Source organism: Bubalus kerabau, chromosome 4 (assembly GCF_029407905.1).
Source record: "Bubalus kerabau isolate K-KA32 ecotype Philippines breed swamp buffalo chromosome 4, PCC_UOA_SB_1v2, whole genome shotgun sequence".
NCBI classification, from domain to species: domain Eukaryota; kingdom Metazoa; phylum Chordata; class Mammalia; order Artiodactyla; family Bovidae; genus Bubalus; species Bubalus kerabau.
The window spans coordinates 34,636,523-34,707,617 of NC_073627.1; the positions used below are offsets into that span (position 1 = coordinate 34,636,523).

Sequence of the window (71,095 nt, forward strand, 5' to 3'; positions counted from 1 at the left end):
GGTTCACCAAGTGTGCTTTGACCTAAAATCACCTGAATCTCAAAAACGGTCGGCTCACCATTATCCTGGGAACCGTTGCGGGTAAAGGCCGCGTCTCCCTTCCTTTTGTGCCCTCTTGAGGTGCTCTGCACTGGGGCCAGCATACGGTGGGCGATTAATGTATGTCCCTGTGTCTTGGGGTCCACAGCCCTGCTGCCCCATCCTCGCCCGCACCTCTTCCGCTTACGCGAGCACTGTGTGTTGGGAGGGGGCAGCTCTTCCTCTCAAGGGGGAACTGGTGACAGTTACTGACCATGGGGTGCCCACCAGCCACCCTCCCAAAGGCTTGTCAGGAAAGGTAGGGAGAAAAGAAGCAGACGTAAAGTCGGACAGGAGCAGGCTGAGCTTCAGCCATACCTCTGGTCTCCTGGCTTTGTTCCTTCAACCCTAATTTAGAGCCACGCTCGCTGGACCCTCTCCTCCCATCCCCCCGTTTCTCTGCAGGCATGCCACCCCCAACCCCCACCCTGGCCAGCAGCTGGTCTTTCCTAATTGGTCATGTATCTTAATAACAACAGGTCTTCAAGCAGCTGTTGCTGTGGATACTGTCTGGCAGGGTGGCTCCCTGTCATTAATTTACTTGTTGGTCCTACTGGCGCTTAAGAAAGGATTAAATTAACAATGACACTAATGAGACAGAAAGTTACACAGTGAAAGGAGGAGGAGGAGGATTATAATTGTTGTCGTTCCTGGCACAAGTTTTACAATCACACAATTCTGTCACAACCCTGTGTTGTGACAAAAGTCTTGCCCAAAGTGCCAAGAGGATTTTCGTCTTTCTGTCCCCAAGTTGCACTCCTTTTCCCCACAGGATGAGATTTCTGTCCCCAGAATGCACCCTGATTTTCAAGCACGTGGCGCCTGCAGGATGGAGTTTAGGCAGGACCCCCGCGAGGCCACCCCTCACACTGAGTGAAGACACCCCGGCCCCAGGTTCAGAGAAAGGCATCTCAAACTTCCAGCTTTCTCCAGCTGGAGAATGGTTATGGATCCTGCTCATTTCTATATATACCTCACCCTTGGCAACAGCAAAAAAAACGTGAGGAAGGGAGCTGGCCCTCAGCTCATGGCATTGGTCATTCCCTTTCCAAATATAGAGCAGGAATGAGTGGTGGGGGGACAGGCTATAAAAGCCACAGCGGCAGCCCCCTGGCGCTGCTGTGGGTGGAGGAGTCTGAGCGCCCTGCGCAGCTCTCTTCTGTGTGTGGCTCGGAGGACCACACCTGGCTGTGGTGAGGTTAGTTAGAGGCGGAGCCGGGTCTCCACCTCCTGCACCCCACTTCCTCCTCCCTGAGCTCCCCTTGACTTTGTCCCTTGGGCAGGATCCCTCTGGATGCTCCACGGACCTTGGCCTGTCAGTGTGGCCTGATGACCCCCCTCTTCCTCTCTGATCTGTGCAGAGGCTGTGGGGTCACTGCCCCCCGCCCCCACCCTCACCTTCCCCTGCCTGCGCTGTGTGCCTGGCGAGCAGGTGTCCATGATCTCAAGGCCTCGATGGCTTGTGTCAGTTTGCCAATTTGAGACTTCTCCCTGTTCACAGAAGTCAGAGGTGGCCCGATCCTAGCCTGGAACCACAGGCCTTTTCAACAGAGATGCTGTCCTTCCTGCCTCGTTCTGAAAGAGAGGCACTGCATGCAGACTGAGGAGGGTGCATTAGTGGGCTGGTGGGAGCCAGGTTTGGGGGCAGTTGGGGGCTTTGACTACCTTTATGAATCACTTGTAGGTCACATCCCATCTGCTCTTCCAGCCTGTCTCCCGGGTAAGACTCTTTTTAAGTTATTAGTCCTTTCCCCTTATTTGGTTAATTCAAGACCCGATTCAGAACTGAACTACACTGTCAGGTGTCCCGAGCTTTCTTTCTGCATATTTACCACAGGTCTGATTTCTCCGGCTGCTGTTGTCCGCTGTCGTCCTGTGGGTGTGACTCTCAGGTGAGGAAGCAGGTTGGGTTCCTTGGCTCAGAAGTCTCCAGGGTCCAGTTCCTCCCACTTCCAGTGGCCTGGGGGGCAAGAGCCTGTGGAGCTTAGACCAGGACAGGGTGGATTGGAGAGGACCTTAGACCAGGACAGGGCAGGCTGGGGAGAGGGTCTCGGCAGATGCTGAAGTCAGATGCCACCTCTGTTCTCAGAACAGAACTGAAGGAAGCAAAAGCCAGTTTCCTCGTGTGAAGAGGTGGCCACCTTGAATGAAACAGTCCCCAAATTCCTTAGCTATTTGCCATTTAGCACACTCTCTTTGAAGAATGGTGTTTATTTCTAATGGTGTTTATTTTTAAATTTCCCCTTGGCAACACCTGGGCTTTTCAGAAAAGGAAACTCAGTCCCAAGAGCTGCCCCCTCCTTCGGGTTCCTTCACCCCTCTGAGCCCCGCCGGATGGGGGAGCTTGGGTGGCATCCACTCTGTGCCCTTTGCACAGAGTCGGCACAATACGTGTGCATTTGATTTTTCCCAGGGGATGGATGGGAAAAATCAGATGCTCCTGGCCCACCTTGGTGGGCTCCCACGGGGGCAGGGCTGGAGTCGGGGGTAGGGGGCTGACCTGGTGGGTTCATCCTCCAGCCAGCACCATGAGTAGTGACACCGAAATGGAAGTGTTCGGCATTGCCGCTCCCTTCCTCCGGAAGTCAGAAAAGGAGAGGATCGAGGCCCAGAACCAGCCCTTTGATGCCAAAACCTACTGCTTCGTGGTTGACTCTAAGGAAGAGTATGCCAAGGGGAGAATCAAGAGCACCCAGGACGGGAAGGTCACAGTGGAAACCGAAGACAACAGGGTAAGCCCCATCCATTCCCTCTGCGAGCCACTGGCCCTCTGTCTGCCCCCCTGGCTGTGCAGTCTATGTGTCTGCCCCACACCTGGCCCTCTCCACGTGTGATACATCCCAGGTGTCCTCAGAGAAAGCAGAGTGAACACTGGCCTCAGGTTGCACGGTGGGAGAACCGCCTGCCTGAGGCTGGCCAAAGCAAGTCATGTTCCAGCGCTTTTGTTGAGGTTCATGTCACTCTAGGTCAGTGGGAACCAGCCGTGTGTGTCCCAGGGGTGTGGAGTTGGGAGTCCAACAAGAGGACGACCTGCTTCAGAGCACTGTCCTTTGGGAACCTAGGTTTCCCCCTGATTCTTCTGGTGATATAGTATGTAAGGAAGTAAGGAAAGCGGGTCAGGGACCCTAGTGGACCACAAGCTTGACTGAAGTAGCATTGTCCCCATATCACGAAGGCAATGGGCAGTGTAGCCCATTCCTTTCTGCCCAGGCTAGCATGGGGGTGCTGGGAGGAATTCTGGACATCCCAACTCTCTGGAATTTAGACCAGAAGAATCCAGAAATGTTCTAAGAAAGGTTCAAATAAAATGGGGGTGGGGATCCAAATGAGAGGAGTAAAGGAAATAGTATCATTGGGTTGGATGTGAAAGAAAACAGCATGGAAACCACCCATTGAAACCATCTTCCAAGCCCTGAAGCTTGAGGGCAGCTCTTGGTACATTTCAGATGACGGAGTGGGGAATGGCTTCCGAAGCTGCAGGGAGCACAGACTGTCCTGGTGGAGGACAGTCCAAGAGGTCCAGACCCCCTCACTGGAGAGCTGTGGCCTGGATGGTTTTAGTGAACCCCGGCTAGAAGGCAGGTTTCCTACCACTTGGCCCAGACGCGGGGGTGGGAAAACCATCATCTGCAATGGAGGTCTCAGACAGGAAGGGGGTGAGCAGAGGGTAGGAGAGTGGAAGGTGAGCTCCACGCCATGATGCCAGGTCCTCCAATGCCCCCGGCACTGGGCCGGGGGTCTGCTCCTCTAGAGGGGAGCATGAAGATGCCTGTCACCACCACTCTGATGGTGGTTCCTTCCAGCCTGGAGTTCTCTTGTCCCAGAAAGGGAGTGGGGTAGGGGGTTCCCTTTCACAGCTCAGATAGGTGGGGGTGAATGGGCGAGATGCAGGGTGGGGGCTGGGAACTGCTTTCAGGGAGCTCAGGATGACTCGGGCTGCCAGCCTGGAAGTCCATGCCACTGACTTCCTCCTCTCTCTCCCTGCCTTGGGGACACCATCCACCTGCCGTGCCCTCTAAGTAGACAGCCAAGACCCATGAGCCGCTGGAGCCAGGTTTTGGCCCAGCCAGCATGACCCAGCTGAGGAGTTCCTGCTGGCTCCTGGGCCTGCGTCCTCCTCCCCGAATGCCCCCAAGACCCTCCTCTCCTTTCTGTCATCCTTCCCTCACTCAGACCACTGGAGATGGAAAAAACAAAAGCCCGAGTATCAGAACCGAACCCCATTCCATCTCCTCCACCATGAGCCACCCCAGCCCCAACTCCCTCCCTGTCAGACGGGCCTTTCCTCCAGCACCCCCTCCTTCTGATCTGGGCATGGGAGACACACCTGTGCACAGAGAAGCCCAGGTGTGCACCCTACCCCTTCCCTTGCAGACGCTGGTGGTGAAGCCAGAGGACGTGTACGCGATGAACCCCCCCAAGTTCGACCGGATCGAGGACATGGCCATGCTGACGCACCTGAACGAGCCGGCCGTGCTGTACAACCTCAAGGACCGCTACACCTCCTGGATGATCTACGTCAGTGCCCACATCTGCGGGCTCCCGGGGCCTTGGGTGGGGTGGGGGGGGGTGGAGCTGCTCACGGGGAGATGGGCTTTAGAAGGGTTAGTGTTTGACGAGGCTGTTGGATGGCATCACCGACTCAATGGATGTGAGTTTGAGTAAACTCTGGGAGTTGGTGATGGACAGGGAGGCCTGGCGAGCTGCAGTCCATGGGGTCGCTAAGAGTCGGACACGACTGAGTGACTGAACTGAACTGAGGCCATTGAACAAAAGAGGGAAAATGAAGAAAGGGGGACGAGAGTGATGGAGGATGAGAAAGTGAGAGATGAGTGGGGCCAGGAGGGGACCGGAGGAGGGGTGGGGCTGAGGCCGGGTCCTGGTGCTGCGGCTCAGCAGCTGTGGATGGTCACTGCACCCCTCAGGTCTCAGCTGCCTCATCCACAGAGAGAAATCTTATCTTGCCTCCTTTACAAGTTTCTCGTAAAGAAAAGTGAAATAACAAAAGGGGGAGGGTTTTACAGGCACACACCCTTGTGTACATAAATATGTATATTTTACGCCCCCACAGACCTACTCGGGCCTCTTCTGCGTCACCGTCAACCCCTACAAGTGGCTGCCGGTGTACAACCCCGAGGTGGTGGAGGGCTACCGGGGCAAGAAGCGCCAGGAGGCCCCGCCCCACATCTTCTCCATCTCTGACAACGCCTATCAGTTCATGCTCACAGGTAGGTCTCCAGGGAGGAAGCCTGGAGAGGTGGGCAGGGCTCAGGGAGGCTGCAGGTCTGGAATCCGCTGCCCCTCCAGTGTGCAGCCTCCACACAACTGGCTGGAGGTGCTTAAAAAAAAAAGAGGCCAGAGATTTTAGGGCCTTGCAGGCCTGGGTGAGAAGCTTGGATTTAACGCAAGCACGGGTTACCTCATGTGAAACTGACATTTTTGTGGGCCCAAAACAAAGACTGATCCTTTCATATGGTTCAACCTAATATGATGGGCAGCCAGTGGCTGGCTGTAAGCAGGGGCTTAACCTCTTTGATCTGTATTCTCCAGGAGGAGTCTCTTTGAGCTCCCATGTACGACAAAACAGAGTCATTGTGCAGTGAACTCTGACTGCTGGAGACATGGAGAACTGGGAAGCTCTTTTTATTTTTATTAAAAATTTTTGATCGAAATATAATTGATTTGCAATGTTGTGTTAACTTCTTGTTTACAGCAGAGTGATTCAGATATATATATATATATATATATATATATATATATATTCAGATTTTTTCCCACTATGGCTTATTACTGGATATTGAATACAGTTCCCTGTGCTGTACAGTAGGACCTTATTTATTTTATATATAGTAGTTTGTATCTGGTAATCCCCAAATCCCAGTTTATTCCTCCCTCACCCCTTTCCCCTTCAGTAACCATAGGTTTGTTTTCTATGTGAGTCTGTTTCTAGTTTCTAACTAAGTTCAATCATATCATATAACCACATGTAAGTGATATACGGTATTTGCCTTTCTGTCTGAGTTACTTCAGTTAGTATGGTAATTTTTAGGTTCACTCATGTTGCTGCAAATGGCATTATTTCATTCCTTTTTATGGCCAAGTAATATTCCATTGTGTGTATGTACCACATCTTCTTAATCCACTCCTCTGTAGATGGATCTTTAGGTTGAGAAAGTTCCTTTTATAATACCATCAACCCTATTTTATTTTTCCCTTTGGCAGATCGTGAAAACCAGTCTATTCTGATCACGTAAGTATCCAAGGTGTAGAGCGTTTTCACAGCCGTGGCTCTTTGTCCCCAGTGCAGAAGGGGAAGACGCCACTTGCTTTGTTCTTGTTAGTGAGAAAGTACAGAGAACAAAGTCTGTGATGCAAAGATGGATGGGGGACAGGCCAGAAGGCGTGTGAGGCCTCAGGAAGCTGGGGTTCCCCATCCAGGGTGTTCAGTGGTGCCGGTCTCCCAGGGCCCTTGTCTCTCCGAATGGGCTCCTCTTTGTTTGGAATCTCACATCTGATGTGGCTCAGGAGGCTGTTTACACTCACAGGACTCTTTTTCTCCTCTTATCTCTTTCGATCTAGTGGAGAATCCGGGGCGGGAAAGACTGTGAACACCAAAAGGGTCATCCAGTACTTTGCAACAATTGCAGCGACTGGAGACCTCGCCAAGAAGAAGGACTCCAAGATGAGGGTAAGGAGAGGAGGCAGGCTGGCTCTGCTTCTACTGCCAACCCTTGTCTTTACTTCAGAGTTAGGAGGCATAGGGCATGTGTGGGGTGGGAGGTGCCCGTCTCCTCAGGGAAGGAGTGCTGGCAGGGTTGGAAATCGCACAGGACAGCCGGCTCTCCTAGACGATCCAGCGCATTGGTGATCTCATAGGACCAGATCCGGCGATTGCCAAGAAGACAAGCTCTAAGGCTCCGCTGAGAAAAGTCGATCTGACATACACCAGAGTCACACACACCACCCGGGGAGAACTGTCGCATCCACTTGCCTTTCAAAACGAATATATCCCAGCAGTATGGTGTGAACACAGGTGGCCTCACCACCTGGAGAATGGAGGGACTGAAGGGTTAAATGAGGTTTATGTCAAGATACCCAACCAGAGCCAAACGCGACATGGAGACAGGGCTCTGAGTGAGGTGCTGATGATGTGGTTGGGCCCTAGGTTGGAAAGCAGGGAGCAGGGGAGGGACCAGCTGGGGAGGAGGGGCATCGGAGCTCACCCTCACATGGGGCTCTTCCTGCCCTGACTCCCTGCTCCAGGGGACACTGGAAGACCAGATCATCAGCGCCAACCCGCTGCTGGAGGCCTTCGGGAACGCCAAGACCGTGAGGAACGACAACTCGTCCCGCTTTGTGAGTCTGTGCTGGGTCAAGCTGGGGTGTCCTCCAAGGCCAGCAAGGAGGCACGATCCCTGCTTCCAGGAACCTGCAGTCCTGGGGGTAGATAATGAAAGGAGGAGGAAACAAGTCTACAAAACAGTCTGACAGTTCCCTAGTAGATGGGGCAGTAAAGGGGGCCGGGTCTCCTTTAGACAGGGCCAGCAGGGGAGCCCTCCTGGGGGGCTCTGGCCTGTGAACCCGAGATCCACAGGGTGAGGCGGGACACAGTTCAGAGGCAGGGAGGGGACTGGTGGAGTCAAGGGATCTCCAGGGGGTCTGAGTGGCTGGAGTAAGGCAGGCTCTGCGAGATGAGGTGGGGAAGTGAGGAGGGGCAGTGGGAAGGGACCTGGAGCCTGGGAGCATGCAGGCCAGGAGAAGGGTCTGGTTTCATTCCAGAAGTCAGGATCCTGTTAGAGGGAAGTGATATGGTTTGACTTGCATCTTGAACAGAATATGACTCTGTTGACTGGGGTGGCATGTGGATGCAGTGTGGAACAAGGGGATGGAGGAAGGCACAGCAAAGCAGGCAGAGAGGCGACAAGGACACTTAACTGCAAGTTCCTGGGGGAAAAGGCTCTGTTCCACTCCCCAGGTGGGTAGGAACACCTGGAGTCAGGTTACCTGGTCTCCCTTCCCCGACAGGGCAAGTTCATCCGCATCCATTTTGGTACCACAGGGAAGCTGGCCTCTGCAGATATTGAAACATGTAAGTAGAGTCCTAGAATCAGATGTTTTGGGACATTGGGGCAACAGTTTGGAAGACAGTCCTGTGTTTGTGTTCCTAGATCTGCTGGAAAAGTCAAGAGTGACCTTCCAGCTGAAGGCTGAGAGAAGCTACCACATCTTCTACCAGATTCTTTCCAATAAGAAGCCCGAGCTCATAGGTGAGGATGCCCCCAGAGGGGCTGGTCTGGGGCCTGTCAGCTCTTAGGTGAGTGGACTGAAGAGAGCTGTGCCTACTCGCAGAGGAAATTTGTTTTAGAAATAGTGTGTGGCTGTTTTGACAGTGATGTGCCAATTTGAGAAATGCAATCCAATGGACAGAAAAAGAATGAGGCACAATTGCCTTCAGCTCTGGTTCATGGAAACTGGCTCAACGACTTAGCGTTTAGTGGTCCTCTGATGCCCCCTTGTGGTCAGCCACAAAACCAATCTTCCACCAAACGCTGTGAGGCCCGCGCCAAGTCAGAGGAACCGCCAGCTGGTGGATGTCCACCCCGCTTTTCATTTGGCACCTAACAGGGGCTCTGTGCCCTTCTCTGCTCTCTGGCTATGTATGCTCAGCATTCTGGGCCCAATCCTGGAAACAGGCTGCAGCTTTCAACAGATTTTGGAAAAGACGACGATTCTACCAAACCATCTGGGCTTTCCTCCAGTGGCTCTCTGTGTCCTGGCCCACACTCAGCCTGTTTTCCTGATTAATCTTTCCCAACCGACATGAATCTGTGCTGTCTGCACACAAAGCAAAAGGGTTTAAATGTTCTTTCTGGGGTTTGTACCCTGTGTGGCCTGGGTGGGTGCAGAGTCTTCCCTGGACTTTATATTCAGCCACAGTGTGAGTATGAGAGGCTGTTTAGCCCCAGGCGGGGGTGTTTCCTTTGCATCCATGTAACCCCCTCTAACTGGTCATCATTGCAGAGCTGCTGCTCATCACAACCAACCCTTATGACTACCCCTTCATCAGCCAGGGTGAGATCCTGGTGGCCAGCATTGACGACGCTGAGGAGCTGTTGGCCACGGATGTAAGTAGATCAGGGAGAAGGATGTGTGTGTGGCGGGGGCTCCTGCTCCATCACTGACGTCAGCCGGCTGACGTGCTCTCCTGCAATGCCAGAGCGCCATTGACATCCTGGGCTTCACCCCCGAGGAGAAGTCTGGGCTCTACAAGCTGACGGGCGCTGTGATGCACTACGGAAACATGAAGTTCAAGCAGAAGCAGCGGGAGGAGCAGGCAGAGCCGGACGGCACAGAAGGTACCCCATCACCCACTGGGGCGTGCGCTAGAGCTGGGGCCTCCCTTGAAAGTGATCAATCCTCCTCCCCCTGGAGAGATGAACCTCTGCGGGGCTCAGATGCTGACAGGTTACTGCCCTGTCTGCTGAGTCACTCAAGTGGTCCTGCTTCAGACACGGTGAGGAGTGACCAGGGTTTTGTGGAACCCAGTGCTGCCTTTTCACAAAGCCCATTATATTCTCTGAGTGACTTAGCGCCCACAGGTGAGTGGTTTAGAGACACGTAATGTAAACACACGGAGACGAGCTGAGCTGAACCTTGAAACATCTGGAGGATTTTCAGAGGGGTTCTCTGGCTTTGCCAGTTATCTGGGGTTTCCCTTGTAACTGGCCTTCTTTTCTGCCAGTGGCTGACAAGACAGCCTATCTGATGGGCCTGAATTCTTCAGACCTCCTGAAAGCTTTATGCTTCCCCAGAGTGAAAGTTGGGAATGAGTATGTTACCAAGGGCCAGACCGTCGATCAGGTAAGTGACTGCCAGGAGGCTGGGAAGGGATGCAGGCACCCGATGGCTACTGCCCACAGACGCAACACAGGTGCTGACCCCCCGACACAGGTGCACCACGCCGTGAATGCCCTCTCCAAATCCGTCTACGAGAAGTTGTTCCTGTGGATGGTCACCCGCATCAACCAGCAGCTGGACACCAAGCTGCCGAGACAGCACTTCATTGGTGTCCTGGACATTGCAGGCTTTGAGATCTTCGAGGTTTGTGTTCCCGATATTCAGGTGGCTTTGTGTGGGGGGCTGGTTCTCAGGATCACAGGCAAGATGTCTAGAAAGCCACTTGTCACCCCATATCACATCTGGGAGGAGCACTAGATGGAGAGTGGGTCAGGTAGAAGCATGTACACCCATTAGAGCATATTGTCAATGTCTACCAGCTGTAAGACTTGCAGGTGAATAAAAGATGAGCTTGTAGTTTGTAGATGATGACGAGAAGTATGTAAGTACGCAGAAGACCAACTATAGATAAGACAAACTGTGGTCAGGGTCCAGGAGAGGTCCAGGCCGTGGACTTAGGAGACGGAGAGGTATATTCTAGCTTGAGTTCTGGATAAAATGTGATGTGAGCTGAGCCCAAGAATGTGACCACACCTGAAAGCCTAGCTGAGCTACTGGGAGCCCGAGACAAGGAGAAAGAAGAAGAAGAAAGAAGAAGGTTGGTGGGTCTTTGACTTTGAAATCAGTCTAACCTTCCATGTGTACATTATGTGTTTAATGTTAGTATAACAGCCTGGAGCAGCTATGCATCAACTTCACCAACGAGAAACTGCAACAGTTTTTCAACCACCACATGTTCGTGCTGGAGCAGGAGGAGTACAAGAAGGAAGGCATCGAGTGGACGTTCATCGACTTCGGGATGGACCTGGCCGCCTGCATCGAGCTCATCGAGAAGGTACCTGCCGTGTGTGCTTGGTAACCGCCCTCACAGGCCTAGTGCTTGTCACTGCCGCTCCACCCACTCACCCCATGTGCACTCTGCCTTGGTCCAGCCTATGGGCATCTTCTCCATCCTGGAAGAGGAGTGCATGTTCCCCAAGGCCACGGACACCTCCTTCAAGAACAAGCTGTATGACCAGCACCTGGGCAAGTCTGCCAACTTCCAGAAGCCCAAGGTGGTCAAGGGCAGAGCCGAGGCCCACTTCTCCCTGATCCACTACGCGGGCACCGTGGACTACAGTGTCTCGGGCTGGCTGGAGAAGAACAAGGACCCCCTGAATGAGACGGTGGTTGGGCTGTACCAGAAGTCCTCCAACAGGCTCCTGGCACACCTCTATGCCACCTTCACCACCGCGGACGGTAACAGACTCCCAGGCGGCCTCGAATCCACTCTTCTCCCCCAACTCAACCCACAAAGGAAACAGCTCTGGAGGCCCGCTAACACCACACACCATCTTTTCTTTCAGCTGACAGCGGAAAGAAGAAAGTTGCCAAGAAAAAGGGTTCTTCCTTCCAAACCGTCTCTGCCCTTTTCAGGGTAAGAAAGATAGAAGTTTATTTGCTTGTAATTGGCTTAAGTCATCTCAAAATGAGCAACGTAGAGATGCTGAACTTGGTTTATTCAAGAATAGTGATGTGGTCTTAATCTGCTTCCCGTCACTTAGGAGAGTGGTGGTATATGCAGATGAGTGCTAACAATTGGAGAACCAGAATTTAACCCCCATCTTGCACGCAACCGGCCGGGTTGCCTGGGAGGCGAGTCCTCAGCGTGAACTTTCTGACCTGCCTGAAGGACACAGGCAGTAGCGTCTCAGGCGCCCAGTGGAGCCAGACAGCTCCCCCGAGTTAACTCAGCAGGCATCCTGTACTTGGCTAGTCTCTGGCTCACTGTGAAGCAAAAGACTGTCACATCACTGCCTACACTTCTTGCCAAATGGACTATTGAAAGACCTTTTGAAAAGAATTAAATAAGACCTTTATTAGAATTCACAAGAAGTGTAAAATATCGTTTTTTGTTACACTGTATCTCTGTGTTTGTAAAAGCCTACAGTCTACTCACTGTCAAATTGAATCTTTCTCTTTTAGGAAAACCTGAACAAGTTGATGTCAAATTTAAGAACAACACACCCTCACTTTGTGCGCTGTATAATTCCCAACGAGACCAAAACCCCAGGTAAGACGCCCGCTGGTCTGGAGGCGGCGCTCAGGTCGGGTTTTAGGAGAGTCTGTGCGAAGCTGACGTTGCTTCTCTTCTCAGGCGCCATGGAGCACAGCCTGGTCCTGCACCAGCTGCGCTGTAATGGGGTGCTGGAGGGCATCCGCATCTGCAGAAAGGGCTTCCCCAACAGGATCCTCTACGGGGACTTCAAACAGAGGTGCGTAGTAAGAGGGCTTCCCCAGCGGCTCAGCGGTCAAGAACCTGCCTGCCTGTGCTGGAGACCTGGGTTTGATCCCTGTGTCAGGAAGATCCCTTGGAGAAGGGCATGGCAACCCACTCCAGTATTCTTGCCTGGAGAATTCCATGCACAGAGGAGCCTGGCAGGCGGCAATCTGTGGTGTTGCAAAAAGTTGGACATGACTTAGCAACTGAACATGCATGTGTAACAGAAATGTTCCATTTGTTTCTTGAGGAGGTGTGTAAATGCTAGAATTTGAGAGGGAAAAACACTGAACAGCTGTGGACTCCATGTAAAATGATTTAACCACCATCTGGTCAAGGTACACATGCTTCTTTCTGCCACACTTTCTCAGGGCCTTCTCCAATACACCACATGGCAGAAAAGGATGTGGCAAAGAAGAGTCGGGAGGCCTAGATTGCAGGCCACTGTTTGGCCTGTGACCAAGGGCAGGTTTCCTTCCCTCTCAGGACCTCGGCCTTCTTGCCTCTTAGAAGAGAGGCCTGAGCTGGTTTCCAAAGTTCACGTCTTTGCTAATAGCCTACGACGTTTCTGTGTCCACACGGCAGATACCGAGTGCTTAATGCCAGTGCCATCCCCGAGGGGCAGTTCATCGATAGTAAGAAGGCGTGTGAAAAGCTGCTGGCATCCATTGACATCGACCACACTCAGTACAAGTTTGGACACACCAAGGTAGTGTGTCAGCTCCAACAGACACTGGCCTGTGGTCCCTGACAGACCCCTCCAGAAAACTGACCCAGGGCATCCGTCTCCCCTCAAGGTGTTCTTCAAGGCTGGCTTGCTGGGAACCCTGGAGGAAATGAGGGATGACCGCCTGGCCAAACTGATCACCCGGACGCAGGCCGTGTGCAGAGGCTTCCTCATGCGTGTGGAATTCCAGAAGATGGTGCAGAGAAGGTCGAACGGGGTGTGTGCTCAGATCTGAGCTCTTTGGGAGAAGTGGGGAGTCTCTCTTAGAAATAACTGATGTTTTGTTTTCAGGGAGTCCATCTTCTGCATCCAATACAACATCCGAGCCTTCATGAACGTCAAGCACTGGCCCTGGATGAAACTCTTTTTCAAAATCAAGCCCCTTCTCAAGAGTGCGGAGACGGAGAAGGAGATGGCCACCATGAAGGAAGAGTTCCAGAAAACCAAGGATGAACTGGCCAAGTCAGAGGCGAAAAGGAAGGAACTGGAAGAAAAACTAGTGACTCTAGTACAAGAGAAGAATGACCTGCAGCTGCAAGTACAAGCTGTATGTGTCTAGGAATTTAAATCTTTTTCTCCTAGATTTGATTATCTGGGAAAACTGGATTTTGGGTGGGATTTTTGCTTTTTATTGGGTATGTTTCATAAAGGATTCCATTTATAACAAAATACTTTGTTATTGTTCAGTTGCTGAGTTGTGTCCGACTCTCTGCGACCCCATGGATTGCAACATGCCAGGCTCCTCTGTCCTTTACTATCTGCTGGAGTTTGTTCAAATTCACTCATTCAACAAAATACTGGAATGTCACAAACTTTACAAGGAAATCATGAGTCTTTTTTTTTTTTTTTAAGGAAAGTGAAAACCTGTTGGATGCAGAGGAAAGATGTGATCAGCTGATCAAAGCCAAGTTCCAGCTGGAGGCTAAGATCAAGGAAGTGACAGAGAGAGCTGAGGATGAGGAAGAGATGAATGCTGAGCTGACGGCCAAGAAGAGGAAACTGGAGGACGAATGTTCAGAACTGAAGAAAGACATAGATGACCTTGAGCTGACACTGGCCAAGGTTGAGAAGGAGAAACACGCCACAGAGAATAAGGTACACCCTGGGTCTTTCCACTGCTATGCTCAGTACAAACCCAACTTGATATTTTCTTATAATTGCTTGTGGCATCTTCTTAGGTTAAGAACCTCACTGAAGAACTTGCCGGGTTGGATGAAACCATTGCAAAGTTAACCAGAGAAAAGAAGGCCCTCCAGGAGGCCCACCAGCAGACCCTGGATGACCTGCAGGCAGAAGAGGACAAAGTCAATTCTTTGAGCAAAATCAAGAGCAAACTGGAACAGCAGGTGGATGATGTGAGTGAAGGATGCCAATTGGGAGGCCTGGGTTGGGGCAGGAAGAGCCCCTGGGACACCCATGGTGCAAAGCATTTGTTCTTAAAAGGAGATGGTGCCTTTTGCAGCTGGAAAGCTCCCTGGAACAAGAAAAGAAGCTCCGTGTAGACCTGGAAAGGAACAAAAGGAAGCTGGAGGGAGACCTGAAGCTCGCCCAGGAGTCCATCCTGGATCTGGAGAACGACAAGCAGCAGCTGGATGAGCGGCTCAAGAAGTGCGCCCTGACACCGCTGTGCTTGGGTTTCCAGTGCCCAGGGGTCTGGTCCTCACACGTTCTGCATTTCCCTTCACAGGAAAGATTTCGAGTACTGTCAACTGCAAAGCAAAGTGGAAGATGAGCAGACTCTGGGCCTGCAGTTTCAGAAGAAAATCAAAGAGCTACAGGTAGGGGGCGCTTGGGACTTTGCTTTCACACTCGGTCACACATGGTGAGCTGACGTAGTCTGCTGTGCATTATCAGAGCAAGGGGCAGGACCGTGCCTCGTCTGTCCAGGCTGACAGTAGCAATGAACAGTTTTTCCACAATTTAAACAAAACACGTAATTGAAGTATTTCATATCAACCCGTAGTCAGAGTGGAGGATACTCATTATCAGCCACTGCAGGAAAGGCTCATATCAGGGGAAACTCGCAGTGTTGGTATTGCTCCAGGAGCAGCCCAAGACTTGGTTGGTCTAATGGGAGGGGAAACTAGCCTGTTCTTGACACTGGGAGTCAGGATTCTCCCGGGGATGGCCTGCCCGCACAGGCCCGCATCGAGGAGCTGGAAGAAGAGATCGAGGCCGAGAGGGCGACCCGCGCCAAGACGGAGAAGCAGCGCAGCGACTACGCCCGGGAGCTGGAGGAGCTGAGCGAGCGACTGGAGGAGGCGGGGGGCGTCACGTCCACCCAGATCGAGCTGAACAAGAAGCGGGAGGCCGAGTTCCTGAAGCTGCGCCGGGACCTGGAGGAGGCCACCCTGCAGCACGAGGCCATGGTGGCTGCTCTTCGCAAGAAGCATGCGGATAGCGTGGCCGAGCTGGGGGAGCAGATCGACAACCTGCAGAGGGTCAAGCAGAAGCTGGAGAAGGAGAAGAGCGAGTTCAAGCTGGAACTCGACGACCTGGGCAGCAACGTGGAGAGCGTGTCCAAATCTAAGGTTTGGGGGTGGGAGGCGGGGGGCTCCCACCATTGGCCCTCCACACCTGAGCACTGACTGAGCTCTCTCCCCTTCCTTACCCTGCAGGCAAATCTGGAGAAGATCTGCCGCACCCTGGAGGACCAGTTAAGCGAGGCCCGGGGCAAGAACGAGGAGATTCAGAGGAGCCTTAGCGAGCTGAGTACCCAGAAGTCCCGGCTGCAGACAGAGGCTGGTGAGCGCCGGGGAACGGGAGGGGCGGCGCCTCCCGGACACCCACCCGGGACAGCAGGTCAAAACCAAAGGCAGGATTTGTTTGGGGAGGACTTCTAGGGAAGCAGATTTTTGGGAGAGTGGCAATCAGAATAACCCACAAAAGGCCATTCAGAGTGCCCTGGAGGAGGTGAGCACTGAGAGTCCAGTAAGGAGAGAGGAGTGAGGAGGGGCTCGGAACACCCCCTGCTCCCCGAGCACCCTCGAGACCCTTTACAGCAACATCTCACCAAGGTGTGCGCTCAGCTTCCTTGTCATGGACACGTGCCTTCACCCCCAGATCTCAGCACAGTGCCTTACACACAGCAGGAATGTGTGAGTGAATGAATAGACGGATGAAATAAAAATGTTTGCCTTCTGGACACAGGTGAGCTGAGTCGTCAGTTGGAGGAAAAGGAGAGCACAGTATCGCAGCTTTCCAGAAGCAAGCAAGCATTTACCCAGCAAATAGAAGAGCTCAAGAGGCAGTTAGAGGAAGAGAGCAAGGTACATAACTGAGGGAATGCTCCCTGATCTAACCTCTACGCACCACCTACAGAAACAAGACAACTTTATTCATAGGTGATGACAGCGGGAACACATCTGGACTGCATCACGCACACAGCCTGAAACATTCATGCATTGGGCCTCTCCTCTCTCCTGACTTCCGCAGGCCAAGAGCGCGCTGGCCCACGCCCTGCAGTCCGCCCGCCACGACTGTGACCTGCTGCGGGAACAGTACGAGGAGGAGCAGGAAGCCAAGGCTGAGCTGCAGAGGGCGCTGTCCAAGGCCAACAGCGAGGTGGCCCAGTGGAGGACCAAGTACGAGACGGACGCCATCCAGCGCACGGAGGAACTGGAGGAGGCCAAGTACGCAACTCTGTCTTCAGAAGAACTAGCACTTCTAAATGATCAAATGACAGAGGGCACTGACATTAGCACTGCTCGAGAGTGAATATTACCGTCTTTTAAGGCAGTTCTGTGCCAGCAGAGGACTTGTGTGAGCACATTTCATTGAGACAAATGACTGTGATCTTGGTTAGAGGCAGGCAGGCTACTAATCACTGATTTTTAGCAGACAGGAGGTTCTCCTGGGCTTATGAAAGGAAAGCTGTTTGAATCACATAGGTTAGTGATTCCAGTTAGATGAATAGTGATGTTCAAGAAGGACTGAAGCTTAAACAGCATCTGCTTCTCATTTGTTTTAAGGAAGAAGCTGGCTCAGCGCCTCCAGGATTCCGAGGAGCAGGTGGAGGCGGTGAACGCGAAGTGCGCGTCCCTGGAGAAGACCAAGCAGAGGCTGCAAGCGGAGGTGGAGGACCTGATGGTCGATGTGGACAGAGCCAACTCCCTGGCTGCCGCCCTGGACAAGAAGCAGAGGAATTTTGACAAGGTGCGGGGTGGGCACAGGAGGTGGGGCCCCAGTCCTGACTGCCCCAGGAGCAGTGAGACCTGGGGCGAGCCCCCTAAACCAAAGGGGAGTGCGATGCAGGTGGGGGTCCCCTTCAAACACTTCAGTGGAGACAAGCTACCTCCTCCAGTGTCATCCAGTGTCGTCCAGCCCCAAGCATTCTTGGTCCCCAACATGGCTGGTCTGTCTGGGTGGCTGATGTGGAAATCTAATTCGGGTCCTAGTGGGAGGGTTTCTGGCAAATATGACAAGTATGGTTGATTTGAACCGAGGTTTTAATGAAATATTTAGAAGTGCAGGGCCATTTTCGTAGTAGGAAAAGGGAAGTAGGCCCAGCTAATTCCTTCCCAAAGGGTCCACTTGCTTTTTGGAGATGGCAGTTGTTACTGACCAGTGACTGATCTTGAATTGATTTATGGAATGAAATCTTGGTTAGTTAACAGTCAGGAACAAGCGACACAGCCAAGGGGACCCCGATTCTCAGAGTGTTCACACTCATGGGGGTCCTGAGATAGAAGCTGGAGGTGAGGGGTCATGGACAGAGGTGCCTTTCTCCCTGGCACTGCAGGTGCTCGCCGAGTGGAAAACCAAGTGTGAGGAGAGCCAGGCGGAGCTGGAGGCATCTCTGAAGGAGTCCCGCTCCTTGAGCACCGAGCTCTTCAAACTGAAAAATGCCTACGAAGAAGCCTTAGATCAACTTGAAACTGTGAAACGAGAAAATAAGAATTTGGAGCGTAAGCAGTTTGTCTAAAATCCCCCTTAACACTATCGCCAGAGTGTGAGGCTGCAAGAGTGTGACTTCAGGACCCAACCTCATCTGCGTGTCTGTTACCACACCCGAGGGCTTGTCTGAGCCTCTCTGTTTCCAGTATCTTATCTCCAGCAAGCAGCCTCCTTAGAGCTTGATAAACTAGTTAAGAGCATCCGGCTAGTGCTTACTCTGCGTGAAAACCTGTGTGGAAGTTCAAGAGCAATCAAACTTCTCTCTTTGCAGAGGAGATAGCAGATCTCACGGAACAAATTGCTGAAAGTGGTAAAACCATCCACGAACTGGAGAAATCAAGGAAACAGATTGAGCTGGAAAAGGCTGATATCCAGCTGGCTCTGGAGGAAGCAGAGGTGAGCAGAATGCCAGAGAGGCAGTAAGGGAGCAGACGCTGTGACGGTGGGGCTCCAGCCTGGTGCCACTCGAGGTCTCCGAGTCACAGTCCTCATGTTGGTTCTTTTCCTAGCAAACTACGTGGACGAATACCTGTGAATACCTGCGAATAATCTTGAAATTACTGGAGAAAATCACTATGTTAAAATAGATCTAAAATGAGATTTTACAAAAGGCTGAGATGAATTTAAAATATCTATAAAGTCTCTTAAGTGCCTAAGAAATATTGTTTCATAGTATAATAAAAACAAACTGCAGTGAAATATTTTATTTCTACACTGAAGGTAAGTTAGGGATTTTTTTAAAAAAGAGTTTTGAATATTGTTGAGTTAGTTACAAATATTCCATTGGAGTTTTCTTACCCCAGAGAGGAATGTAGCAGACTCTGTCCCATGACTGGTACCATTTCTGTTTTGTTTTTGTTCTTCAAAGGCCGCCCTTGAACACGAAGAGGCCAAGATCCTCCGAATCCAGCTGGAACTGACACAAGTGAAATCAGAAATCGATAGAAAGATGGCTGAAAAAGATGAAGAGATCGAACAGCTGAAGAGGAACTACCAGAGAACAGTAGAGACGATGCAGAGTGCCCTGGACGCCGAGGTGCGGAGCCGGAATGAAGCCATCAGGATCAAGAAGAAGATGGAGGGGGACCTGAATGAAATCGAGATCCAGCTGAGCCATGCCAACCGCCAGGCCGCGGAGACTGTCAGACATCTCCGGAGTGTCCAGGGGCAGCTGAAGGTGTGTGGGCTCCCTGGTGGGGAACCTCTCCATCCTCAGACACGCACAGCTATGGGCTGGCCTCAGCATCCTCTGGCCTCAACTTCAAGCAGACGCTTCCATTACTGTCTGGCCAGGATACCCAGCTCCACCTGGATGATGCTCTCCGGGGCCAGGAGGACCTGAAGGAGCAGCTGGCGATCGTGGAGCGCAGAGCCAACCTGCTGCAGGCCGAGGTGGAGGAGCTGCGGGCCACCCTGGAGCAGACGGAGAGGAGCAGGAAGATCGCAGAGCAGGAGCTCCTGGATGCCAGTGAGCGCGTCCAGCTCCTGCACACCCAGGTGAGCGGAGGGGAGGCGGGGCAGGGTCCTGGCCTTGGACGTGCCACGTGGTAACCCTGCTCCTCCCGCCCTAGAACACCAGCCTCATCCACACCAAGAAGAAGCTGGAGACGGACCTCACGCAGCTCCAGAGTGAGGTTGAGGATGCCAGCCGGGATGCGAGGAACGCTGAAGAGAAAGCGAAGAAGGCCATCACCGACGTGAGGCCCCTCCCACCCTCTCCAGCCCTGAGCTGGTTCCCATCAGAAGGGGTGGGGCCTCCCCAGGGCACATGTGGGATGAGCTCTGCTCTAGAAGCACTCCCCCGACCCCCAGAACTCAGCGTGTGCCCTCCCACACATTAAGGGGGGGGGGCATGAAAAATAACAGGAGTGTGGATGAAAAAGACCAGAATTCTGTTCATGTCTTGTGCCCTGGGAGAGATATGCTCTTCTTCCCTTCTATGTATGACTGATTCCAAATATGAAAATGAGACAACACCACCCCCCGCAAAATTGTTTGGACCGTACCTAACGTCACCTCACAGAAAGCCCGCTTCCCGCCCCAGCACCCACCTTGCTGCTCCAGAGGCCGGTCCCTGGACGCGCGAGTCCCACAGCGCCACCTGCTGCTGGTGGGGAGCACTACCCCGCGATTATCCCCGCCCTGCACCGTCCGCACCTCCAGTTCCCTTAGCCTCCCGACCCCACACCCGTGATGCTGGGTTATAGACTCAGAGTCCTATAACTCACGGGTTGATAATGAAAGAAGGGATTTCCTTGGGGTGGGGAGGTCCTAAAGGGGCCAGTTTAAGAAAGGGAAGAAACTACTTCCCATCCAGCCCTTGGAGGTCTCACTGTCTGGCTTACATGCCTGGCACAGCTCTTCCCAGAGTCCATGGTGGCGTGGTGGGCTCAGGCATCATGTCACCTGTGTCCTTTGTCAGCAGCATGGCTCTAGTCCTCCGGGTCCCCAGATTTTGACAGTTCCAAGCACCTGATCTTTGTTAACATCTCAGTGGGATGATGTGCTTTTCAGGCGGCCATGATGGCCGAGGAGCTGAAGAAGGAGCAGGACACCAGCGCCCACCTGGAGCGGATGAAGAAGAACCTGGAGCAGATGGTGAAGGACCTGCAGCACCGCCTGGACGAGGCTGAGCAGCTGGCCCTGAAGGGTGGGAAGAAGCAGATCCAGAAGCTGGAGACGCGGGTACTTGGGGGAGGGACCCCAGCATAATAAGCGGAGCTTTCCAGCCTGCCCTGGTCATGCTCCAGCCCGACTAACTTCCCAAGTGCGCCCCCAGATCCGAGAGCTGGAGTCCGAGCTTGAGGGGGAGCAGAAGAAGAACACTGAGTCTGTCAAGGGCCTGAGGAAGTATGAGCGGCGGGTCAAGGAGTTAACTTACCAGGCAAGTGGAAGGAAACCCCAGGGACATTTCCTCTGTAACACGGAACCTCACCCTGGGTCCTCTCCAGAAAACAGAAAGAAACTCTTTAGCCCAGGCACTGGGACCCTGTGCGTCCCGGTCCCCTCCTGGCGACCTGCCATCCAATGTTCTCTCTTGAAGAGTGAAGAGGACAGGAAGAATGTGCTGAGATTACAGGATCTGGTGGACAAACTTCAAATGAAGGTCAAGTCCTACAAGAGGCAGGCGGAGGAGGCTGTAAGTCAGCGAGATCCCAGGGCGACACCCGCCCTGCTTCCCCGGGAGCTCCAGAGAGGCGCTCACTGCTCATATCCACTTGCCTCTCTTTTAGGATGAACAAGCCAACGCTCATCTCACCAAGTTCCGAAAAGCTCAGCATGAGCTGGAGGAGGCTGAAGAACGGGCCGATATTGCCGAATCTCAAGTCAATAAGCTGCGAGCAAAGACCCGAGACTTCACCTCCAGCCGGGTAGGTGGTCCTGAGGCACTGGGTGAGGAGGGGAGGTGTGGCTCCCGGGGAGGAAGCCCCCCGAGATGGAGACATTTTTGAGATGGACGGGACCCTGGAGCACCATCGACTTTAGAACTGGTCCGTCTGGGATTTGCTTAGAGCCACACAGCTGAGAAGAGCCCGGCTAAACCCAGGTCTGTGAGTCCCAGTAAAATACTGTCCTGAAGAGCAGGGAGCGGTCCCTCCGTGGGAAGGGAGCTCTCAGGCGCCCTCTGCCGCCGGCCTCCGTCACCGCACTCATGGCGTGTAGGTCCCTAAGTGGAAGTCGCTCAGTCTTGTCTGACTCTTTGTGACCCCGTGGACTGTAGCCCACCAGGTTCCTCTGTCCATGGGATTCTCCAGGCAAGAATACTGGAGTGGGTAGCCATTCCCTTCTCCAGGGGCTCTTCCCAACTCAGGGATCGAACCCAGGTCTCCTGCATTGCAGGTGGATTCTTTACCACCTGAGACACTAGGGAAGACCACCCCTGGGCTGTTCTGAAGACCAGGCTCTCAGGCCTGGGGTGACTGCCACCACGTAGATAGTCGTGTATCCATTTGCCTGCGATCCAAGGAGTACCCCGTGTCCTCTGAGACAGACAAGCATGCACCCCGGATGCTTGCGGGGAGGGGGAGCAGCAGGAAGTGAGGCTCTGCTGACAGAACTAGAACTAGAAATGCCCATTTTCTCCCCAGATGGTGGTCCACGAGAGTGAAGAGTGAGCTCCCCTCCTCTGCAACAGGACAGAAAATATGCAAAATGTGTATTTTCATGGTTCCTGACTCTGATACTTTCCATGTGACTGCTTTTCACATGCAATAAACTTTGTTTTCAGTTTGGGGATGTTTCATTGTATTTGTTTTCTCTTCCCAGTGTGGAAATGGTTCGCTGGTCATATTTATGCCCAATGTGGAAATCTCAGCAGATGGCTTGATAAAGCGATTCTGCATATTTTCTGGGGTGTGTATGTGAGGACAGGGAGAGATTGCTTTTGGTTTACATTTGAGATTAGGTTAACCACTGCTCTGGCAGGAGAAGGGGGAGTTTGTCCAAAGAGTCATCTCCCAGTACAACATGAGGGAAGCACGAAGGCTTGGTTCAGGAAAGCCCTGTCTCAAGTTGAACTGGGTTATAAGGCAGGGGCTAGAGTCCTGATACACCCTCTCAGGGAACTGCCCTGGAGTACGGGAAAAGTTTGTTAGGCAGCACTCCACATGAGCGCTGCACTAACTACTGGAAACACACAAATCAGTGAAATAGCGCCAGTTCCCCTGGAGCTCAGGGGACATCTACCACTGAGTTCTTGGCTCAGTCTACATGGTTTCAAAGCCGCACAGCAGAAAATCCCACCCCTACCCAGGGTAAGCCTGTCTTTACGAGAAAATACAGTAGGCGACCTGCTACAGAAACAGAATTGTCAAACTTGGAATTATTTGTTCATCATTATCAGAAATATCGTCAAGTGCCCTCCTTTATCTGATTCTGGGGGATTAGATGACCCAGACTTACTCAGGAGGAGTTAAAGCACCAGGAGAGCTCAGCGCCTTCTGGGATTTGTCATCCACAGAAAGGGGGCCACTGAGCCTGTCAGTGATTTCAGATCGCCTTACCTCAAAGACCACGTCTCTCTCTCGTGCTTTCCTCCTTTCTGGCAACGCTGTGACTAGAACACGTGGTGTCCTCCTGGGGGGGTCTGTTGTTGAAAGGAATCCCAGCAGTGAGACCAAGGCTGGGCCAAAGGTTGCGTCTGCCCAGAGCCTCTCTGCGGCACACCGACGGCTATAGGCCACCTTCCGGGGAAAGCGGGGGATGGAAAAAGCAGACAAAGCTTGTTACAGAAGGTGTTCATACTGGTAGATGAAGAAGGAATGAAAGGTCTGGCACGTCACCATTTTTATACAAATTATGAACCCCTGACGAATTATGGCTACTAGTATCACAAAAATAAGACAACAAGACACGGCATGCCTGCAGAAAGAAGTATATACATCACTGCCCAGGAAAAAGTCCCAGCCAGCAATCACACCGGGGTCTGATCCAGACCCTAATTGTATCCACCAACTTACAGGAAAGCAGAAACAGACCCAAGATAGAACCAGTAAACTCCAGGATACGGGGAACGCAACTGAACACAACATCTAGTTTTTTCAATAAGTGAATCACAAGGGAAAAAATCCGTGAAAGAAATGGAAGGAGGAATTCTAGATTAAAAGAGACTCAGCCCTATCCACCAACTGCTTGGCTTGGACCTTGTTAGGATACACATGTATATCCCATCGGGTAAAATGTGAATACTGACTAGATATTTGATGATGATATGGGATTATTGTTCATTTTCAAGGTGATACTATGATAATGTTTTCTAAAATAGTCCTTATCTTTTAAAAATACATAATAAAATACAGGTAAGAAAGGAAGAAAGAAAAAAGAGGCAGGCAGGCAAGCAAGACCACCTCTGAAGTGAACTCATTTTATAGAATTTTAAGCAAAGAATTGATGAGAGAGATACCTGATACATTTTATGTAGACCAGGGCCATAAAGCTGAAAACCCCTGAGGCTGTAGGACCTGCCATGCCCACACACTGACAAAGTGCAACATTTCACACGAAGAAGGTGAGCAGGTGGGTTCTGGAAGGAATCCGTAACTTTCCAGTTAGGCTCTGATTTGGTGAGGGACATTACTTTGCCAACAAAGGCCCGTATAGTCAAAGCTGTGGTTTTTCCAGTAGTCATGTATGGATGTGAGAGTTGGACCATAAAGAAAGCTGAGCCCGTGTATACCTGTGGCAGATTCATGTTGATCTATGACAAAACCAATACAATATTGTAAAGTAATTAACCTCCAATTAAAATAAATAAATTTATTTTTAAAAATAAATAAAATTAAATTTAAAAATCAATTGGAAAGAAAGCTGAGCCCCGAAGAATTGATGCTTTTTAACCATGGTGTTGGAGAAGACTCTTCAGAGTCCCTTGGACTGCAAGGAGATACAACCAGTCAATCGTAAAGGAAATCAGTCTTGAATATTCATTGGAAGGACTGATGCTGAAGCTGAAGCTCCAATACATTGGCCACTTGATGCAAAGAGCCAACTCATTAGAAAAGACCCTGATGTTGGTAAAGATTGAAGGCAGGAGGAGAAGGGGATGACAGAAGAAGAAATGGTTGGATGGCATCACTGACTCAATGGACATGAGTTTGAGCAAACTCTGGGAGATGATGAAGGATGGGGAAGCCTGGTGTGCTGCAGCCCATGGGGTCACAAAGAGTCGGACACGACTGAGCAACGAACAACAACAAAATGGTAACATTCATTTTCTGTTAATATTGTGATCAACTGTGCCAGTGTTCATTTATTCCACAAAGCAAAGGATGCCCATGACTATAGAAAATATAAGCCCTATTACTGCTGAGAGAAAGGAAAGCATGAACCTCATTCCAAATAAGCCCCAGCCGTGCCCCAAGTGGGAGCAGGGGGAGTCAAGTCTGGGAGCAGAGAGGGGGCCGGTGGACTCGAGCCTGTCCCCTGAACTCCGTCCCGGGTTGACCCAGTGAGGACAAATCGAGGCTGTCGGCTCTGCTTCACAGAGGAAGAAACGGAACCACAGGGTAATGAGCTCAAGGTCACACTGGCCTCTAGAACTGGGATTCTCCCTAGTGCCCAAACTCCCCTGCACTACAAAACACCTCTCCCTGAGCAGCTGGGAAACAGACGTGACAAGGACCTCGAGGCGGCGGGCTTGGGGGTGAGAGTCCGTCAGAGCTGGACAGATAAACGCACGGCACACATGTTTTTTTCCTTTTGACTGTTACCATTTCTGTTAAGTTCCTCCAGGCCTCCACTCTGACCCTTCTTGTCCCATCAGCCCGGCCCACTCTGTCTTAACAGAGTCTCCCCTCAGACAGGCCAAGTCACTAGGAACTCGGTGACCTTTAGCTCATCTGCAATATCGCCTGGTCCTTTTGCATGTGAGCCCCAAAACAGAGTGGCAAAAAAGGGTGAGGGTCCCCCCTTCAGGCTAAGTTCTCTGGGTGGAATCCCACCACCTTCAGATTAAGAGCCATTTCAAGTTACTTTTCCTTTTTATAGATAGCCTCACCTTTTATTATTTTTTTCCTGGTACTTGAACATAGAATTTATTAATTCTCCCCCTGTAATTCTTACACTATCCAGAAAACTTTCTGAAGTCTTTACTGAGCCAAATCTCTTGGCAGTAGATTTCTATTTTTTATTACCTTTTATAATTTTTTAATTACACAAGAAATACATGATCAACACAGGATTTAAAAAATACATCTGTCAGCTCTAAAGGGACTGTGGGCTAGGATGGCAGACTGCTTTATTTGGAAGTGAGGAGATCCTGATTTATGATGGTCAGGGGGCCCCCTTCCTCACAACGTGTAAGGGACTCGGCTTCTAATAAGAGCCACATGTCCTCATGGCAGGGGTGGGAGGGGAAGGGGGACAATTGGCAGCACTCTGCAGCCTCCTCCTCCTCCTGCTGGAGAAGGCCACCTCCCCCCGCCACCCTTTCTCCACGCCTGGTCCCCGCGACAGCTGAAAGCTTTAATAAAGCAAAGTGTGCCTGGGAATGTGGGCTGAGGAAGCCTCCCAGAAGGTGGAGGTCTATTTCTACCCCTCCCAATAATCCCACTGCTAAAAACAGCTGAGGCTGAGCCATCCTGAGGCTGCTTGCTGGGGCCCAGCCACGGTCCGGTTACCCTGAGCAAGGCCTAGACGTTCTGGAGGCCCTCAAGCCCACGGTGCAGCAGCCGGGACCCAGGATGGTACCGATTATTTTTAGCTAAGATGTGTCATGCTTTCCATGGCAGTGAGGAGCAAGAAGCCTGGGCATCTGGGGGCCTTCTCCATGTTTTATCAAACAAGAGGTGGTCCTCAGAGCCCCAAGGAGGAGCAGGGGAGCGGGTGCTAGACACCCTCAGGCTGCCTTCATCAAGACCCCTGACCCCAGCCTGCAGAGAGAAGGGGCAGCTCAGGTAAAGAAAATGGACCATTGTCATCAGGAGAGGGTTACCCAGTGACCCATAGATACCGAGTAAATGAGTCGGAGCCTCAAGAACAGTCAAGGAAATAGGAGTCCTCAAAGGCGATGGGAAACAAAGCAAACCACAGAGGTAGCAGGGAGCCGAGGACGGTGACAGGGTGACATGTTTCACAGTCAGAAACCAACAGAGAGGCAGTCCCTTTAGCGGTCAGCACAGTGCTCTGCACGCAGCAGGCGCTCCACGCGCGGCTGAACTCAACTCCTGGTAAGAGGGGGAAACGGGGGGACTCAGTGTACCCTTGGGGAGAACTGGTTCTTCTGACTTTCTGCCTCTCCTATCACTAGTAAAGACATAATAATAACCCAGAAGCTGTTCTTTACAAATCTGTCAACAATCCTAACCATGCACATGACTTTCTTGGCTTCCCAAAACAGCGGGTGTGGGCACGGCTGTTTGCAGTTCACACTGGCTCAGAAACCTGGGCAGAGAGTCAAGCATCAGCGAGGAGGCCCTGGAAGGGGGTGTGGGGGGGGGCGAGGTGTGAAGACTGCCCGGGGCAGAGGCGGCACCTCCCCAGCCTCCAACGCTGCTGCCACCTCAGACCTGAGGTCTCACACTGACTCATCCACCTATGTTCACCCACTGCCTACTCCATGCCCAGGAACAGGAAACGGGCAGACAGAAGTCTCCAAGAAAGCCAGATCAGGACCATGTAGAGAAAGACCCCTTGCTCTGAGCTCCCGGGGCCGAGTGGGGAGGGCCAGCCGGTGGAGGGACAAACATTCCCAAATATGGCGCAGCCTCAGCTCGGGGCAGGATTAGCAGCCGTGGCAGCTGTGCCTATTTTGGGCCTGGGGTCTCTGTCCCCTGGGCAACAGGTGCAGAGACTGGGAGCAAGGCATTTACAGGGGCGTTTATTTTGGGGGCTTCCTGGCCTCAGGCCCAGGGACCGGAGTCAGCCTTTCGTATAAGGGTCCTAGGCCAGAAACCTAACATCTCCTTCTGTCTCCCTTCCACTCCCAGGCTTGCTTGAGACACCCACCGAGTAAAGTCCGGGAGGCAGAGACAAGTCGGCCCCTTCCCACCACCCACCCCACTGCTCACACTGGGGAGCCCAACACGGTGATGAGGGGAGCGTGCCTGCGGTGGCCAGACACCATTTAGGCTCTTTCTCAAGGGCACTCGCAGGTCATTCCTGCACCAGCCTATGAGCCAGCAAAGATGGGGTGGTCCCTTTTGGAAGTACACTAAAGGACATGAGTTTTTCTCAGTTTAAGTGACTTGCCTTCAGTCCCACAGTGAATCCAGACCACAGAAGGTCCTGGGTGTAGTGTCATGAGTGGCCCATAGACACACATTGAGTCAGTGTGATGTGGCCACAATCAACCTCCCATGGCCAAGAGCGAGCAGCCCATGGTCCTGGGGACCCAGCCGGAAAGGGGCCAAGCCCCCTGGAGGGTCAGCTGGTCCTGATGCGATCGTAGGGAGCCTTAAAATAGTGTCTCCCGCCACTTCTCCCCCTTCCTCTGTGTCCCCCTGGGGAGGGTCTGAGCGGCAGCACCAATGGGCTGCGCCCACACCTAGAATCAGTCCTGTCGGCCACGAGGAGCCCCAGACAGCTCCACAGGCAGGGATTTAAATTCCCAACTCTGGTCGCAGGAGCATCGCCCCTGCCTGCGTGGCTGGGCGCTGACACTCGGCTCACACCTGCTCAACCTGTGCTGCCTTGAATCCTGAGCAGTCTGCTAATGCCTTTGTTTTACTGTCTGAAATATGGGCTTGACGATGAACACAGGCTTTTTTTGTGTGCTCAAGCCATCTCTGTAAGGAAATATTAATAGCAATTCCATGCTTTAAATCATCCCGGGCTCCTGAGATAAAAAGACAGTTTGAATATTAATCATCACAGTGAAAGCATGAGGCAATTTTGACAGGTTTCCTCCTGCCTTTCATGGTTGTACAGAAACCCGCCCTGGGCTCTGAAAGCTGGTAATGTGAGGAGGTGGGCTCTGAGGTCCACTCAGGCTATCTGGCTAAAAGAGGATCAGGTTCAAGGCAACCAAAATCACAGCCAAGTCCACGCAAATTACCGGAGACGGCTTCATCCTCCCAAGTCATCTTATTCAAAACACGACTCTGATCTGTCACCGCTCTGCTCAGACGCCATCAACAGTCCCCTCTGCCTCCAGCTGAGCACGTACCCCTGAGACAACAGCTCACCTGTGCCCCAAATGCCCACAGACACGCTCCTCCTGCCTGGCCACCTCCCGCAAGGCCACCTCCAAGTGTTGAAATCCAAACATATCTCAGGCCCCCTTGGTCCTCTGCACCCACCAGCAGTCACAACCTAAGACTTACCACACATTTCCAGGGACCCGTTTTTATTCCTTCTACTCTCCTCAGGAGCTGGGACTTACTGTCTTCCTTATCTTTGAATCACAGTTCCTGCCTCAATCTCTTTTTATTTCGAACAGAGAGTTTAGTCAATAGAAGAACTTGGATGAGAACTAGGAGTAAGAAAATTCAAATTCCAGTCTTATGGTGGCTTCCAGTTTCTTTCACCATCATGGGCTGCTCATTCTCGAGGTTTTGAGTCCTTACCTGGAAAACGAGCCATTGAAGCAATCACAAGCTTCCTAACTGAGCTGGAGCTTGGGGATATATATCTCAGGCTCCGCTGTTGATTCTAATGATCTAGATTCCTGGTACTATGTGATGGGAATACACTGCCCTAGAGGCGAAGTGAAGTGAAAGTCGCTCAATTGTGTCCGACTCTTTGTGACCCCGTGGACTATACAGTCCCTGGAATTCTCCAGGCCTGAATACTGGAGTGGGTAGCCTTTCCCTTCTCCAGGGATCTTCCCAACCCAGGGATCAAACCCAGGTCTCCCGCATTGCAGGCGGATTCTTTACCAGCTGAGCCACCAGGGAAGCATACCCTAAGAACTAACAGCATCTCAGCAACACTGCTCAACACCCCTAGTCTATCTGTTCCCAAGCCCCTGGCTGCCCACTTCCACTGCCACAAGTCCACAAGCCACGTCTTCCACATGCGTAACAAGCCCTCTGGTGCTCTGCCTGAGTCTCCCGCTAGGTGGCACCACTGCTCTGCCCGCCACCGCAGTTCCCAGCAGGACCAAAGACCTGAAGTTCTCTAGGTGCCAGAGCTGATGGGTGACTCAGGCAAAGTGCAGGTGGAAAGTGGGAGAAGATACCCCTCTGCCCTTTGCCTGTGCTTTGGTGGAGAGTCCAGAGCAGAGCCATGCCACAATGGACTTAGGGCAAAAGGAAAACCCACTAATCCCATCCCATCTTAATTCAAAATCTTGATATTTTGTCCATCACGCATTCCTTTGCATCAACTCTGATTTTGAAAATATTGGTCAAATCTCACCAGTCTTACTAATGATTGAGTCTTTTGTTGCCTCCTTAAGTTTGACATGGACTTGCCTCACCCTCGTCCCACCCTGGCCAGAGCAGCGTGGTTTTCCCCAGTGACCTGGGCGCTATAGAAAGAGCTGTGTGTGCGGTGATGGATGGAGGCCCCCTTCTCTGTGGATACCAGCGCTGGGCTGGAGCAGAGCTGAGGGCAGGCGCTTGGGTCAGCTCACCGTCACAGCAGGAGCCCAATTCCCCTCAGGCTAATCTCTGTCTCAGGAGACCCTCAGCCTCCCTGTGGATCCACTTCTGCCAGGTCCCCAAAGAGGCCTGAATCTCAGGAATGCCACCACTTGGCCAGAAGCCAAAGCCCCTGCTACAGAAGACCAGTCTAACCTCCCCAGTCCTGTCCTCCGGAGGATTCTAGAGGACTGCTTGCCCTCTGCATGGCCTGACTGAACTTATTTCCTGAGGGAATGCAATGCCTGCTGCTCCCTCCTGGGTGCTGTGTGGGCTCCTGTCTCCTCTCTACCCATGTTTCAGGGGAGTCTTTTCTCCCTTCTAATGAGCTTGTATTCTTTCCAGCTTTTTGTGACACCTCTCCTGATGCTCCCAGTTTCCTCCTGTGTGTCCAGGCACCCCCTGCAGAAGACTGAGAGCATAGAAGGTGAAAAAAGTGGGCCACGGACCCCACAGAAATGACAGAGTCACAGCTCAGTCACTCCCTCTAGAATTACCGGGGAGCTCTACGACTGCCCAGGCCACACCCAAACCAACTTCATCGCACTCTGGGGTGCAGTCCTCCCCCTCTCCCACCTCTCACTCTCCAGGCATCAGGAGTTCGTAAACACTCTCAGGTGAGTTCAGTTCAGTTCAGTTCAGTCGCTCAGTCATGTTCGACTCTTTGCAACCCCATGGACTGCAGCACGCCAGGCCTCCCTGTCCATCACCAACTCCCAGAGTCCACCCAAACCCATGTCCATTGAGTTGGTGATGCCATCCAACCATCTCATCCTCTGGCATCCCCTTCTCCTTGGGAAGATACAGGGCCAAAGGTAAGAACCCCTGCATGGAGCAGGCTGGGCCCCTACTGAGTCAAGGCTGCCACCTACAGGGGAGAACGCACACTCCTGCCCAGTGGGGAGAGGGCAGGTCGGGGGGCGGACAGACAGCAGAGGCTTTGGAACTGAGGGCCCACCTTCTAAAGAGTCTCCCCCTGCCCAACCAACAAGTCTCCTGTATAAACTCCCCGGTGGCCTCCAGTCAGCGTCTTCCAGAGATGTCTCATCTCCACAAGCCACCATTTTCAACCATGTGGCAGCCCTTTCTGGCTAGTAACATGCTTGGACATGCGGCTGAACCCTGCCTTGAGAGCTCTGCTCCTCTAGCCCCAGGTCTGCACTCCGGAGATGCACACAGAATAAACTACCCTCCCAACTCTTAAGCTACCAAACTCATCTGGATCCCTGCCTCTCAGGGTGAAAGAGCGTGCTTCCTTTTCCTGCCCCTCCTTCCTGGCTGTCCTCATCTGGATATGTTAGACGGGCCACATCCCTTCATCATGGGACACCCAGAATTTAGCCAAATTTTAAAATATATAGAAAAATAACACATATTCATCATAAAAATATGTTAATTAAACATAAAACAGAAGTGCCCTCACCCATTCCATTCTCCACTCTCACTCCCACTGTTAAGGGTGGGGCAGGGGGGTTCTGTTGCTAACAGGTTGGTGGCACTCAGAACTGAAGGTCACCCTTTGCAGCAAGAGTGAGACCTCCCTTTTAGTACCAGCTCACGCATCTGTCATATGTGAATAATTAGAGCACCTCTCCTAGCAATTACAAGTTAGTTTGATGCCTGTAAAAGGTCTAGCACAATGCTTGTGAACACATACTAAACATTTACTCTTCCCAGGTGGCTCAGCGGTGAAGAATTGCCTACAGTACAGGAGATGCAGGAGACACGAGTTCAATCCCTGGATCGGGAAGATCCCCTGGAGAAGTGGATGGCAACCCACTCCAGTATTCTTGCCTGGAGAATCCCATGGACAGAGGAGCCTGGTGGGCTACTCCAAGGGGTCGCAAAGAGCAGGATACGACAGCCTGCACGCTCAAACGTCTACTAAGTGGGAATTTCTTAGGGCTAACTGGATTACACAGTTGGTGGAAACAGATAGAGGCACGAAGTACATTTTTTTCCTGATTATTATTCTCACATCACAGCAGGATTGGGCCCATGTAGGTTAGCATAATTAGTCCCAAAGCTCAAATGCTGAGAGCATCCACCAAGTTGTAAATAAAGGAGGCTCCTGAAGGGATCCTTTTAAGTCAGTGTGCGTTTGATAGGGTGTACCACCAGGGGGCAGTGCTGGGCCACTTATGGAGGCCTGCTTCCTGGTCCACCAAGTGTGAACCCACCAAGCACGGTGCTGTGGGGCTGCCTGGGTTCTGCTGATCTCAGGTTGAGCCAGGGTGTCCCTTGCCCAGGCCTGAGGTCAGCAGGCTCCCCTGCTATCAGATTGTCCAGAGCTGGATGCACCCAGACTGTTCTCTGGTGCCCACCCTCAATTCAGGGCCACTTAAGTGATTTCAAGTCCAGGTTCTTTTCTCACTTCCCACACTAGGACTTCCACACGCACACTGACTTCTATTTGCTCATCTGCACCCCCCCAGGTCAGTCCTAAATTACAGCGTTTCCCACAGAGCCAAGCCTGAAAATTTTCCTCAGCATCTCATGTCAGAAAGTTGCCACCAGCTGCTCGGACTCAACACCTGTGGTTCAGTCACTGGGCAGATACTTCCTGGGTCTGCTCTATGCCAGGCTCTCTTGTCATCCTTTCCCTGCCCACATCAGGCCCAATGAAGGCTTGGTTTCCCTGACACAGACTCAATTTTCTTGAGTCTCCAGATTCACCATGTCTTAGAACTGCTCCCGGCAAGGGTGCCCTTTCAAACTTCTGGGCTTATCCTGACAATGAGCGTACGAAGCCACGAAACCCCAAATTCCTGTGACATACTCCTGGTCCGACCCTCTCATGCTCCTCTGACCAAATTCAGAGTGGTGACAACCCCCTCCCTGCCATTCTGACTCAGACCTCCAGCAACCCTGGAGGAGTCTGACCCAAACTGGAAACAGTGCCCCAGAGTAAACTTGCCCTCTTCACACCATGCCCACCAAAAGATAAAGAAGATACTTACAGAGATGCTACTGCTCAGGACAGTCAAGTATCCTCTCTCCCCGTAAACACTCAGATGCCCTTGGCCTTGGCAGACGTGTGCCACACTGACTTAGGGGTTGCCCTGCCCCACCCTGCCTGGGGGCTTGCATTCAGAAATGTTATGCTCATGCATGTTCTTAAGAGAAACTGTTCCTTTACAATTAGGCAATTTTAGAGAAAGGGAAGTGGAGAAAGTCCTCGACATAGGGCTACAGACTATTTTAAGAAAGGGGAGAGGAAGGATACAAGGAATCAAAGGGTTTAACACCGCTTAAACCAGAGAGATCATAAAATACTTGTGGGGGATTTATTGCTAAAGTGGAATTTAGCTGGCAGGATGATACGAGATGCTCAAGATAGCAATAAGAGGAGGAAGATGTCGGCTCATTTAATCACTCCAGGAGAAGGAGAGATACCAAAGAGGTTTACATTTGAGTTATATTATGAGCCTGGGTCAAGAGAAGGCATGAGACTTTGGGTCTGATCTAATTTAGGTGCTATTGGTCCAACTTTGCAAAACTGGGGGAACCAGAAAAGAAATAATGGTTAAAACAGGGGTTAAAAGTCATGGGACACGGCATTCAAGTCATTTGATGACTTGGGCAAGAGAGAGGGTTATGTACATCTTAATGGACCAGGGAATGTAAGGCAAACGGCCTCCCTGCCTTGGTATTTCTTGAAGTCATCATAAGCATACTGTCAACAACAGCAAGCCAGATTTACCAGAAAAAGATAAAACACTCTTAACTCTGATCTGTTTAAGAGGACAGGAACAAAGAAGCACATACTATATGATTCCATTTATGTAAAATGTCTAGAATAGGCCAGTCCATAGAGACAGAACTACGATTAGCAGGACTGACCGCTTACTGGATATGGAGTTTCTCTGCAGGGTGTTGAAATGCCCTAACATTAGACTGAGGTGATGGTTGCCCATCTCTCTGAATATGCTGAATACCACTCAAATTTCAACAGGTTAATGTTATGGTAGGTGAACTGTTTCTGAGTAAAGCTGTATAAAAAGAGGGTACGAAGGGATGTAACACAACTTATAAGTATTCCATTAGTAATTACTCCAAACTTCAACAATGTAAAGGAATTAGAATCCTTAACCCGGAGAATTCACAGTGTAGAAAATTTCATTCTCAGGTAATGCTGGAAAAACGAGGTGTTTCTATATAACCAACCTAACTGAATTCAGTAAAGAGACTGTAGAAAGAAAGTACAAAATAAACCACCCTCATGCAAGAGAATTACAAACTCTTAGAGAAGGGACTGCTCCTCAGGTGGCTCAGTGGTAAAGAATCCATCTGCTAATGTAGGAGACACAAGTTCAATCTCTGGGTTGGGAAAATTCCTTGGAGTAGGAAATAGCAACCCACTCCAGTATTCTTGCCTGGGAAATCCCATGGACAGAGGAGCCTGGTGGGCTACGGCCTAAGGGGTTGCAAAGAGTTGGACGCAACTGAGCACATGTGTAGAGAAGGGACTCGGAAGATCATATAATCTCAGACATAATGTCTTATTTAATGAATGAAGAAGTCTAAAGCAGTACCAAAAGTTAAAAGCAAAGTAAAAAAATAATGTCTCTTCCCACCCCACCCAGTTCATCAGTAGTCTTCCGTAAAGTAATCACTGTCTCCACTTTTTTGTATGTCCTTTAAATGTTTTAATCACATGCAAGGACCTATAGACACAGCCACTCCCTATGGTGCATTTAGACACAAGTACAGGAAGAAACATAGAAATTAAGTTTAAGAAAGATTTTCCTTAACACAAGAGCAAGTCGTCAAAGTCACTCCTCCATTTTTATATGGTAGAAGCACTTGCTTTTATTTATCATGCTGAAAACCAGAGGCAGCAAGTGGTGGAGTCTGACAAATATACGCCTGAAATCCAGGACTGGCAACTGTCTGGCATGTGAGGGGCTCTTAGTGACACAAAGCTCATCAAATTGAAACCAAGCAAGACCTGTAGGGCCTTCCCCAGGAGAGACTCCCCTGTGTCCTCTACCTCTTGTCTATAGAAAAGTTTTAGCCTCCCAGACCTTCTCCAAGTTCCAAAGAAGAAATTTAATCAGAGAAGTGATAAAATGCAGAAACAAAGGAGAACAGTCAAACAGGACAAAATTAATAATAGTTTAGTCATTAAACAAAGCCAAGGACCTTTCGTTGCTCCTCAAGGGCTGTAGATAATACCCTGAGCCATATCCTTGAGTTGTTCTGCAAATACTAAAACCCCACCAGGTAGAAGTTAGCTGTATGCTGACCACCAGCATATAGACCCCAGACCAGCTGGAACCAGAAAACTGAGATTCCCAAAACATCTTTCTGTTACCTCATCATCAACCAATCAGGGAATTATGGAGATGCTGATCACATACCCATGACCCTCTTCCCAACCCTGTCTTTGAAAACTCTTCCCTGAAAGCCATCAGGGAGTTCAGATCTCTTGAGCATGAGCTGCCCATTCTCCTTGCTTGGCTCCCTGTACTTTCCTTCAGCACAAACTGGTATCAGTAGATTGGCTTTGCTACATATCGGGAGAGCAGATTCACGTTCCATTCAGTAATAGAATCAATGTCAAACAGGGATGTGGAGCACCCAGAGTTCAGTTTGGACCTGTAGCAGCATGTTTCATAATTTTCTCCAGAAAATTATAGCACTTGTACAACACAAATACATCTCTGTTCTTCTGGTCTTAGGTTTCTCTGGAATCTCCCAAACTATACTGTTGGTGGTGGGAGAGGGCGGGGGCCTGAAGGGTCATCGTGGCTGACTCCCACGGACGGAGGCTTACATCTGTGTGAGAAAATGAAGCCTTGGCGTGAGGCACAGGGAAGGCAGCTAATTCTGCATATTGAGTCAAAACGGTGGTTGTACTGCATTCAGAAGAATAACAGCAACATGAGTCTTGGGTGCATTTGTAGGGAAAAGGCAAAAAGATCAGAAAGGTCAGCATAAAGGCTGGCCTACAGTCAACCATCACCTGAAATATTGGTCTAGCGGGTAATACACAGCTTAGCACAGCAACAAGGATACTGCCTTGAAATATGGCATCAAGATACAAGGAGTACAGGCCAGGTTGCAAAGTCCCCTTGAAGACTCTTCACCCTCTGAAGTATTTTTAGTTGCAGTAATTGTAGAAGGTGGACGAAGCACTGCAGTACTCAAAATAAGACTGCTCTCAGAAAGCGAGATCAGCAGATGCCATCTCCGTAAGTCAAGCCTGCAAGAAGGACAGGATTAGCTGTCTCCAGGATGCTTTCCAGAAGTAACCCGTCTTGCAGGGTGATCTGAGCGACTTACTGCGGAGATTAAAGCGCCTGTCCCAAGTATGCCAGCAGCCCAACTCAACCCAAAACAACCCGACACTCAGGAGGCGGTGTTGTGGTAACAAGTGTAAATGGCGCGGTGAGGGTCTGTGTGAATATTCACAAAGGGAAACTGGAGGAGGAAAATCTATCGTATCACTAGGAAGTCCAACAGGGACTCTGATTCTGGCTGATCGATTTTTGACCCTTTACGTAAAAACAGCCTTAAAGAAATGGAGCCCAGGTTATGGGATCACCAGAACTGTACAGAAATAGCACATACAGAAGGTCCACCTTTTCTGTGTGGTCACCAAGTATCCTTCTGATCCCATTCACCAGGAAGAGACCAGCGGGGACAAAGACTGGCTCCACTTCTTGGACCCAGGAGAGATCCCTTGAAAAACTGATAAACTGGAATCATGGTACAAAAAAACCCTCTCCTGTGTTATCTATCTATTCACCTCTGATCACATGATTAATCCTAGATGCCCCGATAAACCTAGGTTCCTGAACTTCAATTTATCGTTCTTTCATCCAATATCTATTAACCACTCCACATCAACTGCTGTCCTAGAAACTGGTGAAACCAAGAGAAAGGTCCCTGCCTTCAGCGTCGCCCCAGGCCTGGGCAGCGGTTAAAGATTACACCTGAGGGGCTGAGCCCGAGGGGACAATGAGCCTCCTCTGTTGTTACTGCACTGCACTTACTTTGCATCATTTTCTGTCTGCGGGATCAGAAAATCAATTAACCTTAGACCAGGGAGGAACCTCAGACATCACTGTGGCTAGTGGGTCTCAGTCTCGCCTGCCTGTAACTACCTGGAGAAGCTTCTAAACCACACTGAGCTAGAGATGTTAACTGAGGGGGTCTGGAGAGGATGGGAGGATCAGTACTCAAACACTGCCCAGGAGATTCAAAGGTAAAGACGGGGCTAAGCATCACTGATTAGTCCAACCCCCATATTTTCCAGGTTGGTAAACAGAGAATCCGGAGAAGGCAATGGCAACCCGCTCCAGTACTCTTGCCCGGAAAATGGCTGCAGTCCATGGGGTCGCTAAGAGTTGGGCATGACTGAGCGACTTCACTTTTACTTTTCACTTTCATGCCTTGGAGAAGGCAATGGCAACCCACTCCAGTGTTCTTGCCTGGAGAATCCCAGGGACGGAGGAGCCTGGTGGGCTGCTGTCTATGAGGTCGCACAGAGTTGGACACGACTGAAGCGACTTAGCAGCAGCAGCAGCAAACAGAGAATAAAAGCAACAGGCCCAAACCAACCCACACGTGAGAGTGATGTGCATGGAAATCCAGTGACTTGGAGTCCTTACCCCAGACTGCTTCGGCTCAGGCAATGTTTCCTAAATCTAGTTACCTGCACGTGCTCTTCAAAGCATTTGTCACAGACATACACACTTTTATGTACTTAATATTTTTCTTTAAAACTTTTTTTTTTTAACTTAAATGCTTATTTTAGCCTTTTAGCCTTGTCCTCAGCAATAAAATTTGTGAAATACGCCTGGAAATTAGTAACTACTAAAATGCAACAGATTTCGCCCTAGGCCACCAGAGGCCACGTCGTGTCGCAGCTGGTGCCTGCAGCACTCTTTGGGGCGCATGGGCTGAGGTGCCTGCAGCGCCGAGAAGTCTCAGGAAGGTTGGGAACAGGTGCTGCACACCTTCAGGGCAGGTGCTCACACGGGGAGGGGCTGAAAGCTCAGGTCAGCACAGGTACCAGGCAGCCGCTGGTCTGTCAGAGGCCTGTTAGCTTTGGGGGCACTCAGACTGAGGCGTGATGGATCCCAGGGTTGGCGTGAGGCGGGAACAGGGCAGTGGCAGCAGGGTTTATCTTCCCTCTCCTGGAAAGGCCATAGGTCACTTGGAACCAACAGGCTATTAAAATGAAGCTGCCTATCCATCACCCAGAATCTGCTGATGCCAACATGTTGAAATTGATCTAGAAGGAGGGGAACATGCCATTATGGGACCCCCATCAGGGAACAGCACGGGGCTGTCCTTCAGCCTGGTTCAGAACCATTCAAGATTCTAAATCCATCATCCTAGTTACCAAAACCTATTTTCTTTTTTGAATAAGCTCATTGATCTTGACGTCTTGTTTCATGTTTCAAATTGCTGTGCAATATTTGGAGAGAAAAGAAAGAAAAAGTAACTTATTGGCCAGTCTTCACTTCAGCTTCAGGCTGAGTTAGTTCTCTTTTTTTTTTTTTTTTTTTTGACCATGTGGCTTTGTGGGATCTTAGTTCCCTGACCAGGGATTGTATTTGGGCCCTGGGCAGTGAAACACAGAGTCCTAAAGCCACTGGACCACCAGGGAATTTCCAGTTCTTTGAGTTCTGATTGATAGATTGTTCATAATCTGGGCTTTGATTAAGAAGTTTCCCAGTTTTCAACTTTGGGAAAGAAGTAGAGAATGGAAGTAAAGAATTTATCCTTAGATGAAATGAAATGATCCAGAATTATTATTAAAACCAACCTTCCAGAAGAAAACCTAAGACCATGCACATTTCTCTCTTCCTCTAAATTTTGAAAGGTGTTTCAGTGACCCATCAGTTCCACTGCTCGGACAACCCAGGAATGTACTCTGACTCAAGTGTACAAGAAGACACAGACAAGATGTCCAATGCAGCATTTTTTACGATGGGAAAAATCAGAAATGTCTTGAATCAATAAGAGAATGGATAAATAAGTTACAATAGAGTCATACAATAGAATAGCTATTCAGCAATGAAAATGAATGAACCAGAGCTAAATATATTTACTTGGACAAATCTCAAAAAAAAAAAAAACAGCAAAAAGTAATTATGTAAGCAGCACCAAAATATTACGGCTTCCCTGGTGGCTCAGATGGTAAAGCGTCTGCCTGCAATGCAGGAGACCTGGGTTCAATTCTGGGTTGGGAAGGTCCTCTGGAGAAGGAAATAGCAGCCCACTCCAATATTCTTACCTGGAAAATTCCATGGACGGAGGAGCCTGGTAGGCTACAGTCCATGGGATCGCAAAGAGTCAGACACAACTGAGCGACTTCACTTTCACTTTCACCAAAATATTTGGGTTTAGTTTTAAAATAGGGTTTCCCTGGTAGTTCAGCTGGTAAAGAATCTGCCTGCAATACAGGAGACCCCAGTTCGATTCCTGGGTTGGGAAGATCCACTGGAGAAGGGATAGGTTACCCACTCCAGTATTCTTGGGCTTCCCTGGTGGCTCAGCTGGTAAAGAATCTGCCTGCCATATGGGAGACCTGGGTTTGATCCCTGGGTTGGGAAGATCCCCTGGAGAAGGGAACTGCTACCCACTCCATTATTCTGGCCTGGAGAATTCTATGCACTTACAGTCCATGGGGTCACAAAGAGTCGAACATGACTGAGCAACTTTCACTTTTAAAATATGAAATCATAGTGCATTTTGTTTGAGGATACACATATAACATAGAAGTGTAAAACACTGGAGAGGAAGATACACACTAACTTCAGGGAGACAGATGCTACTGAGATGAAAGCAGAGGATAAATAACTGTAGTGTTTTATTATTATTTTTTAAGGATGTGAAGCAAGCATGGAAAAATAACATTTGTTAAATCTAAATGGTGGGTCAGGAATATTTGTTAAATTATTTTCCAGACTGTTCTGTCAGCTTGAAACTTCATAGTTGAAATAAAGTTATTGAAGCTCTGAATTAATGCACACATATGAATTCATACAGTGAACATCTGCTTGTGACAGAAAGGCCTCTATGACTCATATAGGGGACAAACACCAAATTCAATTTTTGTCAGGTGGTCCAACGCATGCAAAATTGGCAGAAAGGATTTGCTAAAGAGCCAAGAAAATACCGTTCAACAAATTTTTTTTTCAAATGACAAAAATAAAAAAATGTTTGAGTTTACCTTAAAATAAATGATAAAACTAATACACACTGGTTTTACCAAGTCAAACAATATAGACACGGTTTAAAAAGTTGGCAAGTCCCAGCCCTTGTTTCAATTCCATCTCACACATTAACCAAGGTTAAATTTTTGATTTCTCTATAAAATTTTACAAATTACTTTGTGAATTTTTTCAAGCCAATTCAATGTTTATAATGGCAATCGTTTATCTTTATCACTGTTAGTGCCATCCACAATTATTGTAGAAAAATACAGAAAGTGCAGAAGAGCAGAAATGGGGTAAAATAAACACATTTAAATGGGTGTGCACTTTAATGCACTGTTCGGAAGAAACTCAATAACATCTTTAAATCCTGAATAAAAGGTTCAGCACAAACTCTGCTTGCTGGCTCCAGGACGGCCAGCTTCGTTTACAGTGGTTGTTTGCCATGAGGGGACTTTAATGACGAAGGCCAGAGGGGTTTCCTCTTCTGGCATGAGCAGGGTTGGTAAACAGCCAATCACACCCTGAGGCTCACAGCAGGGCACCACCCTGTCCCCAAAGTCCAGCAGGGGTGTGGCCAGGGGCAGTTCGCTCTCCTCAGACTGAGGGACAGTCATGGCTCAGCCAGCCCTGCCTTCCTCCTCCTCACTGCCCCCTCCCTCTTGTCACTGCCCTTCTTTCTCCTCTGACCTTTACTCCTCCAGCTCCCTTGCCCACTCCTTCCTTTTCTCCAACTGCCCAAGTGTCCATGTCACTCACGTCTTGGGTAACTGGAGCCCTTCAGCTGTTTGGGTCCCTCTTTGGAAGGACGTCTCAGCATTGCCCGGGGCTCTGGGGGCAGCCAACTTCTCAGAAGGTTTCATCTGTCAGCCCAGGAGGCTGACTTAGCTTTCCTCAGAAGAACTTTACAAGAGCAATTAAAATAAGCTGTCTTAGGTGCTGAAAAAAAATCTCTCCAGAACTGCCTCAATCTGTTTCTGAGCCTTCTATTTCAAAATAAAACTTTCCTCTTTCACATTTTGGGGGCCTCATCACAGAAGCCTGGAGGATGTGTGTGAAAAGCTTCAAGGAAAGATTCAAAGGCAGAATTCTCCCTCCAGGAAGAGGAAGGCCCGGAGACACTGTGAGATGGCAGAAAGAGACTTAGGAAACAGGAGTAAAGTATGGGCACTTTAGGCAAGAGTAATCATTAACCTCTCTTGGTGATGAGCTTCTGAGATTGGGGGTGGGACCCGCCTGGGTGAGTGAATGATCCTTGCTCTTCTTTCTTTCCTTCCTCCCATCATGTCTATCTTTCTCTCTTTTCTCCTTCTACTCCACCTTCAATGCTTTCCTTCAAATCAGGTTATTTGGAAATAAGTTACCATCACAAGCCTCACACTAAATTATTTGAACAGGCTTTCCTGGGGACAATTTCTCGTGTAAAGTCAGCAATTCCTACAGAAGGTATAACACCAAGAGTGAAGACTGAAGTAAAGTATGGAATCTGGAAGACAATGACTTGTCATTGTTGGTCCACTGACGGTCATAACTGTGCCTTCCAGTGGGGGATGTTGATAGTAGGGGAGGGGGGGCTCTTGTGTGTTTCAGGGGAGAAGTGAATGGGCATTCTCTGTGCTTTCTGCCCAATTTGCTGTGAACATAAGATAGATCAAAAGAAAAAAAAAGTCTACTAAAAATTTGCTTAAGGTAATAATCACTGCCAGGAGGCATAAACACAACCCACTCTACAATACAGCTATTAAACAAAGAAAAAGGGGGAGAGAAACAAGGGCTTTCAAGGCAGTCCGCAAGGTCTAATATCAGCAGGCACCTAGTCATCATGTGGGGATGAGGAGCCTTGGAGGGAGGAAACGTTCCCTTGCTGGTGCCAGGCACCCTTGACATTATCATCTTACACAAGGAGAGGCAAAGACATCTTCATGATCCAAGGCTTGGGCTCCCCTCCTTGATCCCCACATGGAAAGAAATCTGAGGACAGAATGAGCTGCTCAGTGTCCTCCCCACACTGCAAACTTGGCCAAGGGATGGGGCCGAAGCTGTAAATCCCATCGGGGCTGTTCTCAGAAATCAAGTGGTGGGGTTACCTGACCTCAACTGATCTACCCAACTGCAGACTTCTGCACTGACCTGACCAAGGAGACCTGGCCTATATCATCAATCATAGGTTTCCCACAAAATGTTAGCATTAGTCTTGGTTTAACGCAAATTCAACATTTGTGAATAGTTAGCAGTCAGCATTGATTGACCACATCACATATTCTCTTACTTGCTCCTTATGTTTCCAGTTAAGAAGGTGCTACTCTTACCCCTATTTTACAGATAACGTAATAATATTATGGGTAAGACTGTGTGGGAGGGACTTCCCTAGTGGTCCAGAGGTTGAGAATCTGCTTGCCAATGCAGAGGACATGGGTTCGGTCCCTGGTCCAGGAAGATTCCACATGCTGTGGGGCAACTAAGCCCATGTGCTGAAACTACTGGCCCCACGTTCTACAGCCCGTGCTCTGCGACAAGAGATGTCACTGCGATGAGAAGCCCACGCACCACAACTAGAGAGCAGCCCCCGCTTACCGCAGCTAGAGAAGTGCTCATGTGAAGCACTGAAGACCCGGCGCGAAAAAAGTTACATAAATAACAATAATAAAAGGCTGCACGTAGAGCCCTTTGGACTTTAGTTGCTTATGTGTCACAGTGTCCAGAACTGTTCTAAGTGAAGGCCCTTTGTCCCGTGTCTCTAGTATGTCTCCAGATACGTCTGCGTTTTCTTCCTGCCTCACAGACACATCAAGTTCTCCTGAAGCTCCAACATTGCAGATCCCACCCATATGGTTTCCCCAATGGGAATGCGCTTTCTTGAGTCTCTGTCTAGCGAAGCCCCCGGCCAAGAACAAATTCCAATCCTGTCCTTGTCTCAGCAAAACCTCCCCTAGTCCCGCAAGAATGACTCTTCCTCTCCTTACCATGCTGTGTCAGACCCGTAAATCTAGCCCCTGGCATACTGCTCTTTATCATTTGTGTTCACGTCTGTCTTTCCCACCAGACTCAGCAGAGGCGATGGTTGTTCTCTCTTGCTTTATCTTACTCATCTTTATGGTGAATAAATACTAGTACTACACTACCTAATTACATTGGGTGCTCAGAGTATTTTGTATGAGTGAAGGCATAAAGTGGATTTAATTGGAAATATAATTAGGACTTTGGAGAGAATTGTTAGCCTAGGGTTTGGTTTGCAGTTGCAGGCTCTAAGGCTCACAATTTTTGGTTTAGAGTCATATTAAGATGATGCAAATCCCAAAAGAACTAAAGGCAAAAGCTAAAATAGTCCATTGAGTAAACCCTCAGTATCCTAGTCATGAATTTTATTTTTATGAAAACTAGTCCTAACAGGTGGAAAACATGCCCTTAAAACTGAGTTTGTTTGATGACGCATAAGGGTCTAATGGGAAGATTTTCATCCAGAAGGATTCAAGGAGACTTTCCTTATCTGTTGACTATTAAGAGTCAAACATTCCTTCCTGGGACCTCTTGAGAAAGAGGGAAAATTGCTTCTTCTGGAAATAAATAGAAACCAGCTAGAAACAAGTTTTATTATAACTGTGGGACAAATAATAGTCTTTCATGATGTGCCCTCCTGCTGCTAAGAGAGTCTTTCCAGTTCCTTCCAAACTGGGCTCTACTTAGAGAGACCCCAGAGCATGGCTACCCTGGGCACACTGGTGGTCTCGCCTTGCAGCATCTGGACTGTGAGTCCTGGGAGGTAGAGGCCCTCTAACGTTAGAGGCTGGCCAATGCTTTGGAGCTGTGACATGTGCACCAGGGAACACTGGGGGAATTCAGCTGCCAAACTGACCCCCAATTCAATTTGCAAAAAGGGTCATATGATTAGATCCAGTGCTACCACGTGTCTAAGCCCAAACTGCATCTCAGGCAATGCCCTCTGAGATAGTAATCGGGAGATGGTAAAGCAGCCTAGGCCAGGAGGCGTGGACCCTGCCGTCGCATCCTGTCTCTTCTTCCCACCCTTACCAGTTATACATTAGCACAGGAAATCCCGTGGACAGAGGAGCCTGGCAGGCTACAGTCCACAGGGCTGCAAGAGTTGGACATGACTTAGTGAATAAACCACCACCAGCAGCACACATGTAATGCGTGACCCTGACTACTGCACCAGGTCAGTGCTGGACCTGACGTTTCAAGTCGAATAGTGAAAACAGCTAGGCTGTGTGCTGAAAAACGGCCCGGGTCATTTGTTGCTGCACAAAAACAAAGCTGAACCACGAGTTTAGCTCGGCTCGCGAACCACAGGACAGTGCCTATGTGGTCTCTGCACTTGCACTCAAGTCTGGACTGCCACCGCAGCGGCAATAGCAATAGGGCAGCTTTGCAAATAGGAATGAGCTGAGAAATCTTTCTAAAAACTAGCACTCCACCAGCACTTCCTTTTGCTGTTTAGAGAACATTTGACCCCTTGGTGGGGTGAACTGGCATGTCTTGGTATCACTGGAGAAAGAGTATCTAAGTGCTTCACCCACTCCCCTATCTGAACAAGTGACCACCACTTGCACTATTTCTACTATTTTATAACCCTGAAACAATACTGAAAAGTAGAGCACCGAAAGGATAAATTGCACTTCGCCATTTCAAAGATGTCTAGAGTAGTTTATATGCCTGATGCTTATCCCGAATGCTGACGCAGGCCGGGAGTTTTAACTATTGTGCTTGTTACCATTGTTTGAGAGGGAAGGTATTAGTAGGGAGCCTCATTATTTAACAAAGCTCTTGATTATAATTCTTTATTAGACCTGATGCTCCTGAAAACTGACTTTACTACAGAGCTGCTTCTGTGAATGGACGGCCTCCTCAATTCACTAAAAGCACCACTCCACTAGGAATTACTGTGAGTCATTGTAGCAGAGGCTTCTCCATGAGAGAATGCAAGACAAAGGCCAGACAGAAGCCCTGGAATGACCACAACAATAAGCCGAGCTGCATGGAAGCGAGTGCCCCGCTAACATGATGGAATGCTTTGTCCGCATTCCAAAAGCTTAACAGAGGTGCGAGGCTTTGGAATCCTACAGCGGTGAGTGCAGGGACCGTCACAGTGGATTCCCATGCTGTTGGGGTGAAACCTCACATACGATGACTTCTGGCTGCCCGCTGGCTGAGCCATGCTGTAGGAATTGTCTGAATTTATTGAGCAGCTTCCAAAAGTTCCAAACATTTGGTAGATGAGATCTCACTCATGTGGACAATGTCCCTCCAAAAAGGAAGTAAGTGCCCTGTTCTTATTTCACTGAATGCATGTTGAGCTGAACCACCTAGACAGAGAGCTGAAGGGGCTTGCTCAGCACGGACCCACATTTAGGAAGGCAAGGAGTCCTTTGGTCCATTCTGGCTTTGATGCAAAACTGTCATCAGGCCAGAGAGAAGTCGTTCAGTTACTCAATGAGCAGCCATCCATCCCTCCATCTGTCTGAGTGTCTGGTATGAACCAATCACTGTCCTGGTCACGAAAAGTGAGACAGAGTTGGAATCTACCCTCATGGAGATGACAGTCTAGCAGCCTTACTACATGCTAGAGGCTGTAAGGGGATACAGTCCTTGTATAAAAAGTCTTTTTAAAAAGGAAACCTTTGATCACCCACATGCTAAGCTCCTTCCTGCCTCAAGGCCTCTGCACCTACTGTTCCTTGGACCTAATGTTCTTTCTCTGATTCTTGCATGGCTGGTACCTTTGAAGACACAGATTTCAACTCAGATGCTCTTTCCTCACAGAAACCCTCCTGAGCATCTTACCAAACAATGCATGTTTGTTGAGCAGCAGCTACAACAAATGTTCCACAGAGAAGTCCTCTGTGAGTGGAAGAGAGAAGTTCTATAAACACTCAAGGGAGAATGAGGATGCTCATCTGGGTTCTCTCTGAGAAACTCAGATGGGAATCGGAGTCATGATGAATAAAACCATTTCAGAGGCCATATGAGGGAAGGTCAGAAGGGCACAAGCAGAAACTCAGAAGCAGGAAGGGTTTTTTAAAGTGTGGCTGGACCCAAGAGTTCACGGAAGCAAGCAGTCAGCCTGAGAAGACAGGTCAGAGCAGCCTATGGAGAGGCTTCCATGCCACCTGCAGAAAATATTCCCCAAGAGGAAAAAGCACTCAAGGATATTCAGCTGCATTCCTAATGAACAGAGTGCACAGTTGCTCTTGTTGTTTTAAAGGAATGCCCATCCACATTTCCTGGAAAATACTATACAGTGTGTAGACCTCTCATTTCCTACTTAGGATACAAGTAAATCAAAGAGAAGCTAGGGAAAGGATGAAAAAATCCAGCCACAGCCAGCTTCTCCAGGGCTCCCCTAAACCTGTCATGGTGTGGGGACTGGGGCAGGGCACAGAGAGAAGGTTCCAAGTGCTTCCCCAGAGAGCCTGTGTGCAAGGCACGCACGGCAAAGGTATGCATGGCACATTTAGATTCAGGCTCAGCACATACAGACCAGAAATTTACTGGCAACTGCTGGACAGAACAAGAAGTAGGTTACCAGGGAGCTTATTTTTCTGAGAACTGACTCCGTCACTTAAAACAGTTTCAGTTCAGTTCAGTCGCTCAGTCGTGTCCGACTCTGCGACCCCACAAATTGCAGCACGCCAGGTCTCCCTGTCCATCACAAACTCCCAGAGTTCACTCAAACCCACGTCCATCGAGTCAGTGATGCCATCCAGCCATCTCATCCTCTGTCATCCCCTTTTCCTCCTGCCCCCAATCCCTTCCAGCATCAGAGTCTTTTCCAATGAGTCAACTCTTTGCATGAGGTGGCCAAAGTACTGGAGTTTCAGCTTTAGCATCATTCCTTCCAATGAACACCCAGGACTGATCTCCTTTAGAATGGACTGGTTGGATCTCCAAGAGTCTTCTCCAACACCACAGTTCAAAAGCATCAATTCTTCGGTGCTCAGCTTTCTTCACAATGCAACTCTCACATACATACATGACTACTGGAAAAACCATAGCCTTGACTAGACAGACCTTTGTTGGCAAAGTAATGTCTCTGCTTTTGAATATGCTACCTAGGTTGGTCATAACTTTCCTTGCAAGGAGTAAGCGTCTTTTAATTTCATGGCTGCAATCACCACCTGCAGTGATTCTGGAGCCCCAAAAAATAAAGTCTGACACTGTTTCCACTGATTCCCCATCTATTTCCCATGAAGTGATGGGACCAGATGCCATGACCTTAGTTTTCTGAATGTTGAGATTTAAGCCAACTTTTTCACTCTCCTCTTTCACTTTCATCAAGAGGCTTTTAGTTCCTCTTCACTTTCTGCCATAAGGGTGGTGTCATCTGCATATCTGAGGTTATTGGTATTTCTCCCGGCAATCTTGATTCCAGCTTGTGCTTCTTCCAGCCCAGCGTTTCTCATGATGTACTCTGCATATAAGTTAAAAGACACTGCTGCTGCTACTGCTGCTAAGTCGCTTCAGTCGTGTTCCACTCTGTGTGGCCCCATAGATGGCAGCCCACCAGGCTCCTCTGTCCCTGGGATTCTCCAGGCAAGAACACTGGAGTGGGTTGCCATTTCCTTCTCCAATGCGTGAAAGTGAAATTGAAAGTGAAGTCGCTCAGTCATGTCCGACCCTCAGTGACCCCATGGACTGCAGCCTTCCAGGCTCCTCCATCCATGGGATTTTCCAGGCAAGAGTGCTGGAGTGGGGTGCCATTGCCTTCTCCGGTAAATGACACAAAAAAGGGGCAAATAAAAGCCTTCCTTTGGCAACCATTTTGAAACAGTGGAAAGAAAATTGATTAAAATTTTAGGGCTAAAAATGGTGGTCAGCCAAAGGGCTAACGGTCAGCCCTTTTCTTCACCTTTTCTTCTTTAAAAATATAAAAGCAAAAACCAAAATCTATTTTTACAACCAAGTGGAAAACACTGTAAAAGGGTCCGTGTGCATGTGATGGGAGAATGACGCGGCAGAACTTAAAAAAAGAACCTGATGAATTCCAAGATCAAATGCAGGGTGCTTGAAGCTTCCTTGATACAGATCAGCTTCTGTTTGTGGCTCAGCAACCCATATGCTATATTCACTCACTCCTCAAGGATCACCCACTCCTTTCCAAGTATTAAGATGTCAGCGAAAATCTACCTTCTGGGGAAATATAATCTGTCGAAGAAGAGTTGCTGACACTCATAAACATAGCTGTCAGACATTATGACTCCTCGGGGACACGGATGCCAAAGAGGGTCATGGAGCCCAGAGCAAAAAGCAAAGAAGGATCCTCATGCAGGCCAGAAACTCTCAGCCCAGGGTCCAGAAAGCCTGAGAGCTCTAGGGGTGGGCTTTGGAGTATCTAGAAATTCCCTCAAATGAAACTAAAACTTCTATAACTTTGTGGAATGTAGGGGGAAAATCTTCATTAAAATCTCAGAAGTCATGGCCAAAAAATGATTAAGAACCATCCAATTAGTATATTATTTCCAAAGGTATTTTTTTTTGCTACTGAAAATTGTTTATTGGTCAAGAAATACTTGCATACACAAATCTTCTAAGAAATTTTAAAATTATAGCTAAATTGGAAGTCTTTTTAAAATTCCGTTCCAGATCTGTCCTCCTTACTTCTGCCCCCTACAGAGGTAATAACTGTTCTACTTTTCTATGCACTTTCATAATTACACACTCAGAGAAAATTTAGAGCATTTGGGTGTGTCTTTTCTAACTTGAATGGTGCCATATTTTATATATATTTCTGCAACTTGCCTTTGCGTTCCGCAACGTCTCAGGGTTAAGTCCCACATGTGTACATCAACAGCCACCCCATCCTTTTCACCTGCTGCATAGTACTTCTCAGTGGCTGTGCTAGGGTGCTTGGGCATTTCTCTACGGAAACGTTTGGGCGCTTTCCAGCTTCCTCCCACCGCCAGCAGCAGCCCTATGAATGTCTGTGTGTCTATCTATGCACTGATTCAAGTGTTTCTCTAGCAGAGAGGCTGAGAAGAGGAATTGCTTGGTCATGAGATGTGCATTTTTTAAATTTTAAGTTCAACTACCAACCCCCCTCTCCCAAATATGTTATATTGGTTTATGCTTCTAGCGGGATATGCAAGTATCTGTTTCCTGGCTCCTACTGCTACACGAGATTTTCATCAATCTTTAAAATTTTTACCAATCTGAAAGATAAAAAGTATATCTCCTTGTTGTTTTCATTTCTACTTCCCTAATTGTGAGGTTGAGTGCTTTTTCATTTGTTTACTGACTTTCCTTTGTTTGTTTGTGTTTCTTTCCCGTGAATTTTCAAGAACAGTGGTTCTCACACCTTGCTATATCCATCAGAATCATTTGGAGGGTTTAAAACACGATTGCTGAGCCCCGCCCCAGAGTTTCTGTGTCAGTGAGTCTGGGGAGGGGCCCTAGAAGTTGCAATTCTAAGATGTTCCAGGTGATGCTAATGCTGCTGGTCTGGGGACCAGACTTTAAAATCACCAAACTAGGGAAAACTCCTGGGCCATGGACTTCTCTAAGGGGTTCCGACAAGGAAGAGAAAGACCTCCTTGGGTGGGGTGATCAGGAAAATTGCCAAAGACTTTGAAGGAAAAGCAAGGTGTTGCTAGGGAGAGGAGACAAAGGTGTTTCTGACGGCGAGTATGGAGTGAGTGATGGCAGAGTCGCCAAAGTGCTGAGCAATGAGCAGACCAGATGGATGACCTGAGATGCTCATGAAGGGGGTGGTGAGAAGCACAGCTGGGAGGCAGAGCATGGGGGCGGCTTCTGCAGGGCCTAGAAGACCAGGGAGGGAGTCTCAGTGACTGGAGTTTTGGTGGGAGCTGCTTTGCTTCCCTAAAATGGAAGAGAAAATGATAAAACTGTATTGTCTTCATTTTATTATTTGCTTTTAAACTGTTTTAATTTAGTTTGTTGATGGGTATTAATTATATGGCACAAAACACAAAGGTATTATAGTAAGAAGTCTCCTCCCTGCTGTTCCCCAGCTGCCGGGTTTCGTCTCTGAAGCAATCAGTGCCAGTTGTGGTCTGCATATCCTTCAAGTGAGCGCCCATACACACATATACACACCGATGTGCACACGAGCCTTGTTATTCATGGTTGTCATGTGCTATGAAACTGCTGCTGTGAACACTAAGTTAGTGAATACTGGCTGATTGCTCCTAGGGGGAATACAAGGTTCTGTTCCTGCTAACTTTTGGTCACAATATTTTCATCAATCAATCAATAAGCAATGTTTTGCATGTTTCTGCTTAAAGACAACTTGTCTAATACATGTTGTTGATCCATTGACCTTGAAACCACAGTTAATAACACTATCACTGATGGCTGAAAGAAGCTTATCTAACACATTATTTCCTCCATAAGGCACATCATAGCATTTTTGTGCTTTGGAACATGAAACAGGATGCTATCATTATGCTTGAGGGCCATTTTAAACAGCAAGATCACCAACACAGTTATAAAAATGCAAAAAAAAAAAAAAAAAAAAAGTTACCAAAAAAAGGTGACACGAAATAGACCCTGAGAAGATACTTTCAGTGAGAAGGCAGAGTGTCACCCTGCTCTCCCTCAGCTGAGAATGTCCAAGTTTGGTGACTCAAAGTTTTCACCACCCTAAGCATTATCCACAGCTCAGTTCAGATCAGTCGCTCAGTCGTGTCCGACTCTTTGGCACCCCATGAATCGCAGCACGCCAGGCCTCCCTGTCCATCACCAACTCCCGGAGTTCACTCAGACTCACGTCCATCGAGTCAGTGATGCCATCCAGGCATCTCATCCTCTGTCATCCCCTTCTCCTCCTGCCCCCAATCCGTCCCAGCCACAAAAGTTCCTGAGTACTTATTTTGGGAGTGGGGTACCAATTAATTTTAGCAACCAGGCAAACTAGCAAATGTAGAACCATCAAAAAATGAGAGAGTCAATTGTACAAACTATCCATTAGAGTGATATAATTTCCCCCTATTTTCACACAAATGATAAAAGCCACAGTTCAGTCAGATGGATAAGTGCAGTGAGGCTGAAGAGATGCCATCGGGAGCGGTCCCCACCTTCAAGGCACAGAACTCCAGGAAGAGGACGATGATGTCAATATTCACAGAGGGGGCACAGAAGGCTCTCCCCAGAATGGGAGGACAGGTCAGTGATGGTCTCAGAGTGTCCTTTCACACAAGCATCTTGGGAAGGGGTGGGAGTGGGATCTCAAAGGAGAGAAGTTGGACAAATGAAAACTGAGATGAGTCTTGGGCAAATAGCAGGCAGGGAGCAAAAGCAGCAGGCAGGTAAATGAAGTAGCGAGTAACTGTGGATGTGGAAGAACCGGAGGGGTCTCAAGAGGAGCAAAAGGACTAGAGGGATGATCTTTGTGACCCAGCTAACATCTAAGAAGACAGTCAGGGCTGGGGAGAAGACAAGAGAAGAAACTCCCCCTGAGTCAGCACTTATGGGAATTGCAGTGACCAAGGCTGACCTATCTTAAGAGGGGCAAAGTCTCAGAGGTCATTTTAGGGGCTGTTGCTATTACCAGCCATCCCTAAAGCTTTTTCAAAGAGGATATTTGCACTAGATGTAGAATCTAAGAATTGGGGACAAATTTTGTTATTTTGTTAGAGCAGCCTGAACTGACTAAGAAATTATAGGGTCACCGGGAGTCCAGGGCTATGGTCAAGGAAGACAAGACCAAGGGTCACCATGGCTGTGAAGCTCTTTCTGAAAGAGTCACCATTCTGTTCTTGAGAACTGATGGTTCTGCATATCCAAACAATGCCCTACCTGGTTTACAGCTGTCTCCCAGGATCTCCAGATTCGAATGGGTACAGAGGCACCAGGCAGAAGCTTCACTGGTATATACTGTGGTCATGACCTAGGCAGAATTCCCAAGGAACAGACATTACCTTTCTCGTGAATATTCACTTTCGCATATGGTGGTGGTTCTCAACTGGGGGCAATTTTGCTCCCCCTTGGGGACATTTTTGGTTGTGTCACACCTCAGGAGGGGAGGTGCTATTGGTGTTTCATAGAGGAAAGGCCAGGGATGCTACTAAACATACTATGCACAAAGACAGGTCTGCCCCCACAGCAAAGAATGACCACATCAACAGGGCACAGCTTGAGAAACCCTGGAATAGGGAGATCAAAGTTTAAGATGCTTGAAATGTATTTCAAGCGTTACTTCAAACAAGTCAATCTGCTAACAACCCATGAAACTCATGACTTACAGCTTGGGGTTTGATGTATGATTGACAACCAAAAATTCAGACATGAGAATTAATTTTAGAAATGCATACTCTCAGTCACACTGTAGAGCATTTCATTTTTGAGTCTTGCCCTGCTGACTCAACTGATTTCCTCATTTTATCTCCACATCCTCAAAACTGTCATTTAACAATGACACTGAATGAAGCTGACTCCAGTTTATTTGATGTAAGCTGCAATTTCATAGGCTCTCTCTCTAGTCCTGAGCCCTGCAGAGACAAGACTGGCTCCCACTCTTAGGTATGTATCTCAGGACGGCTTCAGGCGGCCAAGTAGAAGGGTGACAAAGACATAGAGACTGACTACTCACTCTAAGGTATACATTAATGTGTGTATATAAGAAACAACATGTTAGGAGATAAAGTCATTCTAAAAAACCCCATTCTTACTTCCTCGTGAGACTCTAGAATTTGGGGAATCATCTTCTGTGCCCTAAATGTGAATTAGGTGAATGTCTGACTATGCATCCTGGACACTGGACTAGGAAGCATGCTTTATGGTACGTGAGGATCACCTGGGGGTCTTGCTAAATGCAGATGCTGATTCAGCAGGGCAAGAGCATGTCCAACAAGCTTCCAGGTGATGTGGATGCTACTGGTCTGTGGACCACTTTTGAGTAGCACCAGAGTACAGAGGAATCTAAGTAGCACTTTGTTAGAATCTGTCACTGTCTGAAAGCCATGTGGTCATCATTTCTAGAATTCAGAAGCTATTTCTATCCACTCACTTCCTTCATTATGCAATGAGATCAAAATTTTTGGGTCTTTGCTCCTCTGAGGGTCCAGAATAAGTGAACTTTTATATCAAGTGAAAAGTAATAGAGAATGGCTGTAGATAATAATCATCAGGCACCTACTTTGACTTGAAAGATGGTTCTTGTTCAGAATTAATGTCAAATATATGCTTTTTAAGACAGACTATTCATAGAGAAAGAGATCAGTCTTGTGGTTACTGAGGCAGGGGGAGAGGGAGTTGGATGAAGGCGGTCAAAAGATACAAGCTGCAGTTATAAAACAGGTATGTAGGAGGGATGTAATACACGTGATAAAAATAATCAACCCTGCAGTGTGTTATATATTAAAATTGTCAGGAGAGTAAATCTAAGAGTCCTCATCATAAGGAAAAAGTTTGTTTTCTTTTTCTTTTTTGTATCTACCTGAGATGATGGATGTTCACTAAACTTACTGCGGTAACCATTTCATGGCCTGTGTAAGTCAATTCACTATGCTGTGCATGTCAGCTGTATCTCAGTAAAACTGAAAGAGAAAAAGAAGATATAGTAGCATTGTATAGCTGAACAGTGGCAGCCCACTGGATCAAGAATCGAGTAGAACCAGGTTCCAATCCTGCTGCTGGAAGTCAGAAAACCTCTGCAGACCCCACGGTGACATGCATGGGGTCTTTCTACATCATGAAAGGCCACAACTTCAAAGCGAAGAAAACTTATTTTTATTTAAACTCTGCATATACCTTGTACATGCCTTTATACGTACGATATGCTTCATATTACTAACAGTTATCTAAAGAGTTCAGTGGTGTCACTGTTGGTAAGTTAGAAGTTGATCTTCTGTTTTTAGGTGTTTAAATAATATCTTATTTAATCTGTAGATAGGGCCAGCCACAATTTCTTACAGAACAAGGATGTTGACGTTGCCAAATATGTACATGAAATGAATTGTTAAAGAGGCTTTGAAACACCAGTATAAACATATATATTAATAAGAAGGCGATTTAGCAAACTGTGTGCTTATAAATGTGGAATACAAATCATAACCTGATAGAGATATGGAATGAGAGATTTCAGAGTAGAACTGAAAGAAACTCCAGCTTTTCCTTACACCTCTGTAGGGTCCCAGGGTAGTATATAGATCAGTCTGACACCCAGAATTTTGGGAAACTTCTCTTGCAATATGACCCTGCCAACTATCCTGAGAACAGGCGAGGGACGTCTCGAGCATACTGAAGGAGGAGGCTTACATAGGCTGCGACCCAGCTCACCACTGCACAGGCCACTCTCCACAGCAGCTTCTCCCATCACCACAGCAGACCACCAGCTGTAACAGTGAGCAGGAGTCCCAGAAGAGAACGATGCAGCCCCCTCCTCCCCAGTTTGGAAGCACTCATCTTTGGGTTTCCTTATGATGACTCTGTTCTTGAACTCTCGGTATCCTGTTTCCCGTGGCTCCTGGCTTTGAGCATGGAGAGGTCTCACCTCTCCAGTATGCAGCATCAGGCAAACATCACAGTTCAGTGAGGGATAAGAACTGTAACTCTCTCTCCCCAGTCACAACAGGGAGCCTATTATGAGAGAAAACCCTGGGAGTTAGTATGATGAAAACACTCCCCAGAAGACTACAGGGAAAGGGAACATGGACAAAGGTGAGCTTGAAATGTCAGCAGAACTCAGACCCTCTCACCCCTTTGACTGGAACCCAGAATAGGTTATTGCATTTCTATTGGAGAATTTTCTGATTTGAGGCTTCTTGTATCAGGCAGATTTTGCTTAGGGGGTGGGGTAGCTAGGAAAGAACCAAATTTGTCCATCATTATGTCAATTATAATTGAGGTACTCGTACTCAAATAGATACTATCAAAACTACTCAGTCCTAACCACTTGTGGAATGTCTTAGTACAACTGTGTTTAGTTAAAACTCAAGGTGATGGTGGTTAGAAGAACAGGATAAAGGTTGATCACATGGCCATTTTAAGAACTTAGAAAGAAAGAGAGTGATAAACCACTGGAAAGTGGCTTATCCTTTCCTATCATTGTTAAATTAAAAATATTCACATTTCTCTGTGAGTTTCATGTCAAAATGAAATTGATTTACCTAATTGATGTGAAAAATTATCTCCACACAAAAGCCTGCATGTGAATGTGTATTAACAACTGTATGAAATTGTCAAAAACTGGAAGCAGTCAAATTATCTCTCAATAAGTAAATGGATAAACAAACTGTGTGGAGTGAATACTGAATGATAAAAACAAAAAGAGCTACCAAACCACATAGACATGAAGGAAACATATGCATATGACTATGTGAAAAAAAAAAAAAAACCTTTAAAAAGACTACACGATGTGTGATTCCAATTATGTATATAGAATTCTATCAAAGGCAAAACTGTAGAAAAAGTAAAAAGATCAGCGGCTGCAAGGAGCTCAGGGAAAGGGAGTGTCACAAACAGGTGAATCACGGGGGATATTTAGGCCAGTGAAACAACTGTTTCATTTTACAGTATCTGTTATGCACTTTTCTTTTAAGGTTTTACTTCAAAAGTTTTTGTTCTTATTTACGGTTACTACAAAACATTGGCTCCACTCCCTGTGCTGCATAATACATCCTTGGAAGCCTGTTTTATACCCAATAGCTTGTGCCTCCCACTCCGCCACCCTATGCCAGGCTGCCTCCTCACTGGCAACCACTAGTTTGTTCTCCATATCCACGAGTCTGCTTCTCTTTCCTTATATTCACTACTTTGTTGTGGTTTTTAGATTCCACATATAAGTGATATCATACAGTATTTTCTTTCTCTGTCTGACATGCACTGAAACTATGCTTCATGATACTCTACTTGTTGGACACTATGCATTTGTCAGAACCCATAGAATTTATAGCATGAAGAGTGAACTTTGATGTAAGCAATTTGGGGAAAAAAAAAATTTAGGAGGTCAGGGGATCCCAGTAAGGAAGGCAGACTCTAAGAGACTGTAACTATATTACAAATGTATGAAACCACTTCACTGAAGGGAGTCAGGCTAAAAAGTGCTGACCTAAGTAATTTGGAAATAGAGTCTACAAGACCAAAAGCAAAAGGGACTCGGCATGAGCATGGTGCTCTAGTTGATACAATTGTTTCATGGGGGTCAGTTCAGTTCAGTCGCTCAGTCGTGCCCGACTCTTTGCAACCCCATGAATCGCAGCATGCCAGGCTTCCCTGTCTGTCACCAACTCCCGGAGTTCACTCAGATTCATGTCTATCAAGTCAGTGATGCCATCCAGCCATCTCATCCTCTGTCGTCCCCTTCTCCTCCTGCCCCCAATCCCTCCCAGCATCAGAGTCTTTTCCAACGAGTCAACTCTTCACATGAGGTGGCCAAAGTATTGGAGTTTCAGCTTTAGCATCATTCCTTCCAATGAACACCCAGGACTGATCTCCTTTAGAATGGACTGGGTACAGGATGATAATTCTGATGCTTCTATACATGTATACTGAAGCTGAACAATGAAGTAAATGGCCAGTATTGGGAGCCAAGTGTCTCCTGTTGGACTGAGAGTTTACATATAAGCAAAGGAAGGAGGCTGGAATGAGCCCTGTGGTAATAGATTAAAGCTCATCAGGATGAACTCATGTTTAGCTTAATAGATAGATAGTTACATAAATGTGTATGTACACAGATTAGTAGATACACATGTATTTCTTTGCTGTCAGCCGTTAAGGCCTAAAAAACCCCAGGAGCAACAAACACACCTTAAACCTAGATACTTGTTTCCAAAAGCATTCTCCAATAAAAGGAAAGAGGATTTATTGGAGAAATAGCTTAATAAAGAATTGGGAGGGAAATATAGAATGAGCCTGGAGCATCTCATGGTGCTAGAAAGTAAGGAAGTGATAAAACCAATACCCTCCCACCCCTCCACACACACACAATAATGGGAATTATGTCAAAGGGACACAGGAGCCAACCAAAAGAGCTCCCAATGGCTAAATGTGGAATAATGTGAGCAAAAAAAAGAAAAAAGAATTGGATTATAACTCAAAGTATAAAATATCTATGAATCTATACTGATATAAACAAATGATTGATCAAATTAATAAAGAGGGAGAAGAGGCAAATTTCCCAAGCAGAAAAATTCCGAGTAATTTATGTAGATACTCCGCCCTCAACATGAGGAATATAACTCCCATTCCTTGGGTATGGGCTGCTCACTGTGACTTCCTTCCAAAGAACACAGTACAGGCAGGGGAAAGAAGAGTTCAGAGTGGAGAACCTGGCCAATACTACCAATATGTAGTCAAAGTCACTGTTATCAGAAAATGTATTCTACCTCTGGGATAATAATCCCCAACCCAAAGCCCACCTAGTCATGAGAAAACATCAGACACTAGAGGACCATCCTATAAAAAACCAGAGCGGTGCTCCTCAAAACTGTCAAGGTCATCAAAGGCAAGTGACGTCTGAGAAACCGTCACAGCCAAGAAGAGCCTAAAGGCTCATGAACAGCTCAGTGAAATGCGGTGTGCTGCACAGGATCCTGGGGCAGGAAAGGGATATGAGGTGGGAAACTAAAATCTGTTGGATGTTTTAAAGGCATTAAAAAGTGGGGGTGGGGAAGTGGGGAGAACTGTTGCCATAGAATAAACTGACAAAGGGGCCTTAGGCTCCACTTATACGAGGAGTCCAAATTTCCAACACATTTCTTCACATTCCTCAGTTAATCCATTAGAAAGGTGCAGGGACGCAGGCAAGACCTAGCTCACGGTAAGCAGTGACGCGGTTCATCTCCTTCAATCCTGTCTCCACGAATAAGAAGGTATGGAGGGCAATATCCTGGTCCTTAAGGTCGTAGAGCTGCCAATCCAAAGCTATAGTGTTCTAAGTTTCTAAGTCAGACTATACAAGAGTCATACCAATTTCAGTGTCCATGACAGGCTGCCAAGACTTGGCTTATCCAGTGCAACGAGCGTGCTGAGGGAGTGTATTTGTAAATCCAGGACCCGGCATCTCAGCAAGTTTTATGATGATGCTAGGTTTCTACATTTTCAGCAGTTCTTTTGAAACAAGTCCTTAAATATTCTCACAAACACGCAAAGGAAAATGAGTGGCAGCTCTATTTCCTATAACATGTATCTTTAACCAACAGGTGTGGCTGTATTTATTTGGCTTTATGATTTCTTCTACAAAGGACTTGGGAATGTGGCCCTATAAATTTCAAATTCCTGTAAGAGTATATCCCCAGGTGTTTTGTTGAAATGCACAGAGTAGAAAAATAAAAATACACGTGAGGTAAAGAAATGAAATAGCAAAAGGGAAGGAAATCATGCTCTCCAACCTTTCAAAGTATAGTAACAAATAGGTTCATGGTAGGACTTAAAAGTTTCTTACATTATTATTCAAGAAAAGAACACTTTTATTTTCTTTTCACTAAGTATATATCTTTAGTAAAAAACAAAATTCAACCAAGTAAATTTAAAGATCCCATTGGCTTTATTCAAGAGTCCTGATAAGGGAGCATCCTACCTAACAGAAGAGTGCTCTAGGAGTTGTACAAAATGGAAAGCTTTTATAGGCAGAAGGAAGGACAGACAGATTAAAGGAGTGGATTATCTCAGGCAAGGTCATGTGCCCTTAGGGGAGGGCAGGGGGTCTTCTCCAGCAGACTAGCTCACTAGTGTTGACTAGAAAATTCCAGTCTGCCTGGTTTAAAATTCTACTCCTGGCTGAAACTGCAGTGAGGTTAGGTATTCAGTCTTGGTGGGACTTTGCATGAGTGACTCCAGCTGGGGCCTGATGGTTCTTTTTAACACTTTAAACTCTTTGACAGGAAACTTCATCATGTTCATTGCAAACACACATTCTTTTGAAATATTTTGTCTCATTTAAGGAGTGAGCTTTGCTGAGTTTGTGTTAAAACTAACATGGAATCAAGGAAAATGTTTTTAAATGGAACAGCTGGCAATCTCTTTTCTATTCAGTTTTCAAGCATAGTTAAAGCCACCTGTGGCCGTAAGCATCTCGTCTGTGGAGTGCTCTGAATGGTGAGCTGTGTTTGTGTGGCTCTTTAGTGGTTCTTTCACAGTCTACAGCCCCAGGGGGTGTCACTGGAATTTGGGATGAAGCCTAATCACTACTAAACAAAACAAACTACTCTTCAAGGATAGAGTAGTGTAAAATATTTATACCTCCTACAATTACAACTGGAAAAGACCAAGGATCCAGTTATGAAATGCCCTGGGAACTACAGAGTGCTCTTTGGGCATTTATAATAGGTATTTTTAAACTCATTTAAAAAACCCATTCATCATTCTTTTAGTCACTTAAAATAATTACAAGTACCTATTTATGTTCTGGGTACTGTTGTAAGTGTTGGAGGGGGAAAAGACAAAAATATATGCCTTAACAGAGGTAAGAACACATGTAAATTTATCTCATACTTTTTCTAATACTGATTAGACGGATTAGTAGTATTTCACTGAATGCGTATTCATGACATAGTCATTCAGTCTCCCAGTGATGGGTATACAGGCCTTTTCCATCTTGTTTTTTTCTTTCCTGTTACAAACACTGCTACAACGAGTCTTCAGTGTATATACTGGTGCACCAGTATGACTAAGGGTAAAATTTAAATTTCTAGAAGCAGAACTGCTTGGCCAAAGGATTTGTGCATTTCAAGTGTTAATAGATACTCCCAAGTTGCCCTCTTAGAGACACTGCCTCAGTGTATACCACCAGCAACACAAGTTGAGAACCCCTCACCATAGGCATATTTAAAAGGAAGAAGAATGGGCTACAGAGGACTAGAATTGTATCAAGATCAGAAAGATCATCTAATCCAGCCCCCTCAGCATATGAAAACTTTTTTTCTGGGTGAGCAGCCACCCTGTTTATTTCAAGGTTGCTATGTGAGAAATGTGTCCCAGCTCAAATTTACAAGTTCCAGATGAAGGTGGTATGTCTTTCAACACAAGTCGTCTTTCATCGAGTTGATCATGAGCCACTCAAGGGCAACACTCTACTTAGCACTGTAGGCTCTGGACATGCCTGGGCAGCATAAAGCCTCAGAAGACGCAGGGCAGGCAGTATTCTTTCCTTACTAGCAGACACAGTTCATTTCTTAAATGGAGGCATCTCTCCTGCATATGAACCTATTTCATTCTTTCAGGACAGTAACAGTGAGAACATTTCAGCTGGGAGATTTTAATTTTTTGCCTAAACTCTTTTATTTTGATGGACTGATTAATAAAGAAGAAATCTCTGCATAAGACATGTACATTTCTATTAAGATTGTTGCCTGATATAATTATTACTAGTTGCTAGCAAAATATATAATACCAATATTCTTATGTACTACTTTTGGAACTTTTGACAAGTGAAAAGATTTTTTTAAGCTGATCAAAAAAAAAAAAAAATGGACTCACTTTGCTTTGGATGAGGTAGAGTCCCTGAATTTTTCTTAGTGGAGTAAATGTGTATTCACAAGTCAGGAAACCAAGCTCTTGCCTTTCCCGAAGCTCAGTAAACTGACAGATGCTCTGTATCCAATTACCTTTCTAGATATTCTAGCATTCCATGGGAGCTATTTCAAGGCCATAGTTCTACAGGCAGATAGGATGCTGGTGGGTTTGCTGGAAACCAATTTCACTGCCCTCCCCCCATCTACCTGTCCTGCCATCCTCCGTTTCTCTGCTCCCCTTCCATCCCTCCTTCCACAGTATCATGATGCCCTCTTCTCGTATTCCAGGGGCCACCTCTCATCTTATTTCACTCTTTCTAATTTCATCCTGTCTGCTTCCTTCTCCTCCTCTCTCACTCGCTGAGCCCTGCTCTCCCATCACCAGTGTCCTCCAAAACTTATACTGGTCCTCAATCCCCACAGCCTCCTCCCTGCAGCTTCGCAGCCCACTGTCTTAACTCCTCCCTCCATATTTTACTTGATCTCCAATCACCAGACACCCTCACACTTTTCCATTAACAGGAACACATTTGTAACTTTCTTGACCTCAACATGTCAGTTGCCTACAGGTCTGAGCTTCTGAGTCACTGCTGTTTCACAGAGTGCTGATACAACCCCACTCTGTGGGCAGAAACCTTTCCCCTTGAAAGGCTGCATTTTCAATAGTCCATTTTGACAGAAAGTAGCAGAGTGTCAAGGGCCACGTATTACATTTAAATTAGTTTAAGTGGACATTTAAATGAAGCCCAAACGTAATAAACTTAAAGTATTGAATTGGGAAGGAGAAAGGAAAAGCTAGTGGTAACTACCTTTGATAGAAAAAAAAATCATACATATTTTTTAAAAATCAAAGGGCAAGATCTTCCCAATTTCCAAGTTCCTTTCTGATATTCAAGTTCCTTTCTTATCAAAAGTTAAATGCCTAGAAAGTTATAACTACTGGCATAGGTATTTCTTGAGAAGTGGTAATGGTACACACGGTGACCATACTGCAGTGAGACAGTCACTTAAGTAACTTAAGATAACATATCATATATTCACAAATGGTGCAGCTGCTATGGAAAATGGTACGGAGGTTCCTCAAAAAATTAAAAATAGAACTACCATATGATCCAGCAATCCCATTTCTGGGTATCTGTTCAAAAGAATTGAAGTCAGGACCTCAAAGAGGTATTTATACTCACCTGTTCATTGTAATATTATTCACAATAGCCAAGATGTACAAACAACCTAGATGTACATCAGTGGATAAATGGATAAAGACAATGTGTTTTGTACTATACACACAATAGGATATCAGCCTTGAAAAAGAAGGCAATCCTGCCATTTGTCACAACATGGATGAACCTTGATGACAGCAAGCTAAGTGAAATAAGTCACAAAAGGATAAATATTACATGATTCCTCTTATATGCAAAACCTACAATAGTCAGACTCATAGAAGCAGAAAGCAAAATAGTGGTTTCCAGGGGCTGTGAGGAGGGGGAAATGCTGAGTTGCTTGTCAACAGGTGTGACGTTTCAGTCATGCAAGATGAAAAAGTTCTAGAGATCTGCAGTGCAACATCGTGTCTGGAGCTAACAGTGCTGTATTTATTGTACACTTAAAAAATTATTAAGAGGCTTCCCTGGTGGCTCAGATGGTAAAGAACCTGCCTGCAATGTGGGAGACCCAGATTTGATCCCTGGGTCAGGAAGATCCCCTGGAGAAGGGAATGGCTACTCACTCCACTACTGTTGCCTGGAGAATCCAAAGGACAGAGGAGCCTAGCAGGCTACAGTCCATAGGATTGCGAAGAGTTGGATACAACTGAACAACTAACACTTTGACGTTTCTCACCCTCATGTTAAATGTTCTAACTACCAAAAAAGAGTTGACATTCACCTGACTTCTCTGGCTACTGTTGATAATCAAGCAAACAACTGTCAATGCTACTTTTCTAACAGCTAGATGTGCCAGGCTGAGGGTGTGCACTAATGAATAAGTGTACTTATAAAAGACCTAGCGCAGCCCCAGGAGCCAGGGCATGGTTAGAGGAAAGGGAACTGGAAGGCACCAGCCAATGGCAGCTGCCTCCTAGCCCTCAGACCCTGCAGAGCCAGGTGGGGTTAGGGAGCCCAGGACACAGGGAAAGTGTCCTGTCTATCTCTGCTTGGCTATCTGGTCCCCTGGTTTAACCAACAGCTTCAGCAGAAACAACTCCCAGGACTTTTCAGACTTTGATCTCTTCCCTTCCCATCCTGCCCTTTCCCATTCCAACCCTCATCTGCTTTTTCTATCTTACTCCAGGGGAAAAAAAGAAATGGGGGCTCTACACCAGTGTTTTATAAAAGACAGGCCCCATATCCACTCATATGCCTCACCCTCCATTGACATAAGCATAGGTATGCTAATTAGAACAAATGAGGATAGACATCAGATCTGTATAGCTACAAAATAAAAAAGGAAAGAATTAGAACAATGAAAATGAATGTATTGACACTCTATAAAAATATAAAACTAGATACTGTGACTAGAAACTATTGACATTATTATAGTGTAAAACAAGGTGGGAAAAAAAGGGCTTCTCCAAACAATAATCACCTTTACAAAATAAAACACCTTACAAAGCTACTAGGTACACTTCACTCACAGAGCACATTTATAAAGCAGGATCCTAGGTCAAATTAGGTCTAGTTCTCACTTTTTTGGCTAATATTTTGCTTCTCTGCTCATACATTGTTGCTTAATAAAAACTCACATCTTCTACTTCTCTCCAATCCACCAGTTCATTTGACAGATTCTGCTGATGTATCAAAAGAAGAAAATCATTCTATGAGCAATTCAGATTTTTGCTTAAAGATGTGGTTTTTAGGTCCAAAGTGTTTCTGAAATCAGTTTGCCAGCAGTGAAATGCTCAGAGAACTAAGTTAACAGTTTAAACCCGCTGTCATGTTATTTCAAAGGCAGACTATCATTTTTTTTTGTTCATTTTTTGTTCTCCTAGCTTCAGGTCTAAGCTAAGTTTAAACACTATCAGATTAACACAGAGAAGGGGCGGTGAGGTGCAGGTGATGTTCTCTTTCTACCTGGATGCTGATTACCTGGTGGATTCGGTTTATAAAAATTCATCAAGCAATAATCTTATGATACATTTACCTTTTTGTGTTTACATTATACTTCAAGAAAGAGTTTTAAAAACTAAACATGCTATCTTCACATAAAGATACAGGAGCTATAGACAGTTATGATATGATTTACCAAGGGGATATGATTTACCAAGAGCTTTTCTGGTCAAACTACTGCAATGGTTGTTGCCTGAAACCAATAAAGAGTAATAAGTTCAGGGACTCAGTCTTATGCCCTGGAAGTGCATTTTTATTTGTTGGGGTATGCCTAACAAACAACAAAAATATCCCTTTCTTCCCCCTAGCTTTACTGAGATACAACTGGCATATAACATGGTGTAAGTTCAAGGTATACAGTGTATTGATCTGATACACTTATGTATTTTAAATGATTACCTTCATGACCTAAACTCACCTCTACATCATAATTACCATTTCTTTTCTGTGGTGAGAACATACAGGATCTACTCACTTAGCAATTTTCAAGTGTATGATACAAAATTATTAACTATAATCACTACGCTAAACATTAGATCCCCAGAACTTATTCATCTTACAACTGGAAGTTTGGACCCTTTGTTTGAACAGTATCCATTTATTCAACAGAGTGTTTTGCTCTCTTGTGGCTTGGGAGTAGACCTTGTAGAAAAAAACTTTTCTGTTACCACAGGAATCCCCCGGAGACTCTACTCAGCCATAACCAGCTGTGCTTGTCCATCTACCAGGCAGTTCAAGTTCAGGGGCGTCAGTCGATTGCCACAACCTGTTTACAAAGTCACACACCCACTGTCTCTCTCTCCTCCCCTCCTCTCCTCCCCCAGGACATCACCACTGGACCCCTAGACCCCATTTAACCAATGCTTCTTCTCTTCTGTTTTCAAACAAGCGCATATACTCCTATTGAAGATGGGGAAAATGCTTACCTTGACTCTACTGACCTTTCAATGGTCTCTCCTCTTATACTTGGTGATTGCTTGCCTCTGAATCAGCCAACCTCTTTTGCCCCTTCCCAATATTCTCCGCTTTCTGTTTGTATATCTAGACAGTTCCAGAGAAGGTGACTCCCCGCACCCTGCTACCTCCAGGGATGGAGGGGGCACGTGGCCTGAACCAAAACTGAAGCCGTGATCAATTTGTTGTTATCCTTCATGTACCACTGGGAATTTTGAAAAACTGAGTCCCCTCCCATATTTTTAGTTTGACATCCAAAATCCTTCATTATCAGTTTTAAATGGCTGGAAAAGAAATAATCTTGTGTAATCTTTGACATTTTAAAATAAAACTATTAGTTAACTCTTTTATGTGGCTACAACAGAATCTAAATACCATGGCATCTGGTTTCCAAAATCTAAAATATGTGAACAAGATCTTCCATATCAGGCCAAATTTCCACTGTTATTTTTTATTACTTAAAATTGTATTTCTATTCTATTTCTTCCCCAGAATTTGATCACAATGTAATGAATGTTCTTTTTTGCTATTAAGTGAGCCATCATTCCTTTATGCAATAAAATATGTCTATTATTTGAGATTAATTTTTTGAAGTTTTTCTGCATTGCTATTATTACAATTTTGGTAAGTAAAAATTTAATTAAAAAATCTAAATATATGATGTTTTGATAAGTAATGACCAAACATAAATAGTAAAGTTGTACTGAAAAGGTATTTTTTAGTGAGATGGATGTAGCTGTTTTTATATTTTAATTAGTTCATAAATCCATGGATAGCTGTTACTAATTTTGAGAAAAGGTTTCCAGAGTTAATTCTTTTGCTATTGTTTTTCTTTTTATAGATGTAAGTGCTGAAACTCCACTCGTATAAATAAACAGAAGAAAAGGGATTCTATCAAATAAATTAATATTTTACTATTAGCTTCACAGGTCATATAGCTAAAATCATAAAGTGGTATGCAAAAAACTTTTTTAATGATCAATTAGTAGGTAAGTTAGAGTTTTTTCTTAATTTTGTTGGAAACAAAGATTTGGAAATCACATGTCCTGCTAATAGACTTGATTCCCATTTAGGGTCATTTACTCTCTCAGTTTTGGGGAGTCATAACAAAAAGGCTTTACCTAGATAGCAAATGACTATGAATTATACTAGTAATTGTCAGTTTTATCAAAAAGAAGGTAAAGATGATGATACCAGATTTAATGTGAGATGGACACCCTGACAAAGTCTACACATAACTGGGAGAGCAGGAAGGAAGAGGAGGTGGTGGACGCAAGTGTTCTGTCTGCCCTGAAAATCTTTAAGAATTAAGAATTCCTACAATTCAATAAGAAAAATACCAAATCACTCAGTTTTTAAAAATAGATAAAAGATTTCAATGAGAATTCCCCAAGAGAAGATATCCAAGTGGTCAAAAAGCACATGATAATACATTCAACTTCATTAGCCGTCTGGGACATGCAAATTAAAACCACAATGAGATACTTCTTTATACCTCCTACTTAGTTAAAATTTTATTAAAAGACTATCAATTTCTAATGTTTGGGGGATATGGAGAAACTGGAGCTCTTATACTTTGTAGCTGAGAGTATAAACCAGTAAAACCACTCTGAAAAGCTGTTTGGTGCCTTACTATGAAGTTAAGCCTGCACCACCCTGCTGCTGCTGCTAAGTTGCTTCAGTCATGTCCAACTCTGTGCGACCACCCCATGGACTGCAGCTTACGAGGCTTCTCCATCCATGGGATTCTCCAGGCAAGAACACTGGAGTGGGTTGCCATTTCCTTCTCCAATGCATGAAAGTGGAAAGTGAAAGGGAAGTCGCTCAGTCGTGTCTGACTCTTAGCGACCCCATGGACTGCAGCCTACCAGGCTCCTCCTTCCATGGGATTTTCCGGGCAACAGTACTGGAGTGGGGTGCCATTGCCTTCTCCACCCTATGATCTAGTAATTCCACTCTAGGTATTTATCCCAAAGAAATAAAAACTCAAGTCTGTACAGAGACTTGTTCACATATGCTCACAGATGCTTTTACTACAATAGTAAAAAAGAAAAAATGTAGACAGCCCAAATGTCCATCAACAGGAGAATAGATTATACTTTATAAACAATGATTATACTTTTATGTAGATCAATATATCTCAAAAACATTACACTGAATTAAGGAGCCAGACACAAAAGAGAACAAACTGAAGGATTACATTTATATGAAGTCCCCAAACAGACAAACCTGATTTGTGGTGGAAAAATCAGAAGTGGTGACCTTTGTGGTAGGCTCTGACTGAGAAGGCACACAAAGAAACTTCCTGAGATGGTGGAAAAGTGTTATATGTTAATCTTGGTGGTAGTACAGGTGAAAGTCCATTGATCTGATTATGCCTCAATTTCTACAAAGTTTAAACGCTGTAATATATAAAACCTGAAATTTACTTGTCTAACATAATTAAAACACCATATTTTATCAATACTAAGGCCCATTTCCACACATTTTAACATTTCTGAAGTCAGGATATGCCTTATACTCAAAGGCACATCATGGTTTATTGGTAGCATATTTTTGTTGCCAGAAGTATATAAACTAATGATACATCTTAGATTCATTGAAAATTGGTATCTTCTTTCTAAATTTTTTTATTTTGCAAAGTTCTTACTAAAGTTATCAAAATCAAACTTTTCTCAGACTCCCTACTTAGCCTACTCAGTAATCTAGAAAAGCCTCAATTTTATGACCTATGGAATGACATTCTTTAACACCCATGTCCCTGAAGTTTGAAGACAAACTACAATGACTGCCCGGAGAAGGCAATGGCACCCCACTCCAGTACTCTTGCCTGGAAAATCCCCTGGACGGAGGAGCCTGGTAGGCTGCAGTCCATGGGGTCGCGAAGAGTCAGACATGACTGAGCGACTTCCCTTTCAATTTTCACTTTCATACATTGGAGAAGGAAATGGCAACCCACTCCAGTGTTCTTGCCTGGAGAATCCCAAGGCCGGGGGAGCCTGGTGAGCTGCCGTCTCTGGGGTCACACAGAGTCGAACACGACTGAAGCGACTGAACATGGCTGAAGCAGCACAATGACTGCCCGGCTCCAGCCCCATGTGGCTCTAGCACCCACACCTGGGGCTCCTCCACTAATACGCTCATTCGTGCTCCAGCCTGAAGGCCTCATCAGGCCAAAAGCAGCAACACGTGATCACCGCCTCGGCTCAGCGGCTCAGCTACTCCTGCTGCCAATTCCACTCTGTCCTCATCTAGTTCTAATGATTAGTTTCACAGAATGGAGAGAGGTGCCAAGTAAAACTTTTCTCTTCCTAAAACTAGTGTGAAAGATACTATATGTTGGCTTATTAACAACTATGTCCCACCTTATTAATCTATATAATCCTCTATTACAGAGGTTGGAAAGACAAACACTCAGTTTTCCAACTTCCCTTGTTAGTAATGGCAGCCACCGACATAGTTCTGGCTGAAGAAAGGCGAGACCTCACTCTGAGGTCTGCGGGTGTAAGGGAGGGAGGAGGGGGCTAGGAAAGATGATTTCTTGCTGCTCTGCCTCGTGGTATCTTGCCTTGAACTTTGATGTGATGGCTGAAGATAGAGTAGCTTTCTTGCAACTGTTAAACAGCAAGATAAAGAATCACATGCCAAGGAGGGCAGACTGGGAAAATAGAAACAGCTTCAAGATTATAAAGTTTTTAAGAAACGGTAATGATATCGACCCAGGGATCAAACCCAGGTTTCCTGCATTGCAGGCAGATTCTTTACCATCTGGGAAGACTCTACCATCAGGGAAGCCCCGTGGTATTGTGGCTATTTTTCTTGAAGTCCTTATACTTTAGTGATCCATACTGAAGATCACAATAAACTGTGGAAAATTCTGAAAGAGATGGGAATACCAGACCACCTGACGTGCCTCTTGAGAAACCTATATGCAGGTCAGGAAGCAACAGTTAGAACTGGATATGGAACAACAGATTGGTTCCAAATAGAAAAAGGAGTACATCAAGGCTGTACATTGTCACCCTGCTTATTTAACTTATATGCAGAGTACATCATGAGAAATGCTGGGCTGGAAGAAGCACAAGCTGGAATCAAGATTGCCGGGAGAAATATCAATACCCTCAGATATGCAGATGATACCACACTTATGGCAGAAAGTGAAGAGGGACTAAAGAGCCTCTTGATGAAAGTAAAAGAGGAGAGTGAAAAAGTTTGCTTAAAGCTCAACATTCAGAAAACGAAGATCATGGCATCTGGTCCCATCACTTCATGGCAAATAGATGGGGAAACAGTGGAAAGAGTGTCAGACTTTATTTTGGGGGGCTCCAAAATCACTGCAGGTGGTGATTGCAGCCATGAAATTAAAAGACTCTTACTCCTTGGAAGGAAAGTTATGACCAACCTAGACAGCATATTCAAAAGCAGAGACATTACTTTGCCAACAAAGGTTCGTCTAGTCAAGGCTATGGCTTTTCCAGTGGTCATGTACAGATGTGAGAGTTGGACTGTGAAGAAAGCTGAGCACTGAAGAATTGATGCTTTTGAACTGTGGTGTTGGAGAAGACTCTTGAGAGTCCCTTGGACTGCAAGAAGGTCCAACCAGTCCATCCTAAAGGAGATCAGTCCTGGGTGTTCATTGGAAGGACTGATGCTAAAGCTGAAACTCCAATACTTTGGCCACCTCATGCGAAGAGTTGACTCATTGGAAAAGACCCTGATGCTGGGAGGGATTGGAGGCAGGAGGAGAAGGGGACGACAGAGGATGAGATGGCTGGATGGCATCACTGACTCGATGGCATGAGTTTGAGTAAACTCCGGGAGTTGGTGATGGACAGGGAGGCCTGGCGTGCTGCGATTCATGGGGTCGCAAAGAGTCGGACACGACTGAGTGACTGAACTGAACTGAACTATGATATCTACAACTTGCTTCAAAATAGCTCAGTGGGGGCTATTGAGTGTAAGTATAGATTGAAACAAGATCAATTATAGATAGATAACTGTTGAAGTTAGACATAGAAGCATCTTCTCTCTACTTCTGTGTATGTTTCAAATTCTCCATAATAAAAAGACTGAAAGATTTGGCAGACACTACTTCCGTAATTAAGTTTAGGACTACCAGTCGACAGTCACAGGGCTAACATCACAGGGGATTAATCTTGTCGAGGTCATGTAGCCCCGATATGATGCAATGAGAGGGGCAATCCACCTCTGGGGCATTCTTCCCCTAAACCCACAATCCCAGGCTAAGTATCAGAAACACCATGTTGAGGAACCATCTACAAACTGGCTAGTAATCTTCAAAAAGTGTCAAAGTTGTGAAAAACAAGTGAAGGCTTAGAGACACATAAGGATCCTAAAGTAAGTAAGTCAAATCATTCAGTCATGCCCAACTCTTTGCGACCCCATGGACAGTAGCCTGCACCAAGCTCCTCCATCCATGGGACTTTCAAGGCAAGAGTACTGGAGTGGGTTGCCATTTCCTTCTCCAGGGAATCTTCCCAACCCAGGGATCAAACCCAGGTCTGTAGCATTGTAGACAGATGCTTTACCATCTGAGCCACCAGATCCTTCCAAGGATCCTAAGGAGACATGAAATCCAAATGTAATGTGATACCTGGATTGGGTTGTGGAATAGGACAAACACATTAGTAGAAAAACTGATGAAATTCCAAAAAATTGTGGTTTAGTTAATAACAATGTACCAACTTTTTACTTTTGACAAATGTTCTTTATAGGAGACAATAATGTTAGGAGAAACTCAGGGAAGGGTATATGAGAACTCTTTGTAATTTCTTTGTGATTTTCTGTGAATATAAAATTATTTCAATGTAGAAAGTTTTTTTTCCCCCCCAAGTCTAAAAGAGTTTGGATTCCTAATGGTATTATTGAAGCTCTGAACCAACACCAGCAACAGCCTACCTTCAGATTTCTTGTTATGTGAGAAAAACAAAACACATCTTAAAAAGTAAATGTCACTCAGCTAGTCTGTTACTTGAGCTGAATAAAATATGGACTGATAAAATGTGTTTAGTGTTTATCTGATGCAATTAGCTCTTAAACCCCAGAGCTGAGAACAATGGCATTAAGTACCTCACAGCAAATGGGGTCAGTTCCTGACCCTCAGCGCTTGTCGGCATCTGTCATTTCAGCAGAATTCACAGGACTGACACCCCACCCCATTCCCACTCCTAGCTGACAGAAGGGAAAGACAGGAAGTGGGAGGGAAGGGATTGTTGGAGACCTGCCTAAAGAAAACAATGAGCAAGATCCTTTAGTAAAGCGGTTGTGACACAAGATCAAAGCATAAAAACAACAGCTTTCTTTTCAACTATATCCATAAACTATAAAGGAATCGATCAACATAATGGAAAACAAATCTCACTCAAGTGGCAACAAAAACTCCAAAATATCTTGGAATAAACTACTAAAAATGAGCACAATATATGTGGATAAAACTATAAAGTTTTACAGACATAAAAGACTTGAATCATTTAAAAAACA

At 47.0% G+C, this 71,095-nt stretch overlaps 1 protein-coding gene and 1 long non-coding RNA gene across 2 annotated transcripts; both read left to right on the forward strand.

Moving 5' to 3' along the window:
* The first annotated feature begins 710 nt into the window (after window positions 1–710).
* LOC129649274 (myosin-3) lies at window positions 711–22,146 on the forward strand. The gene is made up of 42 exons (XM_055576516.1): window positions 711–1,276; window positions 1,763–1,798; window positions 1,916–1,970; window positions 2,599–2,810; window positions 4,453–4,596; window positions 5,150–5,306; window positions 6,301–6,328; window positions 6,658–6,766; window positions 7,342–7,434; window positions 8,104–8,167; window positions 8,247–8,345; window positions 9,100–9,203; window positions 9,296–9,434; window positions 9,821–9,939; window positions 10,030–10,179; window positions 10,700–10,870; window positions 10,968–11,274; window positions 11,382–11,452; window positions 12,001–12,088; window positions 12,173–12,290; window positions 12,881–13,004; window positions 13,093–13,229; window positions 13,314–13,569; window positions 13,875–14,117; window positions 14,201–14,377; window positions 14,485–14,630; window positions 14,710–14,800; window positions 15,164–15,553; window positions 15,641–15,767; window positions 16,173–16,291; window positions 16,458–16,654; window positions 16,994–17,177; window positions 17,764–17,929; window positions 18,190–18,314; window positions 18,787–19,095; window positions 19,212–19,415; window positions 19,490–19,615; window positions 20,433–20,603; window positions 20,698–20,802; window positions 20,962–21,057; window positions 21,152–21,289; window positions 22,007–22,146. Exons 4-42 carry the CDS (start codon window positions 2,607–2,609, stop codon window positions 22,031–22,033), a joined length of 5,823 nt encoding a protein of 1,940 aa, XP_055432491.1. The 5' UTR covers window positions 711–1,276; window positions 1,763–1,798; window positions 1,916–1,970; window positions 2,599–2,606; the 3' UTR covers window positions 22,034–22,146.
* Window positions 22,147–26,222: 4,076 nt separating this feature from the next.
* On the forward strand, window positions 26,223–31,944 carry LOC129649280 (uncharacterized). Its single transcript, XR_008713066.1, has 3 exons — window positions 26,223–26,584; window positions 30,284–30,555; window positions 31,616–31,944. It is a non-coding gene; the product is annotated as an uncharacterized LOC129649280 (long non-coding RNA).
* Window positions 31,945–71,095: the final 39,151 nt, after the last annotated feature.

What these genes read in the sequence shown, in the direction of transcription:
- LOC129649274 (XM_055576516.1), top strand. Translation starts at nt 2,607, where the DNA reads ATGAGTAGTGACACCGAAATGGAAGTGTTCGGCATTGCCGCTCCCTTC. An exon ending in AGAAGGACTCCAAGATGAGG is followed by an intron (nt 6,767 to 7,341) that starts GTAAGGAGAGGA and finishes TCCCTGCTCCAG; the next exon opens with GGGACACTGGAAGACCAGAT. An exon ending in CAGGCTTTGAGATCTTCGAG is followed by an intron (nt 10,180 to 10,699) that starts GTTTGTGTTCCC and finishes GTTTAATGTTAG; the next exon opens with TATAACAGCCTGGAGCAGCT.